Raw genomic sequence first — 72089 nt, 5'->3', positions numbered from 1 at the left:
AAAAAAGGACTCTGGAATACTCTATTGTGTTTCAAACTCCATATTCTATAGGCCATTTTCTTCTGTGGTAATACTGCTAAATTGTTCCGTGCTGGTCAATTAAGAGGCTTCTGGGCTGCCTGCCAGCTGGTGAAAGTAGATGAGACTGAACAAAAAACTATTTAACAGATGACATCAGTTGAAAGCTAAGCACAAATTGACTTTTCTGCCCCAGAGTTGCTCTGCATGGGCATTTTCGTTTTAAAATCTGTGCACTGACAGGAACATGAGATAAAATCAACAGTTCCTGAAAATGTGAACTATTTTAAGAAATTACAACATAAGAGGGCAGAAAATATTCAATGCCATTAAAATGTATGTTTTTTGGAAGAACTGATCTTTACAAAGGAAAAAGTATATATTTTAGCCTTCTAATAGTTATACTTTTTGTTTTGAAGTCTTCATTTTAGTGGTAAATAAAATGTATGTCATTCTCTGAAATGCTACTAATTAAGGTTTCTGCTAGTTGTAATCTTTAGAGTCTGAGGTTTTACAGACAATGAACACTATGCATTTGGAAAAAAAAACAGCTACAGTATTTCTCAGAATACATCCCTTGCCTTACTACTGAGTGAATGCTGCTACAGCTGTGATGTGTGTTATCATTAGTAAAGGTCACAAAGTGTTTACAGAACTGCATTATGGTTCTGTAATGATGGTGTTATACTCTACTATTGCTTTCAGAGCATCATGTGTTTCTGTAACTGTTATTTCAGAGTTGATGTGCTTGGCTAACACCTGCTCTGAAAAGATTATATAAGGTCTCCCATGGCACACTGAAGCTCATACTTATAACAAAGGCTGTCATTTTAATGAATGTATACAGGATTAGTAGTGACATCTAGTTCCTGTCTGAGATTCATGCTCTCTAGTTTCATGTAATTAAAAGCATTTCTCAAATTTGATAAGAAAAAATACATTTTAACTTATTAGCTACTATATCTTATATATATATATATATATATATATATATATATATATATATATATATAAAACAGGCACAAACACACACACACACACACACACACACACACACACACACACACACAACTATATATCTTTTTAAACCTTGCCTCATTTATATAACATACAGACACACTTAAACATGTTTTACTCAGTCTTACTCCAAGATTATGTTACTGCAGATAACAAAAAGAACAGAAAGCGAGTAGAGAGATAGCAACACAGAGCAATATAATACATTGTTTACTCACAAACATAATTTAGTAACATTCTTCATCTTATCCCTCATCACAGTAGGCAAAATAAAACTGTTTTAGCTATTAACAGAATGTTTTTTTTTTCATTTACATACACTAGCAGTGTTACTTTTTTAATTACTTTTGTTATGCAAATGCATTAAAAAGGATTGGTGGATCATTCTGAAGAACATAAAGTTGCAGTTAAGAGCACATCAGGATCCACTGTGACATTATATTTTCACTTTGACTTGTTTATTAAGGAATAACCACCGATTATGAGCATGTGAAAAATTTTCTTCTTCCTTTTTTATCTGTTAAACAGCTAAGTCCCTTAGACTTGAATGAGTTCTTTCGAAGGTGACCAGGGAGTTATGTCTAGTAAGGTGAATTAGGTTTACTGTCTATGTGGCTAGGTTAGTACCAGGCAGGTGGTTTGAACAACAATATACAGCTCAACCATTGATCATAGCAAGTACTGCCAATAGGTTTACCTCCCTTATTGATAGGGGCCATACTACCAAGGAATAATTAGTGCAACAGTTGCATTGTCACCTCACCACAGATGGTTTTCTGGTTCAATTCTTAGGTGGGGTGCCTTCTGTGTGGAGTCTGCATGTCCTCCCTGTGTTCATGTGAGTTTCCTCCGGGTGCTCTGGTTTCCTCCCATGTTACAAAGACATGCATACGGAGCGTTTCTCCCTGGGCCACCACTGAAAATTGGCTTTGCTCCAAGTCAGACTATCCTAGTAAACAAATGTTAAATAAATAAAATAATTAAATAATCGATTTATGCAAATCCATCTAATTGTTCAGCCTTAAATTGAAAGATTCTCAAGTGGTTACACCATTTAACATGCAAAGGAAGTTTGTTACACAGGTATGGAATGGTTAGGGCACCAAACATATACATCCAAGAAATCATATTAATTACAAGTTGAGAGATTTGGAGTGAGTGATCCTGTAATTACCGGTGTTTCTGAAAAACAGGGACTTTCATAGACCAAATGGTAAGACAGAGATATCCATGTAAGAGTTTTCACAACTTATAAAAGTAGAAAGCTCTTATTTGGATAGCTAAGCAAGGTTAATCTTTTACTTTCTCAGTGAGGAAACAGTTATGGCTTTTAACTGTGTTATGTGTTTGGTAAAATACTTACCATCTGAACCATTGTGTCCAATGATTGGATCCCCTTTATATCTTCGTATACCAAATCAGCGAACCACAGAATGTTGAAGTAGATCCCAATGATCCGCCTAACAATGGAGAAATATAGGGTGAATAAGACCAGTCTGTATCCTGATGATATACCTCTAGTAATTTAATGGGCAGTGAAAACATTTTTTCTTAGTGTAACCAATACATGATTATCAGAAACAATACCCTTAAGTGTGATTCAGTTTATGAAATTATCAGAGGGAAAGACACAGATAAATGCAGCTGGTGTCCATTTTTTTTTTTTTTTTTTGCATTCTTAGAATACCAGGTCTGACTTTATCTAGCCATTGTGGAGAATATAATGTTTCCTTTGTTGAGCCGACCTAAGAACACTGTCTTATTAGAGGATTTGATTTGTGGACACATAGCAGGTGGGTGAGGTTAGAAAGAATCTGACCCTGTAACTCAGGCTACTGGAGGTGTTCCATTGACTAGATCCTTAATCCTCTGGATAAACTTCCTGAAATGCATGTATGGAATTTACTGCATTGCATGTGCAATGCATGGTTCACAGACACATGTAAATTCCAAGGGTTAAGTCTTCTTTTTTTAGCATACTACAGTGCTGTTAAAGTCATAAATAAATAACATTAAGAATTTACCTTATATGCCTTTAGTCAGGAACAACACTTCAGGATGTGCAAGCAGATTTTTTTTTTCTTACAGCGCTAGGTGTTAGTCTTCATAATTCTTGATGAAGCATTCTCACTTTACATACAAAAACTGTAATTTTATACATTTTCTTATCAAACTGCACATGCAATTTCATGACATTATAATGACTGTGTCCTATAGAAAACTTTGCAAATGTCTTCATCCCTCATGATTTTTGCCTCAGATTTCACGTGAACACCTTCCTATACATGATTCACCTGCTTCCAAGGGGTCTTGTTTCTGACCTTGTATGTTTCAAACCTACCCTAGCAACAACGCACTCCTAGCCTGGAGGAGTCAGGCTAACAAATTCCTTTTTGTAATAACTACATGACTCACTTAATGCAACACGTACTATTCTCTCTTATTAGATACTAAAATAATGCACTTTAAAATGAACAGTAATACTGTGGCTTATGAAGCTGCATTTTCCCAGCCCTGCATACAAATTATATTTGCTTTTTAACAATCATATTATAGCATCATTAATAAACTGAAATTAATATACATTTTAATAAGCTGATCTTGTCCCATAACAGTTTTCTCCCTCTGACACTATTAGTGTCATACCATACATATAATTATATATATATGTTTTTTAACTTGATAATATACCCCTTAGTGTCATAGTAGTCATCATAATTGTTTTGTTAAAATAGAACTGTCATTGATTTGTGCATGCAGTGGCATTTTATGTGCAGGTGAGGTTAAACATTTTGTAATCACAGCCTTTAGAATAGAAAATGCTAAAATGATTACAGATATAATAAAAAGTACAATGACAATACCCTGGATTATGCTAGTTTTCAGGTTACCAAAAATACTGTCCAACCAAGTGTCCAATTTTTGGATGTGCTGTTCAACTCTTTCGCCCTTTGTTCCATAAAGTTTGACAGTTTTTTCTGTTCACTAATATATGAACAGCAATGACTCCTTATGAGGTCACATGAACCCCCCTTTTGCAGCAAGCATTATATCAAGTGCCATTCGATTCTGTAACAACACAGTTTGCATTTTAGTCATTTCTCAATTTGTCATTCTGATGTGATGTGAAGTTTCGTTGGCTACCTCTTGTAGAATTTGAGCAAGCATAGTGATTTTAAGCATTGTCCTTTGCACTCCATACCCAGGATTAAAGATTGAAAATACTTGCTCTGCCCAGTGGATTGCTTGCTTATTTTTTAGTCTACCTGCTGGTGGGTTTTTGAAATGTTAAATAGCATGAGTAATATAGCCTACAAAGCAACATTCAGACCAGTCTGTAGGCAGCCAGGGGTAGGCATGATTACCACAGATGTACTAATGGTCACTTATTATGCCCATGCCATGCCCCCAGTCATAGCTTTTTAAGTGCAAAGAGTTTAACAAACTTTCATGCCTGGTGTCATTGCATTTGCTTTTTCCTACTGGTACAATCCCATTTCTGGCATAACATGTGTCTTCATTTTTTGTGGTTGCAAGCTGAAGAGACACAACCTTTGAAAAATCAGTTACAGTATGCCAGGTTAAGCTAATGTCATTAAGGTCCTTTTTAAATAACACCTATGATGCAAGAATGGGAATCCCTGCCTTGGAATGATGAGGTATATGCGAACATATCCAGCAAGAAACTGTTTTCTTTTGACCAGTTTATAGAAGGGAAAAGCAGCAGAAACCTAGCAAAAGTACCTGTTATCACTGGATTTATCATGGACTGCTACTGAAGTTGACCTTTTCACTGGGCAAATGATTTATTTGTCACACCTTAATCTCCTTCTGTTGGCTGCGATGATTCATCTGGGGTCCCCACAACACAGGTCTTGCAATGAGATGAATGGATCCACGTTGGTAGTTCTGCACAGCAAACTGCAGTAATTAGCAGGACCTGAAAAGGCCTCTTCCACCTCAGACTGAGGCAGTTTTCCTCTGGAAATTTTTTTTTTATGTAGACTCAATCAGCCGGTTGTAGTTGATGACAGGGTTGGTCAAGAGGCTTTGGCAATGCTGCTTTTACTGTTTGAGGATATTGCTGCAAAATTTTGAGGAGTCTCCTACAATAAAAAATCAGAGCATCATCTGACAAAGTTAAATTAGCATTTTCCACTTATATGAACTCAATTTTTTGGTGGCATTTAGTGAGGCCCTCATACTCATTAATGCTAAGGGAAGGGCTTCAGGCCACTTTAAGTGGGTTTCAGCACAAATCTTTGACATTTTATTTTTAAAGGTCCTGTTTACCCTTTTTCACTAATCCAGATGACTGGGGATGGTTGGGACAGTGAAGACTCAACTTAGTATTAAAAGCTTTACATAACTCTTTAAACAGATTATTATTAAAATGAGTTTCCTGGTCACTGTTATCAATGCTGGGTATACCAAATTATGGTATATAATTAGATAACAATTGTTTAATAACTGTGACTGCATCAGCTTTGCGATGTGGGTAAGTTTTACCCATGCTGAGAACATACACACTACCACCAAAATAAATTGTAAATTATTAGTCTTAGGCATCTGGATGAAATCCAGCTGTATATTAACAAAAGGTCCCCAGGGTGGAGGTAAACATGCAGATTTGCAGTTGGCATGTTTGCTTATGTTATATTCTAAACAAATACTACAATTTTGTACATACTGACATGAGGTGCATACCAATTTCGGGTAATTTGATTAAATAAAGCTGTCTTCCCTGAATGGGCCAGTAGATGATATGCCCTTACTAGGTAAGGTAGCAAAGAGGCAGGCACCACCAGTCAGCCATTCTGATGTCGCCATATGCTATTAGAGGATTTTTACATCCATCCTTGAGCCACCTCAAAACTTCTCCCTGTGATGCTTCAGATTGAAAGGCTGACAATTTTGCAAAATCAAACACATCATTACTGTTGTAGTTTGTTGCTGTCAACATACAAAGATGTTTACAACAATTTACTACTGTTTGTTTAGCAGTTTGGTCTGCCAAATTATTACCTTTGGTAACAATATTCTGTCCCTTTTGATGTGCACAACATTTGATTACAGACAGCTTTTTAGGTAACAAAAGTGCATCTGACAATAATTTTATGTACCCTGAATTTTTAATGTGATTTTCTGAAGAGGTTAAAAACCCTCTCTCTCTCCAAAGTTGCCCAAAGTCATGTACCACCCCGAAAGCATAACAGCTGTCTGTAAAAATATTGGCCACCTTTTGTCTTTGGCTAACTCACAGGCTTTTTGCAAAGCCACTAGCTCAGCTATTTGAGCAGAGTGAACACCCCCTAATCTTTGTTGCAACAATATTGTTTCCCCGGTGCGGACTGCTATTTCCAAGATCAACTTTAATGATTGATCTCTTTCACAGGAGCCATCCACAAACAGATGCATGTCACCACTGGGTATAGGGGTGCCCTTTAAGTCCACCCTAGGAGAAAGCAAATAGTTATACACACAATCATGCTCTGTACCATCCTCAGCAGTAGGCAACAGAGATGCAGGATTTAGAACAGGACAGTGGATCAGAGAAATAGATGGATCAGAAAGAAGTGTAAGTTCATTTCTAGTTAGACGTGCAGTCAAGAAGGGATGAGTTTCATTTTAAGTAATAAAAATGATTCAGACTGAGGGATAACTACTGTAAGATCCTACTCTGAGATATTAAATGACCAAGATAACGTACATGAGGTATAACTACAGCTGTAATTTTTTTGTTGACACTTTGTGTCCTTTTCCTGCAAGGATAGTCAGAAGATGCAAGGTATTTTGTTAACATTGCTGAAAGGAATTTGGTGCTATCAGTAAATCATTTACATATTGTACTAAGACAGACCCACCCGAAAATGTCACATTTTCCAAATCTTTTGTAGAATTTGAGAAAATAATGAAGAAGATTCAGTATATCTTTGTGGCAACAGTGTCCAGGTATATTGTTGTCTCTTGATAAGTAAAAGCAAACAGAAACTGACTGTTAGGGTGAATAGGTATAGAAAAGAATGCTGAACATAAATCTATTACAGAAAAGTAACTCGCTGTAGGTGGTATTCAACTTAATATTGTTGCTGGATTTGGAACAAAAGGATAAGTAGGTAGTACTGCATTACTTACAGCCCTCAAGTCTTGTACAAATCTGTAAGTATTCTTTTCTGGCTTTTTTCACTGGAAAAATAGGAGTATTACAAGGGCTTTTAGCTGGTAATATTACTTCTTGCTGTATTAGAGATGGCATTACAGGTTTGATTTCCTGCTCTGCTTCTGGCTTTAGTGGATATTGTGGAGCTCTGGGGAGTGGTTTTGATGGATTTCATTTTATTTTTAATGGTTTTGCAGATTTTAATATAATGAATTTATTAGCATGTTTAACCCATAAATTAGCAGGTACCTGCTGCAGCAGTTTTTAGTTGTCTGTATGCCTTCAAAAAGGCTCCTCCCAGCTTTTGCTAAGAATTATAACACTTCCCCCACTGATTTTACTGGAATATTTAGAAACACCCCCTCTGGTATACAGCAAACGGTACCACCCAGCTCACGCAGAAGATTTACTGTTGCAGTTGTACTCAAAGAAAATAATGCCTTTCTTGTCAATTAGACCTAAAGAAATGGGTATAGGTTTTAAAACAGGGTATGTAACAGTAGCATTTGTTTCACCAACTGCCTTTACTTTGTTCCTATACTGGTATTTAACTGTCTGAATAACTTTTAATACAGACCTAGTGTTTTTAGTTCCACCAAGAATAGAACTGGCGTTGCATTTATTTCTACTTTAACATAGGGTCTTTTTTGATTCAGTGGCAGCAAAGGGATTAAGATTTATTTTTGTTTTATTACCCTGCCATAATCAGTACGGTGATTTGTAGCACTTAATAAGGACTTTAAGTCTTTTTTTCTGCCAGTCTATAAACACTTGCTTTATTTTATTTTGTACAGGGCTTGCAAACCTGGCACAAAGGCAGCTGCAATAGCTGGTTTAGCCTGTTCATTTGAGTCTGGCATTTTTGAATGTTTATAAAACACTACTTTAAGATAACTTAAATAATCTGCAGAGGCTTTCTCTTTATTTTGCCTACATGCCTGACACACTTTTATAATTTACCAGTGCTATCCTTTTATTTATATTAGTGTATTTTCTGTGGGAATAAAATGTATTTTAGCCTTTTTAAGCAACTGTGTTTTTATTTTATTGGAGTAACTTTCCAAAGCATTTGATTTAAATCTGTTAAAGTAGGGTTGTAATAGTTTTTTTTCTCGATTTTTCCTTAAACCTTTATGGATTTTTTTTTTTCTCTTCTTTTAGTTAGAAAACATGTAGACATAGTATGCAAATCAGCATTAGCCCCCCATTTTTTTAAAGGTGCCAAAATAATCTTTTGCAGAGGCAATAGCCTCTTGTCCTACCCTATCATGTGTGCGCTTGTGATGAGCCACAGGAGTGTCAAACACTAGTGCTCCTGTTGGAAATGTAGAAGGTTGTTGATAATGATAGGAAGAAGGAAGGAAAAACAACTTTTTAACTGCAGATGCTGTTTTAAAGATGAGAGCTAACAGCAGAACTAAGTTGAGCTGTAACATTACCATGCTGACCTTGTGCTCAAAAAATGCAGAGGTCTGAGAAACAGCAGAATCTTGTACAGGGGCCACCTGTACCGGTACATATGGGGGTGAGGTGCAGTAGCTACTGGAGGATTATTATCCTCTTTAGACATTTCTGCTTTTTGGCCATTTTTAGTTTGTTCCAAACCTGCTAAGACAGGTACTTATTATAAATGCTGCACTGTATACTTTCATGTCTGGTTCATCTACAGTAGTTTTAGCTGTCTTACTATGGACCAAGCTATCTTGCTGTGAGTTTTCTCCATTGGTTAATGCATTTGTTTGCTTACTGTTTTCCCTGTTTTAGTAACAACTTTTTACTTGTCATACATTTCAAATATGCTGTAGTTATATAATGCTTACTGCAACAGGTGTAATAGCCTGCTGTCTAGCTGTGACTGTGTGTTCTGCTATGTTCAGAGGAATGTATCACTTTTTCACCCGTATTACACATCTGCATTAACTGTTTTTTTCTAAGTATATTTATTAATTGTAGCAGCGTTTTAAAGCAAAATTTTGTGTATCATTGCATTTGTACTACTTTGCTAGAGTGAATGCAGATGTGGTAGTCTTAACAGTTTGTGTTTATATTGTTTGAGTTTCTCTTTCTGTCCTCTCTAAAATACCTCCATCTATCTTTTGTGTGCTAAACACCATATTTGGTAACAGTTTTTATTATTTTTTCTCTCCTCAGCTATCAGTCAAGTTTGTCTATTTTATCTCCATACTGACATCATACTGTTAAAACTCCTGCATGCTACATTAAACGGTTGCAACGAAACTCGCTCATCACACAGCTCTGTTCTCTTACCTTGCAGTATCTGCTTATCTGCAAAGTATGTTGGCTTAGTTTTTACATTTTACAATATACAAATTTAAGGCATTATCTACTGTACTCTTTCACAAGATGGTATGCTGTAAAGTAGCTTGGCAACAAGGAACTCCCCCCCCATTTCTTAATAGATTGCCTGTTAGTTTCAAGAAACTTATGTCTATTACACGCTGGACTAATTAGCCTGTGTTAAGACATTTCTTACCCAGCCTGTTTTAAGTTATTTCTTACCTGATAGTACTCTGCAACAAAACCTCTTATTCTTACTATGAACAGTACATAACTTTATTCTGTTAGAGTTTTTAGTGATTGTGCTTGACTCTGGGCTTGGCTCAACCTGCTCTGTCCGCTCCCTTCCCATCCCCATTCCTACCCCCCCATCATACCTCTCAACCTGGAAACATCAAAAATCTGGACAAGGCCCATGAAAAATAGGTACAAATCTGTACGCTGATTAACATCTAATTTGCATACATAGTTATGTAACCCCACCCACTCCAATGGAATTGTGGGATACCAACTTTCAAATGCAAACTAAAGAACAGACAACCAAAATATGGCACCAGAGTTCCCCTGCAGTCATTCCAATGTTCCATTACCTGGCTATTTCACCCCATTTACCATAAACACTAATATGTGCATAGTGCTTTACTACAATGATTATTTGGATTTTAGTTTTACATTTTGCAGCACAATAATGCACAAACACTAACAAACATACACTAAACAAAACAATACTGTCTCACTATGAAAATAGACTTGACATTAAAACTTCTCTGCCCTTGAAAGTCACATTCATTGAAACGGCATTGAAACCCACACCACATCCAAACAAAATGCATCTGGCCAGTGGTGGATAAAGATTACCTTTGGGCTGTCATACATGTGTTTTTTGATGCACCTTCCTGATTGTATTAAATTATATTCCTTGTATTCTTATAAACTATATTCCTTGAATACAGCACACTTGTTAGAGCGCATTTTAAATTTGTTTTGAACATTTTCCCAGTAAGCAGTGAAACAAAATGCACAAACCAATTATGACAAAACTGCTCAGTACCCCAGTTCAGAACTTTTCCATCATAACAGCCTTAGTCAAACTTCTACAATCCACCAGTATCCATAAATATGCACAATCTCTGCAAAAGGAAAAGTCATCTAAATAATTCACATTAAAGAGATCTGTAAGTAACGAACAGCTTGTTGCTAGCAAACAACTTTATATTTCATTGCTTCATCTAAAAAATAAAGTGCCTGTTGTCCTTGAGGAATAAATTGCCTATACTGCATTAAAAATGGTAAGCTATTAATATTGCAATAGGGAATGGATGGCAAACTGATAACAGGTTCATAGTTACTAGGTATCTCCATTCTCCGCCAAATTAGACATTCTTAGGACTACAGCATCCACACACCAAAAGTACACAGTGCAGTATCAGAAATCTAGCTACATAATGCGGGAGTAGAACCCACAGCCTTCTGCATTAAAAAGCAAGCATTCTACCTGTTGTGCTACTAACACAAACAGGCATCCCATAAGCAGCACTAAAGTTCGATCCCCCTAATAACTATGCAGCACAAGGCATCTGGAAAAAGCCAACATTTATGGGGAGGGGCAAAGGCCCAAAATCAGGGACACTTTAAACATTGCTTGTATAATCCTAGAAAAGTTGCTAGAATAAAATGTTTTGTGTTACCATGCACTTCCTGAAAGATAGGATGACTGAAACTTAAATGGCCATCATTATTTAGTGAATTCAGTTCTCACTGATTTGCCAGAAACCACAAATTTTAAGAAGAACAGACCACAAGTAGGAGCTATCTTAATTGCAGTAAGCAATAATACCACAAAGCAATTGACTTTTGTAGTAAGCAATACCACACACAAAGCAATTGACTCCTGCATTAAGCAATACCACACAAAAAATCAGAAGCTTAACAGAAAAAGCAATACACTTCTGCAGACTGCAGTTTCTCAATTAGAACTGAAGTTTAATAGAACAGTAACCCGGCTTTCAGCTAGCCTCGTTTGCTGTCATTCTATAATTGCATGACTTTAAAAAAAAATCATGTAGTAAGTACAAAACAATAAAGTAAGTTAAGCAACTGAAGGTCTTTTTCTCATAATACGTTGTACTGACCCAAAATAAAATAAACACTCTGCCATTCTTGCACATAACTGCCACGTTGGCCCGTTTCTCATTTCAGCTTGACTTAAACAGAAAAAACACAAATACCCAATACACTTTCTGAAACTGCAGAATTAGAAGCTTAACAGAAAAGCAATACATTACATACACGTCTGCAGACTGCTGTGCCATTTCTCTTTTCATCTTAAAAGTTTCTCTGAGCTCTTGCACGCACATAAGGCAAGAAATAACCCTTACAGTCTTTTTTTGCCCTAGACTCTGCACACACACATGCACACACACACACACACACACACACACACACACACACACACACACACACACACACACACACACACACACACACCTTACCTCTAGTCCCAGCCAGCATAATCTGCTCATGACAGAAATACAGAATAAATCTCCACGCTATGCTAAGCAGCAGAAAAAATACATCCAAACAGTAGTTCTCCATGGCACGCTAAACATAAGCCATCCAAACAGTTCCCGCTTGCGTTTACTTTAAATCCAAGCAGAGCAGTTCTCCACGCTAAAGAGAAGCCAGCAGCAGCAGAAAAAATAAATCCAAACAGTTCCCGCTCGTGTTTACCAGAAATACGTGCCTTGCATGGGCTTGAGATGAATTCCGACTGGTTGGCAGAACTGACATTGCTGATGTCATCGCGTACGTGATGACATCAGCGAAACCGCAAATTTTTAAATAAATGTTTAAAAATAAATCGGAAATGAAGGGGCGCCACTTGGGAATCGTGGCACCCCATTATTTAACCCCGAAACTCGTTTTTTACTGAGTAATTCGGTACAGTTGGGAGGTATGCCCCCATATCATTTCCTTTATAGCTAACTACTTTGCACCTCTGACAACATAACCGTCCCCCTCCTGTCTTTCACTCCATAATAGAGTATACCTCAATCCACTTGATACAACTAAATATTCTAACTTCAACCCCCTCTACTGGTACTAGCTGGTTTACACTATTATCCACTATCTAATAGACCAAAAAACTGTACTCCCGTGCGTTTTATTAACTAAAAACACCCTAAAATATGTACTCCTCCAAGAGTAAAAGCTAAGCATTTCTAACTACATCCATCTATTACAGCCTCTCCTACTCCTCCTTCTTACACTCACATCACTTAACATCCACTTACACCCCAAACATATCTCCCCTACAAACCCAAATTGCTGTAGCCATATAAACCTTCACCATTTTTCCATATATCTTCTCATTAAATACTCCCTTACCAAAAATACACTTACCTAACATCCAACTCACCCCTACCAAACACAAAACCAAATACTACACCCCCACTGCTAATATGCTCAAACTCATCTACCTCCACAAAAACATTCTCTTAGCTGGAGACATCCATCCCAACCCTGGTCCAACACACTCCACTGCTAGCCCTCCTAACCCCAAAGTTAATAATCTCTCAAACAAACATTTTTCCTTCTATTCAATAAACACTAGGAGTATTCTGAACAAAGTAAGTGAATGACATGCTTGGATCTCCCACCTTACTCCTGATATCCTTGTTCTGACTGAAACCTGGTTGAAATCCTAACAGCAAGACATAGAGATCTTACCTTCTGGCTTTAGTATACACCATCTAGATCGACCAAAAAGGAAAGGTGGAGGTGTTGCTATCCTACACTCTAACCACCTTACCGGGTTCCGGCGTGTAGCTAGCAAGAGATTTCCCTGCAAGCTACATCGCCGAAACCAAATTGCTGCATCAGCACTTTGCCGTAGTGCAATTTGGCTGACAAGCATAGCTGCTGCAGCTGTAATCTATGAACGGGCAGAGGCAGCCGTACAGGATGTGTAACACATTCCTTATTCTCATTCAAGGAATGTATTTATGTAATTATTTATTTATTTTGTTGTCAAGTCTGACAGGTCTGACAACAAAATAAATAAATAATTAAATAAATACATTCCTTGAATGAAAATAAGGAATGTGTTACACATCCTGTACGGCTGCCTCTGCCCGTTCATAGATTACAGCTGCAGCGGCTATGCTTGTCAGCCAAATTGCACTACTCAAAGTGCTGATGCAGCCATTTGGTTTCGGCGATGTAGCTCGCAGGGAAATGTCTTGCAAGCTACACGCCGGAACCCCACCTTACCATTTGTAATTCTACTTTTACATCCCAAACCTTCTCCCCAGCCAAGATTTTATCTGTAAACTTAAATATTAATAGTCATTCCACTATCACCATTGTAGAAATTTACATTCCACCAGGTGATACTATCCCCCTACTGGAAAATATGCTTGCTCATATCTCCCAACACATCCCAAATGAAACTATCATTCTTGGGGATGTCAACATTAACTGGCTATCTCTCTCCTCTCAAAACTCCTCACAACACCTTAATCTCTACGGCTTTACTCAACTCATCTCTGATCCCACTTATTTCAGTAACTGTCATACAGCCTCATCTCTCCTTGACTGAATTCTTGTCTCTCACCCCTCCAAATACCATAACCTTGAAATGCTACCAAATTCCCTAAGTGATCATTGTCCAGTAAATATAGTAAGATACACATCCCATCAAGCTAAACCTCAAAGGTTTAACAAACACCGACAACTAACAAACTTTAATCGTGAAACTTTCAAATCTTTACTATCAAAAGTGAACTGGGATCCCTTAAAACTACTCCCTTTGGATGAAGCTGTCCACTTTTTTAACTCCACTTTCCTTAGTATTTTAAATTCTGTGGCACCCCTTAGAACAGTCCACATAAAGCCTAACATAGCCCAATGGCTGGCCGTAAACACACGTGCACTACTGAAAAATAAAAACAGAGCATGGAAAATTTGGACTAAAACTAAACATCAACCAGACCTCCAGAAATATAAGGAGCTTAGAAATCTTGCCAAAAGTCACATAAATAAAGATAAGAAAAACTTCTATAGTAATCCATCTTCTACTTTTAAATCCAACCCTAAAACGTTCTGGTACTCTGTAAATCAAATACTACACCCAGGTATGCAAGCCTCCCCTAACCCTCATCATGACAAAACACATGAGGAAACTGCCTCCATATTTAACAACTACTTTATAGACTCAATATCCAAATTACTAAATCAAGACACAAACCATGCCACCAATAATAATAGACCTAATAGTTCAAACTCTTCTATCAGTAGTAACCCTACCACTACCTTCTCCCTCAAACCTGTCTCCACTAACTATATTAAAACTCTACTTTCTAAATTAAAACCTTGCTCCACATCCATAGACAACATTCCCTCCACATTCCTTCAGATTGCTGCTGATGTTCTTACTTTCCCAGTTTCTATTCTAATAAGCAGCTCTATTAAAGAATCCACAGTCCTTTCCATCTGGAAGCAATTTTACACCCTTCCAATACACAAAGGAGGAAACTCTACAGATATAAATAAATGTAGTCCCATACTCTCACCACTTTCCAAAATTCTGGAAAAATGTATACACAATCAAGTCTTACACTACCTTCTGCAAGAAAATCTACTCACACCTACCCAACATGGCTTTTGTCCCATGCACAGCATTACAACAGCTCTTCTGTCTTTCATAAACTCTGTATCTCTAGCTAGAGACAGTAACAAACTTATTTCCTGTCTCTTCATTGACCTCTCTAAAGCCTTTGATACAGTCTCTCATAAACTTCTTCTCCTTAAACTAGCAAACTTACACTTCTCTCCATCCACCATATCTTGGTTTAACAGCTATCTCTCTGATAGACTCCAATCAGTCAAATGGCTCTCAGCTTTCCCTCCTCTTCTTCCTGTTAAAACAGGTGTTCCACAAGGCTCCATCCTTGGGCCCCTTCTTTTTAACATCTTTACCAACCTTCTCTACTCTTCCTGTCCTGGGTCCTCACTGATACAATACGCAGATGATTCTATACTTATCACTATTGCTGAATCACCAACTCAACTATAATCAGACATACAGTCCTCTTTTAACGCTGTAGAAAACTGGCTATCTGAAAACCAACTTATCCTTAATCCAATGAAAACCAAATTACTACTCTTTCTCCCTAAAAACCTTAACCACATAAAGTCTTCCTTCTCCATACTGTCACAAAATAATACTTAAATACAGGTGGACACCAGTACAAAACTCTTAGGTGTTGCCATTGATGATAGACTAACCTTTGATTTACACATCAATAATTGTATCCGAAAAACACATCTCAAGTTAGGTCTCCTCTATAGAAGCAAAAAATATCTTCCCAAAACATCAAAACTAAGCCTTGCAAATGCCTACCTCTTACCCACTTTACTTTATAGCTCCCAAATTCTCACCAGCCTCAACAGTGGACTACTAAACAAGTTAGAAACAACTTATAACAGGATTGCCAGATTTGTTGCCCAAAATTCTTACAAATCCCATCACTGTCTCTCACTAAAAGAACTAAATTGGCTAGAATTACCTAACCTGCTTCAGTATAATCAGTTTCAGATTATTCATTCCATTCTCTACAAACCCCCTTTCTGTCCAACTATCTCATCTCTAATCTCTCATTGCCTACCCACTAGATTACTCCACAGTTCTGAACAAGGCCTACTAAAAATCTACAAACCAAGGACCAAAATGGGTTACCTAGCCTATAGCTATAACCCCTCCAAGGCCTGGAATAGCCTACCACTAGATATAAGATCCATTGAACAACCCAATCAATTCAAAACCGGTACAAAAAAAAACACCTTCATGAAAAATGGACCTGGCAATGTAATTATCCCCCATAAACACTCCCCTATAACCTTCTATTTCTCTTCTATCTTCCTTCCCTTCAATAAACAAACTTACTACTTTATCTTCTCCTCTTGGTACATCACTGTACAAACATAACTAGTAAAATATTTCAGCTATGTAACTATTGCACTATTATGTATATAATATGTAATTATGAATGTATCCCTCTGATGAATGTATTTCTATGTATTTCTATTGCCACAGTTTAATGTATGACACTGTAATGCAATAATGTGTGGTACTGATGAATGTAATGTGTGGCACTGTAATGCAGTAATCTATGGTACTGATGAATATATTTATATATGTATTTAATATGTAAAATTTCTATTTTCTGTTGGAGCTTTTCTCCTCGGGCCTCCGCTGAAAATGGGCATTTGTAGCCCAGTCAGACAAACCCGGTCAACAAATATAAAATAAATAAAAATAAATAAATAAAGGGATCCCTTTTTACTGGTCTGTACTGCCTTTTAAACTTTCTTACTTGTTGAAACAATTTCTTATTACCATTCTGCAAACTTCTTAATGCTGACTCCTTTTCCCTTTTAAGTGCTTTACTGTACCAAGAACAAAATGCTGTCACTTGTTCCCCACTTACTTTGCTTTGCTTTTTTTTTTTCCAAAATGCCTTTCAATGTCAGCAATTAAGTCTTATCATAAGTTCCATTTAATGGAAATACCCCACCAGCATAATTCTTAGTAAGCCGAAACTAGCCGTACAGATATTTACAACGTTCCTTCCCATAGTTAAAATACATAAAATATGCAGCTGTTCCATTTTCAGGGATTTGATCTTGCTTGCTTATCTTTGCTCCCATTTTTCTTATTTTATAAATCATAATAATAAAAATGTTAGGCTTACCTTACAACTCCTGGATCCTGGCAATTCATAAGACAGAAAATAACTGCAGTAATCCACACACCATACAGGGAGGGAAGTGTAGGAAGTCTGTCGGCGTGCAGCAACAGAGGAGAGGTTTCGATCAGCCTTTTCCCACAGCACCCCCTTGCTTTTGTCCCTGCGTGAGCTCAAAAGTTACAGCTCCAGCATTGTGGCCAGGATAACGGGGCGGATAGGTACTGCGTCTAGAACTGACAACTCTTTTAGACCCTCTGAGGGTATTTTCACATAATCACACTAAGTCCCAGCATGCTTTTAGGCTCATGAATTTATTTTAACAACGCATACCTCTATGTCCTATCATGTGGTAGGCTCATGAATTTTTTTTAACAGTATATAGTCTACGTCCCAATCATGCTATGGGCTCATGAACTTGTTGCATAGTCTATGTCCCAATCATGCAGTGGGCTCATGCCCTTGTTTTAACTTTACAGTCTATGTCCCAATCATGCAGTGGGCTCATGAACTTGTTTTAACTTTACTTTTAGGTTTTAACTTTTTCTTTTCTTTCTCATACATTCATACATTGACAGAATAAAAACATCTCTCATACTTCTTACCTTTCAATCCTGAGGGTACCACCCTCGACATAAGGCACCTACTTGTATTAATTTGTCTTTTACTGTATGTGCACATACATTTACTATACTCATTTACTGTGGGGTCCTCCCACTATTACTTGTATATCTTACAACCACTCAGTCAAACAAAAACACAGTCATGCACTTACACTACAAACACAGTTATGAAGTTATACTACAAGCATAGTCATGCACCAACATTTGCTAAAATTGTCTAAAATAAAAGAAGAAGAAAAATCACAAACCAACCCTTTTCCTCTTACAAAACAATTTCCCCGCCAAGGCTAGTATGTTTGCACACCCTGAATAGCTGCACATCTGAGTATCTGACTATTTCAAACAAAGCAGTGTGGAATTCACAGAAAATCTGTGATGGGCCTTATTCCAGAACTGCCCTGCAGCAATACCAAAGTTCAGATCCAAGTCACGGCACCAAAATGTTAAAGTCATAAATAAATAACATTAAGAATTTACTTTATATGCCTTTAGTCAGGAACAACACTTCAGGATGTGCAAACAGAAATGTTATTCTTACAGCGCTAGGAGTTAGTCTTCATAATAATTGATGAAGCATTGTCACTTTACATACATAAACTGAAATTTTATACATTTTCTTATCAAACTGCTCATGCAATTTCATGACGTTATAATGACTTTGTCCTATAGAAAACTTTGCAAATGTCCTCATCCCTCATGATTTTTGCCTCCGACTTCACGTGGATACCTTCCTATACATGATTCACCTGCTTCCAAGGGGTCTTGTTTCTGACCTTGGATGTTTCAAATCTACCATAGCATCAATGCACTCCTAGCCTGGAGGAGTCAGTGTAAGAACTACATGCCTCACTTTATGCAACACATACTATTCTCTCTTACTACATACTAAAATAATGCAGTTTAAAATGAACAGTAATACTGTGGCTTATGAAGCTGTATTTTCCAGTCCTGCATACAAATTATATTTGCTTTTTTTACAATCATATTATAGCATCATTAATAAACTGAAATTAATATACATTTTAATAAGCTGGTCTTGGCCCATAACAGTGCTAAGGAGTTGCAAGCAAAAGGTCAGTTTCTTGAACAAAGGAAGTGAATGTTGCTGATCAGCTAATGCTTGCTTTGTGGTGTAGAGGTGATGTGACCTAAATGACCCACAATTAATTAGTGACCAGAGTGCTGAAAGATCTAACAAAAGAAGTGAGAGTGAATGGCTGACACTGGCTTACCTACCATGGTGGAATGTGCAGCTGTCTAATCTGCTGCTATATGGCCACCTAATGGAGAGCAAGAATATGCATTTGAAGCTTACTGTAAATACTAGGCTAGCTGCCCTTGCAGGCCATTTTAAGTGTAGCCAATTCCCCTTTTGGTCCTTTAATTAATCTATCCCATTTGGTGTTAGACTGGCCTTACTCATCCCATGGTCAATAGTTATTTATTACACCTAGTGCGAATATGTGGGATCATACCAACAGATAATTTGAGGAAACCCATACATGAGATGAAGCATTTTGGAGTTGCTTCAGTCCATTAGTAGTTCAGGGTGCATTCCTGGGTTTCATTTTCTGTTTCCCACCACAGATCCAGATTGAATATGGACAGAGATAAGCTTTGTTTTATGTGAATGAGGAATCTATTCCAGAGTGGAGGGATCCTTTGCAAGATAAATCTGTCCCTCAGAAATGTTCTGATGATGCCACAGAAGAGGATTAGATCCCTAGACTGAGGATTTTTCATGCCATGTGATTTGTCGATGTGCAGAAAATCCATCAGTTCTGGGCAGAGGATGCCTTGTATCTAAGACACAGGTCACCTCTTCGCAGTTTAAGACTAATATGTAATTTTGTGACACTGCCCACCCCCTACCTCTATATTTATAATATTAACATTATGATAGCCATATATGCTATTGTCTATAAATGCACTTTATAACCCACCTTTTAACTATAATATTAACATTTTCTGTCCTACCTAGTTTTTCCTTCACCTCCATTTCTTTGAATTTCAATTTACTAATCACATGATTTGTTATCTATTTGACAAACCTAATAATACACCTCTTGAAATGTACAATGCTCAACATCTACTAATGTACTAATGTATGAGTGTTAGACATGCATGTAGCAACAACTACTATTTATGTGTATAATATATATGTGTAATTATAGGCTTAGCCACAAGATGGCAGTGTTTTCTGCTGGGCAGTTATGGTAGTATGCTTGCTGTAATTTTCTGTTCCTTGTGCAGTGTGTTTCATGACATTAGAAAAGAAGGAAATCAAGGTACCTTGATTAAGACTGCCATCAGGCTGTAAGCGTCTATTTGCTGTAACCAGAAGAAGTTTTTTTCTAACAGGTTATGAATCCTAGTACCTAGACACCCTGGCACCCAGATACAACCAGCTACAGCAAGTAAGTGCAAGATACACTGACAGATAAATTAAGGAGAAAATGGTAAAGATGGCTACCGACATTTCTTCAGCAAAGCTTTCAGTAGTGACTCTGATGAACCAGAACTACCAGGCTTGCAAATTCAAGATGAGGATGCTTGTAATTAGAGAAGGTACATGGAAACATGGAAATGAAGTCAGGCTTGCAGATCCTGAAGTGGTGCGGATAGAAAAGGATCAAAAAGCTCAGAGCACGATCTCCCTTTTTATAGATAATTATCAGATTATACATGTATGCAACTGTGAAACCATTAAGGAAATGTGGGAGGAACTGCAAAAGGTACATGAAAGAGCTAATCTCAGCAATAAACTTTATTCAGTTAGAAAACTATATCAAACCACACTGATGAAAGACCAAGATATGGATGATTATATAAGGCATACCTTAGAAATGGTTGAAAGGCCGAGATGTATTGGGGAGGATATAAAAAATGTTCATATTGCGGCACTTTTACATAGTGGTCTACCTGAAAGTTATGAAATATTTGCTACATCATTTGCTGCATTTTCAGATGATGAACTGACATTAGAGTATGTTACAGGCAAGCTTGTGGATGAATAATGAGTACACAATAGAAAGCATAAACAGTGAAAGTGTGTCCAGTTCAGAGGCTGCTTTAAAGATGAAAAACAGAAATAAAAACAGTAATATGCAGCTAGAAACACGTAATTGTTTTCTGTGTAAAAAAAAAACAGGAAACTTAAAGGCAAATTGCAGAATTTATAAAACTATAATGCAAAGACAAGCTAAGTACACAACAAATGGAAGAAGCAGATGTCACTTCAGACACTGAGTATGCATTTGAGTCCAAAAGTTGGGCCTCATCTGTGTAGGAATGGTGCATTTTTCTCAGAAGCTAAAAGTCACGTGACCAATGACAGACATTTCTACACTCAACTAGATCAAAGCAAAAGAGAAAAAAATCACCACAGCTAATGGGCAGATATAAAGTCAGAAAGCATCAGAGATGGTTTTATTTACTGTCCTGTCTTTCAGAATATTACCAGAAAGATAGACGTGAGAAATGTTCTGTATGTGCCTCATCTTGAAGGTAAGCTATCATCAGTGAGGAAGCTTACAAAGTGACTTTTCAAGGTGACAGTTGTGTCATTACTAAAGGGGATTGTTTACTGGTAAGACCAAAATCGCATATGAGCTGTATCAGCTAAACTGCAGAGAAATGGTTAATACAGCCAAAGAGGAAAAACATTCAAACTGAATTCACACTTGGCACAGAAGTCCTGACCCAATAAAGAAAATAGTAAAGGATAACTATGCAAGTAGTGTAAAAATTAGCCAGTATGATCAAATAATGAAATGTATCAGCTGCATTAAGGGAAAATGACAGGAAAGCCATTTTCTAAAACAGAGCAACAGTAGAGCTCAAAAACCTCTAGACTTAATTCATTCAGATCTTTGTGGACCAATGAAAAACATGACTCCAGGAAAGAAGAGGTATTTTCTTAGTTTCAGTTATGATTATTCCAGGTACAGCACATTGTACCTGTTACACAACAAGGATGAAGTATCAACAAAGTTAAAACAGTATCTAGCTCAAGTAAGTAATGAGTTTCTCAGAATGCCCACAGTGCTACATACAGACAACAGGTCTGAATATACAAGTGGCACAACACAATCCATTCTCAGAAAACATGGGATTATGTTCCAGACTACTGTACCATATAACCCAGAACAAAACAGGGTTGCACAGATAATAAATTGGAATCCCTGTGAAAGGGGAAGGAGCATGCTTTTCAATGCTAATATGCCTACTACATACTGGTGCGAGGCTATCATGACTGCATGCTATTGCCAAAATCATTTGTCAGGAAAAACAACAGAAAAAACTCCATATGAACCGTGGAACAGAAAGAAGCAAGATTTGAGAGACATCACATTTTTTGACATAATACTTATGTGCACATTCCAAAGAAAAAGTTCTCAAATGTGCAAAGGAAGGTATACTTGTGGGTTACAGTGTCTGAAAAAGGATACAGAATTTTACAGCCAGACAGAAAATAAGGTAACAATCAGAAGAAGTGTAATTGTTGATGAAATTTCTGTGTGTTCATTGTTTCAGGAACTGACACAAACTGTTCAATCTGAGGAAAAATCCACATCCGTGTCACAAGAAAAACAAGAACAAAGCTAAACAGAAACAGAAATTACTGCAGACCATTCAAAAAGGGATGTGGAAGACACTGAACCACAAATTACTTCAGTCAAGAAATCAACAAGAAACGATAAAGGTATTCCACCTATACATTTGTCTTATATGGCTCACACAGCAGTTCAGGCTGAGCCAGTTTCATGGGAAGAAATGCAAAAACTGACACCACATGAGAAACAAATGTGGATTAGAGCTGCTGATGAAGAGATGACATCACTCAATGAACTCCAGACATGGACACTTTCAGAGTTATCTCAAGGTAAACATGTAATCAAATGTAAATGGGTTTTTAAAGCAAAATATGACTGAAGAGAAAGTCTGTAGGTACAAGGCAAGGTTAGTTGCAAAAGGATACTCACAATGTTTGTGTCTTTCGGCTTTTCCCAGTTAGGGGTCGCCACAGCGGAACTCCAGTCCGCTAATGATTGGCAGTAGAGTTTTACGTGCTTGCTTGCTGGGCCTAACGCACAACCTTCAATGAAGGAACGCCCGTTCACGCATGTCGCCACACAGAAGACGCTCTAACTGAGAATCGAACGGGCAACGTCTAACTGTGAGGTGACAATGCTACCGCAGCACCACCATCGCAGTAATACTCACAATAATTTGGTGAAGACTGCGATGCTACTTTTGCTCCAGTTGCCAAACAAAGTACTTTCAGAACACTGATGACAGAGGCAGCTTTACAGAAAATGATTGTTAAACATCACAGTGTCAAAACACCTTTTCTTAATGGATATATGGAAGCGGAAATAAACATGTCACAGTCAGAAGGATATTTGAAAAGTGGAGAAGAGCATCTTGTTTGCAAACAGCAAAAATCCTTATATGGTCTTAAATAAGTGGCTTGAGCATGGAACTGAAAAGTAAACAAAATTCTGCTAGATGAAGAATTCATGCGAAGCAAAGCCGATCCATGCCTATACTCTAAACATGGAGATGACTAATGAAAGCATCTGTTACAAAGTTAATAACAGTACTCAAACAGTAAATTGAGACTAAAGATCTTGGTGAGGTGACATACTACCTAGAAATTAGCATATGGTAGGAGGAGGACGGCAGTTTTCTGTTGAACCAGAGTGCAAAAATTGATTCAGTTCAACTGTTCAACATGGCTGAGGCTAAAGGAACAAGCATGTCCATGCACATAGCTAATCCAAAGTTAGAAGGAGAGGAAGAGCTTCTACCATCTAATGAACAGTACTGATGAGCAGTGGGGTACTTCTGTACATTGCAGCTACTACAAGTCCAGACATTACAGCAGCCATGTGACTTGCCTGCAGGCATGTAAATAAATCTTGACAAAGAGGCTGGAATTCAATAAAAAAGTTATGAGGTATATTAAAGACACAAAAGGCTTGAGTTTAAAGTTTAAAATCAGATTTATCTCTCAAACAAGGTTTAATTATCAGTCATGTGATGTTATATATATATATATATATATATATATATATATATATATATATATATATATATATATATATATATATATATATATATATATATATATATATATATATATATATATATATATATATATTCTGGGTTGTGGGTGTGATGAGTTTAGTTGGTATATAGGTCAGACCAAAAGAAAAGTTAAGATTAGAATTTTGGTACACTTGGGAAATATTAGAAGGGGTAATATAGGCTTCAGTCCAGTGGCAGAACATTTTATTGAAGCCCATTTGGGAAATTTTGATTCCCTGTTTTTTGGTGTTTTTTTGAACCTTGGTCCCACATGGATTAAATCAGGAGGTGTTGTTAATTTTTTGAAGAAATTCCATTGATAATATGTCCATATATGTATATGTGTGTGTGTGTGTGTAAATATATTTTATATGTATATATATTTTTATATGAGTACACTCACACACACACACACACACACACACACACACACAGATTATGAGAGGGTGTTGTATTTTTTATGTAAACTTTGTTGATTTTTTTCATGATGTTGTTGCTGCAGAATTCATTGTGATTTTGTTATAATTTTGCTGCTGAAGTTCTATGGAAATGTAATAGTTTTTCATGACTAAGGGATGTGTTTATATATAGTGTGCACTGGTAACATTAAAAGTGGGATGTGTAGACAAATTTTGAAACACAATTGTTTAATTATTCAATTGTTTAGTATATTTAAGCTTTAGAATTTGAAAGCTGTTTGGTACTCCAAATCTGTTATGCCTTTAGGATTTATTAGGTTTTTGTGTTTTTTCTTTGGTTTTGATTTGAGTTTAAAGTTGTCAGCAATTGGTGACTTAAACCTCTCAGGATATGTGGTCTCTTATTAGTCGAGTAACCTCAAAACACGCAAATCTACAAGTAGTTACTTGTTCAAATTAGGAAACAGTCTTATATCCTGCTCCAGCAAGGAACAGATCTCAGTGGCATTGTCTTCTACAGTGGCAGAATATATCTCTGCTGCCTATGCCAGTCAAGAAGCCATTTGGTTGAGGAAGATACTTGAAGATCTTGGAGAGCCAGTGTCCCGACCTGTGGTCTTATATGAAGACAATCAGAGATGCATTAAGCTTGTAACCAGTGAGAAGAGCAATGCAAGAACCAAGCATATTGATGTTAAACACCATTACATTCATGACTTGACTGAACAAAAAGTGATTGTGAAAATGATAAAATGATTGCTGATGCTATGACAAAGCAATTCAGAGTAGCCAAGTTTGTAGATTTTAGATTACAAATGAGGTTGACTTAAGTAGTAGTTTTTGAGTGAGAGTCTTAGACATATATGTAGCAACAACTAGTGTGTGTATATTTAAGTCACGTGTAAGAATATATTTAGCCACAAGATGGCAGTGCTTTCTGGTGGACAGTTATGGTAATATGCTTTATGCAATTTCCTGTTCTGTATACAGTGTGTTTCATGACATTAAAAAAGAAAGAAATATCCCTCTGTTTAGACTGCAATCAGGCTGTAATCATCTAGTTGCTGTGCCCAGAAGTTTTTCTAACAATGAATATCTTTCATACTGCAATAGGTACCTTTATTTCTTATGTAATCTCATTAGCAAATATTTGTGTAACTGTAAATGTATATTACTGAATGCCTGGTACTGTTCTCCTATATCCTCTGCTGAAAAGGTTTATTCGATTAAACTCAGTCAAACAAACCTAGCAAACATAAGCAAATACATAAAAAAATTATTATGCATTGTCCAAATGACTGAAAGAAAAGGTATACATTCTGAACTGCTCACTGCAAGACTCACATGCAGTCACTGATAGCAGGGTCACAATCCTTGTAGCATTAACCCTCTTGATATAATAACCTCCTTTTGCACACATGACTACATATGTGATGACCCCCTTACTTTAAATAAGATGAGTACACATTGTATTATATTGACACTTTATGTAAAATTGTTCATAATAACTGTACCCCATCAGTATTCTATGCATCATATCACAGTTGTACAGAAAGAATAACAACACGCAGATACACTTTGGCACTATGTACAACCACTCAGAACCATAGCTGCATTATCTGGCACCCTAATCTCTAAGGTTAGTACCAAAAAGAAAGGCCTGTTGAAGTTGAGAAGCACAAAAAAGTTCTTTGTCACTAAAACTGTAGAAATAATCGTTTGCTACAGATGAAACAATCAGCAATAAATGTTAGCTGTAGAGAAATAGTATTGGCCTTTACATATTGCACTATCCTTCCATCAGCATCTGCAGATTACATCTCCTAAATACCTTGCATCCTGGGCGACTGCACCTTTGCCATGTTCTAGCTATTCCTCTGAAATCACTGTATCAGAGTGCTTTCTTGATCAGTCTCTCAATATGTGTGCAGCAAATTAGCAGCAGTAAAGTCTAAGTAATGAGATATGTTTCTTGGCTGAACGATATGTTGTTTCAAAGAATTCAGGTGAGAGACAGTTGAAGTGATAGCTTCTGAGAAGATTCTGGAACAAGTCAATCAGAACTGCAGTTAGGCAACAAAACCTCTCTACTGTCCTGTACATCTGATGACTTACACAAATTACTTCTATGTCACAATTAGTTTGCTTTGAACATTGCTGCACAGTAAAATGAAGGAAAATATGAATATCTAATTACTGTAGCCTGCACTGGTTCTTTACTTAAAAATTTAGCTAGAAGATTTTGAATAAACTCTTCTTTTTCATTTTCTCAAGACAGGAAAAGCTCTTGCAAACTTGCCAAACAGTATCTTTTTTTTGTCTCTTTTGAAGTAGGTCTGTAGCAGTAATTGACTCTACAGCAAGCCAAAAAAAATGTCAGCACTTTCGATTTGTGAAGGGCCAATTAGTAAACTCTTTTGGAGGCAATCATATTGATTTTAGCAAAATGTTTCTGTATTCAGGCATAGATAAATAATGATATACTGACTTACAACGTTCACACTTCAATATAATATTGTCACAGTTTGTACTATTCTTTTAACTTGCCTATTGGACTGAGGACATCTAAGACTGGATGTTCTGTTCTCAAATTCCAATTGACTTCTAAAAGGTGTGAAATTCCTGGCCCACAAACTAAAGACCATTGTTGGATACAACATTTTCAGGCATACCTCTGAACCTCTAAGTGCAAAAAAATCTGGACAAAGTCTAAAACAATGGGGGGCAAGGGCCCAAAAATAGGGACATATTTTAAGTATTGCTCATAAATGTAGAAAGTTGCTAGAATAATAGTTATTCTGTTAGCATGCATTTTCTGAAGGATATAAAATCTGAAATTCTTGTGTATAATTATTTAGTGACTTCAATCCTCCATTATTTACCAGAAAAAAACATAAATGTTATAATACTACAGACCAAAAAAAAAAGTCAAAATCTAGACAGTCTATGAAAATCTGAAGAGTTGAAAGTTATGTCTTTAGGTCTCTTATAACTTAGAATAAGACTTCAGGATGCCAATACCAGTTGGATTTGCAGTATTGTGTAACATTAATAATATCAGGAAATTTTGAATAATAGCCAATGAAAAATTACTCAAAAAATTACTCAAGACGCTTTAATAACAACTTAAACATGGCTTTGTAATTCACAACTTATGTTCAGCCCTAAAAAAACTAATACATTTTTCCCCAAAACCCTCTCCCTTGAAGAACCAAACTTTAAAGTCTTCTCTCTTTATAATGAAAACACTGAAGTCTCTTTTCATAGCAAATTATTAGGGATACTAGTGGATGATAATCTTAAATTTGACCTGCAAATACAAAATTGCATAAGAAAAACTCATCAAAAACTAGGGATGCTTTATAGAGCCAAAAACATTCTCACCAATGCAACTAAAGCTACACTTGCCAGTACTTATCTCCGGCCCACATTTATTTATGGGGTTCCCATCCTTACTAACCTTCAGGTATCACAAAAATCAAAACTTGATCCACGTTATAACAACATTACTAAATTTGCAGCAAATATCCCTTTCAGAACCCATCACTGTATAGCACTAAAAAGCTTAATTTTTTTAGTTATTATGATCCAATGACCAAAAACTGCTGTCTGTCCACAAACCTATCAAACTGCTGGGCATTGTCTGTACTAGTAACATGTTACTAAGGCCTGGAACTCCTTACCTCTATCCATCAAGTAAATACGCTCCCTCCCTCCCATCTTTCAAAACCATTCTGAAAGACTTCCTAGCCAAAAGCAGGCTCTGTTCTTACTCAACACCAGGGCAAACTTTATCCCTAAATGTGAACAAATACCTATCTGTACCTAACGCCTCCTTACTCTCCCTTCTTCACTTACTTCCTAACTTCCGCCAGTTTCTCTCCACCAGCCTTCTCTCTAAATATACCATAAGCACAGTTTTCTCCCACTTCGTATTGCAGTTCCTATTTGTAATATAACAACTTACCTTTATTTTTTTATAAACTGACCAACATGTCTCTGACTATTAAATCACTGCCATTTAACTTGTATCTATTATTGACCAATGTTTTCATATTATGTCTACTTTTGGTGTAATTATTTAAACTGTATTTGTTTTTTTTTTTTGCATTATTTTTAAAGAGTGTAAAATCATTTTTCTTAAAATGTTGTAATACTTTGGATGGAGCTTTTCTCCCTGGGCCTCTGCTGAAAATGGGCTCCTTCCCCTTAAACAGTAAATAAAAGAGAAATTATAGATTTTTAGATTGACAAAGCAATCATGTAATACCTTGATGTTTATTTTCCTCTTTGTAACTTTGATTTTTCATACTAACTGCTCTTTCTGCGTGCCATCATGAGTACTTGTCCTTGCCTTACTTATGTCAAGAAGTTATTCATTTACCATAGTCAGCACAGTTTCACATAGCTGACTAGGAATGGATACTGCATCACCTTGGATGACAATCCTTGATTGCACAAACTTTGTTTCAATATAAAAAGTATTGTTTGCTGAGAAGATGTTATATTTTCACATTGTTAGATTATCCTGTCATAATGTCAACACAAAACAAACAAAATTCAAAGTGGATAACAGAATCCTTTAACTCTTATAACTTCTCTGCTCACTCTGACAACAGTGACACTATTATGAAAATGTTTATGTCTTTTTTATCTTATCATCTTTTACTCATTTGCATATGCTGTACTCAGGATATTAATTTGAATTAATTTACCGGACATATACTGAACTTGTAAATTATATCTCAACATAGTAGAAGTTCAATTGTTTGTGTAATGATCTTCAGAAGTTTCTTTAAAGTGGTTTATGGATAAAGTCCATCATAGATGTAACTGCAGAATTTTTGACAACTAAATACTGTGACAAGCATCTCTTTTCAGCTTCATTCTTAGACCTTTTGTGCATCTGTAAGTGTTCTAGATTTATAAATAATTGGAATACACTCTTTCAAAAGCCCTGTACCTAGACAAGCATCTATTTTCATCTTCATTCTTAGACCTTTTTAGCATCTTTACGGGTTCTAGATTTATAAGTAATTGGAATATGCTCTTCCTAAAGCCCTATACCTAGACTTTGAGAACTAGCATGTAGTTGCAATATGTACAGTCACACCCTAGGATGTACACATTGGTGTTGCAGTAACTAACTGTATACAACTCATGAGATCCCAAACAGAAACTGTAACTTGCTGTCTTTATCAAAGGAAGCATCAAAGTCACACAGTTTAGAATTAGACTTATCTAAATTTGTCAAAATCCTTGTTTTTCATTAAGAACAGGAACTATTTGGGAGGTCCAGCCAGCGTTCATTTAACATCAGAAGCAGCTGAGAAAGCCAATGTAAGATTGATAGGTCAACTACTACTTGCTCATTCTAATGGGAATGGAATGCTAGGCCCAGGGCATTTGCAACAGCTAACAGTAGCTGGTTGTATCACCCCATTGTAGGAGCTCCATTGACTTGTGAGGCATTGGACATCAACTTCCCTTCTGAGTCAGGAAATAGGAGATGCGTGTGGGAGCACACACTTTCCCTCTCTTGTTCAGGCAGTAATTTTGAGTCTACAGGCAGCCTCAGGGTAGGCTGTCTGAGGAAACTGCACCCTTCACTGAACCCTCACAGATCAAGGAATAGACAAATTGCTAGGTCTTTTCAGGGATGAACAAATTGGCCTTCTGCATCTTGTATAACCAGGGTATGCCTGGAACCTACCCATGCAGAATGAATGGTCAAGTGTTTTCTGGTTTTGGAGACATCAGGCAGAGTCTTCCAGAAGTAGGAAAGAGGGTTAAAAAAAGAGGTACTTTTCCGTTATCGGGGCAACACATTCAATGTGATTGTTCAGCTGTAATCCAGTTTGTTAACATGTCTGCTGACCACATATGTGTAAACAGTATTTGTTTTCATAATACATTATAAAAAAAACAAGATTTTGTTAAATTTTACACACTTCTGGTTAACAGACTTCTTAAGGTACTACATTACAACTGAAAGATCGTGTTGAAAGTGTTGCCCCGATAACTTACACAGAGAAATATGAACTGGCCCCGACTGTGTATGAAAAAATCCAGTTTCATGACTATTTACTGTTAATGAAATCCGTATATAAATTAGCAAAAATGTTTTTTACTTAACAAACATTACCATTCCACATGTTGTGTGCCCGACTTTCTAAGAGGCAGTGTTTACTTTCGGGGACCATGTGGTTGTGCCAGAAATGGGACAGGGAAGAAATGTGAGGTAAGGTCCCAAACATAATGAATGGAAAGCAAGCAGGAGTGAAGCAACCCATTTCTTCTGTAAAGTGACATAAGATGTTTCCAATGAAAAGGCATGGCAGGGAAGCTGGCAAACCTTGAAAGCAGTGGTGCTGTATGAATAGGCCTTTTCCCTGCCTCCTGACAAAGCTGTTTATTTCTTAAAGGGAAGGAATGGAAGTCTGCTGTGACCTGTTCAGTTACTTAAACACTATGGTTCCACGACTTCTCACAGTATGATCCTATGCACATGATTTCATATTCGTCAGTAAATAGAAAAACACCATGTAATGCAAACTATAGTTATACTGGTTTATATTTGTGCATAGTGCCGCCAAATCCATAAATGCCTTCGTACTTTTCCGTTAATTCAGTTAAAGTGGCAGCAGTCTTCGCGAACCACAACAATTCTGTTTCGCGAAGACTGTTGCCCCGTTAATGGAAAAGTACCAAAAAAGAAAACAACTTAACATTTGACATAGTCATTACTAGTACTTTAATATTCTGCAAGAGATAATGCTTCAGTTCTTTTTCTCTTCTTTTTTTTTGCCTCCCACCTCTTTTTTAACCCTCTTTCCTACTTCTGGAAGACTCTGCCTGATGTTTCCAAAACCAGAAAGCACTTGACCATTCATTCTGCATGGGTGGGTTCCAGGCATACCCTGGTTATACAAGATGCAGAAGGCCAATTTGTTCATCCCTGAAAAGACCTAGCAGTTTGTCTATTCTTTACACTCCACTACTCCAGTGCCTCGTCTATTGCCAGGTTTACCAACCTCTACTTCATCCCCATATTAACACAGATTTTCTTGGGCTAGTGGCTGGTATGAAACTTAAAGGTATCATGGGTGGGTCTTGTGTCAACTGTTTCCACATGGGGAGTTGATAATGTTACGTTATGACCTACCCTCTTGTTTCTTCCCCTTGACCTATTCTCATCCTGAAATTGTCTGAGGGCTACTCCCCTATTTGTGAACCACACTTCCCCCTCATGGAGCAATGAGATGAATGTCCTTCTCCCCAGGACAGACACACCTATCTCTCACTGCCAGTGTCTGAGACACATAAGCTGCTAATCGAATTTAGGTCAACCGGGTCATAGTTAGGGCTTTATTTTTCTATGTCATGGTGCTGACAGGATAATGTTCCTTTTTGATCAACTTACTCTGGTCTTGGGAATCTGTACATATGCTTAGTCTGTCCTTCATTATGAATACTACCATGATATTCACCCAGTCAGCTGGTTCAGTCTGTTTGATTTTGACACCCATTGCTCCCTTGAGCTCTATTTCCTTCTCAGCCCTTGATTTTAAGCACACCTGGTGCATTTCTTTGAGCATGTGTCAGACATAATGCCTCATGAGTAGAAATTTGTATGAGATATTTGCTCTGCAGACAATGTAAACTTTCAAAAAGGTCAGCATATTTCCTCATGCTTCCATCTGTGTTCTGCAGTAATCATTGTACAGACTTTGACTTATGCTTCTGAACTTGCCGTGAAGCACTAACCATATACATTGCTTATTACATTTAACTGAAAATTCAACTTTATTTTGACACTAAAAGCATGGTTCTGTTTATGCTGGACTTGGATCTGTGCGTTACATGCAGCAATTAACTGTGAGTTTGCTACAATATTCTCAATATTATTCAGACAGTTGCACTGAACATCTCCTTGACTCTCTCTGTGCATGAGTGAGGGGACAAGGGATCAAACATTCTCTGTGTATATATATGGAATTATCTGTCTCATTATTCTGAGTCAGATGTGGCTTAATCATACCTCTCAACTGTACAAATTTTTGCAGAATGTCCACATTTTTGGCTAATATTTTTGGTCTGTTCATCATAAAATTAGTGGTATTCTGCCAAATCACTGGGATGATCTTATGATTGAAGTCACTAAATAATGATACACAAATTGAGTTTCAGACTTCAAATCCTTCAGAAAATCAATGCTAAACAAATCCTGTTACTCTAGCAACTGTTTAAGCATATAAAAGTGATAATTAAAATATATCCCAATTTTTGGGCCTTTGTTCCCCCATTTTGCCAGTCTTTGTCCACATTTCTTGCACTAAGAGGTTGAGAGGTATGGTTTGCTACATAATGCCGTGGGTAAGTCAGTTCACCAAGGAACTGTAAGAATTGTGCCAAGTGTCACACAAATGTTCTGAATATTAGTTAAAATTATGCTTGTTAAGTACACTCTGTAGAACATCTGATTGTATTTCCTCAGTCTGTATTCCCAATATACCCAGTCTTGATACAAAAGCTTATGTTTTTGCCCTGATAAGACAACAATCTGCATGCTGTCTTTGTACACTTTACTATTTAAATCCAGTGCCTTATAACACAGCTATCATATCAGTCCAATTTTTTTCTAACCAACAATTTTTGATGCATTCATTAGCACCTCAAACTGAATGTTTGCTACCATTCTTTAGGCTATCTACACTGAAATGGTATGCATCATGCACTGTATTAGCTGACTAAACATCAGCAGCACCATCAAACATTTCAGTTTTATATATATTTATTTTTTGCCTTACAGACAAATGTTACTTGATTACTGTCCCCACAGAACGTATAGACTTTATTGAATATACTGCGGAGTGCCTTGTTGTGCCTGTAGCCCAGTGCTAACAATGGATGCTGTTTTTGCTTTCTCATTTGCTATGTCATAAAAATGACATGCAATTTCACATCTAATATCTTACAAGTTTTGGGTATTGTGTTTCACATTGTGGTACATGGGCCTAGATATACATATAATGATTTTAGTATATTTAATTATAGTTGTTTGGACATTGAACCGGTATATTTCAGTTTGTTTAGTAAAGGCATGAAATTTGTACCTAGCACTGTGAGTAGTATTTAATGTCCTTATAGACTTGAAATTATTTTTGAGAAAAAAGAACTTAGAACTTATGCTACAGAATAATGAGTTTAATGGAAATGTTAATAGGAAAATGCGTATCTACAATCCACCCCTCCATCCCCAGTTAAAAACCTTTGAGACTCAGGTTGAGTTAGAGCTTAGGCATTGCCTGGATAACCCTAAGAGGAAATACAACCTAACAGGGAAGAAAATTAGTTATTGAATTCCTTGAGGAACAATGGTAATATTAGGGTTATGAAACCCAATAAGGGAGGGGGATTGGTTATGATAAATAGTACCATCTACTCAGGGAAAATGTTGGACATGCTAAACAATACAAATAGATATTCTAGAGTGTCACACAATGAGATCAATGTGGCATATCAAAAAATCGATTTCATGCTCAAAGAAATGGTTAAGGATGAAACTATCAGGCAAGAAGTGTAGCAATATTTAGTTTTAGATAAACCCAAAGTTCCTTCAATAGTTGGTATACCCAAGGTACATAAGGACGTGGATGACCCACCCCTCATACCAATTGTAACATCTACGGGATCCAAAACCTACCTGATAGCTAAGTATATGGATTTAAGGTTCAAAAAGGTGTGGTCGGAGAAGGTGGACATTCTTAAGGACTCTTGGGATTTCCTTAGAAGTGTTAGTGGAGATTTGTATAGTGATGATTTAATTTTTGTTACACTTGACATCCAGGATGTGTTCATTGTTATACCCCACAATTTGGGACTTGAGTGGTTCGAAGAAGCACTTAGGATCAACGGTAGTATTGACATCCACCCTAGTTCTTGTAGAGGTTATGGATATAGTGCTCAAACATAATTTTTTAATTTTTGAAGGGGAGTTCTACAAGCAAACTAGTGGTGTAGCCATAGGGGCCAGTTGTGCCCTCATATATGCCAATTTAGTTTTGTCAACATGGGAGGAAAAATACTTATTCCATTTAGAATACTCACAGTACTGGAGTCACTATAGATGATATTTGGATGACATTTGTATTTTTTGAATGGGACTTGAGTTAATATTACATAAGTTTATTACATATGTGAATAACACTACAGACTTTTTGAAGTTTACCTATGTTATTTCCCATGAGAAGATACAATACTTAGACGTGTTAATAGAAAAGGTGCCAGGGGTAAAAAAGTTTAAATACAAAGTGTTGAGAAAGAAAACATTCTCAAACTCATATTTAGTCTTTACTAGCAACCAAGCCTTTAGTCAAAAGAAAGGAATTGTGAAAGGGCAGTTTATTAGAAGTTGTAGAATGACTTCATGTGATGAGGATTATTTGGTAGAAAGTAATAAATTGAAAAGGATGTTTTTGGAAAACTAGATTAAATTTTGCTGCCTTCCATTCGTGAAGCCTTGGTTTCTGTGTTCCAGAGAGTGCTTTGACTGTTTGGGTTCTAGTGATCCTTAAGGCACTTTTTTCCTCTTTTGCTATGTTTGGGGTGTTTCACACTTTCTCACTTACATCTTTCAAACACATTCTGCAGAGACTCATCCACCATTTTTAAGCTTAGTACTGTTAAGGATTCCCCAGACACTCTCCAGAACTACTTTGTTTACCAAAAATAAAATTTTGTGTCAGCCTCCAGGTATCAAGCAGCCACACCTCTTCCTCCTAATGTACATTGTCTCCAGCTGTGAGGGCAGTCTGTAAGCATGTCTAAAAAAACAAGAGATGCCTGTGCTAAAGCTAATAGCCTTATAAGGGTCTGTGTCAGCCCTCAGCTATCAAGCAACCACACCTTTCCCTCCTAATGTGTATTGTCACCAACTGTGAGGCTAGTCTGTAAGCAAGTCTAAAAGAATAAAAGGTACCTGCATTAAAGTTAAGTGAAATTTTCAGCCAGCATTAGCAGCCCTGTATGCTACTGATTTTAAATAACTGCCACAAATAATCTTATGTCTTCTCAAATAATTTGATTGGCTTTTGACCTTTACTGGTAATGACAGGTCTATATTAGAACATCGAATATTTAACAGTTTGAATCACTAAAGGTCGACCTTTAGTGATCGAACTGTTAAAACATCAAATGTTCAGAAAAAAATAAAAACAAAAAAAAAATAAATAAATGGTGTAGGCAGGGGGGCAAGCCCCCCTGCACCCCCACACCCCCCGCTACTTAAATATACCAACTCTGAGACCGCACTACATTGAAGTAAATGGAAATCTCCCCTTACAGAGATTTGCATTTACTTGTTCAATGTTTGGCAGTTTCGCTATTCTCGTGTCGACAAAGTCAGATTCGACATTGTCGACTTTTAAGAATCTAATATAGACCCGTAATGACCACTATTGGTATGCACACAATCCTTGGGACATATTCAGCACCAACTCCTTTAACTGTGATCACAATTAAATAGTGCTTTTTTCAAATATAACCTGCCTGCTAGTCCGGCCCTTTTGGTTGTTGGGTCTTGCAACTGTAACATATATATTTTTCTTACTTGATAGAAAGAAACTTCCTCTATCAATAATGAAGCTAACTTGTACATTTGTAAAGTTATACAAACACCATTAATAAAAGTTAAATCGAAAAAAAAAGATTTTTTGCAACCAATAAATCTTATCAGATAGATTTTTTTGGCTAAACTACAATACTGCTATATGCAAACCACTCCATTCCCCTACACTACCCCCATATCCCACTCATCCTCACCTCCTCTACATTTATTTATCACCCTAGCCCCAACCTCAGGAACATACTGTCAATCCAAAACAACTTCTTCTCAACAAAACCCAACTAACCAATAATAACCTCTTATATCAACAAATTACTAGAACAGATAAATAGTTTGTTCTACCCACAAACAATACTACCAATGCACAACAACTTTCTCTTGCCAAACCTACCTAACCAATAACAACCTCTTAAATCTTCCAAGAACTCTAACTGACAATATGTGTATTTCACTCTTCATCATCTAAATACACTGTCCTTTAAAACATCCCATGTCCTAAATTTACCACTCCCCCAATGATACAATGTCTCACTCTATCTTTCCTCTTGTTCGCATTATTATTAACCTACTCTACATCTTATCAAACACAACTCCCTGACTACTTTACCTATTAACAAATGACAAGTGAGTACAATGTAACCCCCTTCATCCATCCTGTTCAATATCAGTACACACTTATATAAAAATCATTACACAAACCTTATTACACCTAAAATACTCTATGCCTCCAAAAATGTTCAAAGGTGCTTTCATTGGTTGTTCAACATAAACTAAAACAGTGCACTCATATGCATATACCACTAAATCTACTGCTAGCAGGTGACATTCACCCCAACCCTGGACCCTATTAGTTACCAAGTTACCCCACAAATAGTAAATAAACTCTGCCTGAAAACCTAAACTCCTTTCCTAACAAAATAAGAAATATCTACAAAAAACTTAATCTATCCCATAGGAACCTCAGAAACATTGTAGAAAAAATTCCAGAACTGCAAGCATGGATAACATATCACTTCACTGACATATTAGCTATAACATAATCTTGGTTTAAACCTACTATCAGTAACACAGAAATACTTCTCGACTTTAACATCCTTAGAGCTGAAATATTAAACAAAAAACAGAAAAAGTACCAATAATGTACCACAGTAACTGTGACAAAAGAAAAATACTGCCAGCCCAGCTAGCTGGAAATTTGTAAATAATTATATGTCATTTGTGAATATTAGTATAATTTATATAAAAATGTAACAGAAGAGATACTGCCAGCCCAGCCGTCTGGAATTTTGTAAATAATTCTATGTCATTTGTGAATATTGATATGATTTATACAGAAGTGTGTGTAAAGTGCTAAGCTAAAATGTAACCACAGCATGCCCTATTGGAACAGAACATGAATGTACCTGCACTATTGTGACTGTTTAAATGTATATGTTTAATGGAAACTGGAACACAGAAGGTTAACTTGAAAAAATTCTGAGAAAATAATTGACCTTATATTGTTTTTTTTTTCTTTTATAATTACTTGGCCATAAACCGAAGATGTTATCTCTCAGTTTCAGTGGAGTAGCAAACACAATGTCTAGAGCTGGAAGTTTTTTGTATTGTCTTGAAAGAGAAGTAATTACTAGGTTTGAGTTGTAGAAGTGTTTTATTGTTTTATGACTTCCAGGATCTGCAAACATCTGCAAGACATGTATTTTCCACAGAGAGATGGTAAATTATGTTAGTTTGTGACAACGGGGGTTTAGCATGGGAAATGAAAGTCAGGTGACAAAAATTGATGTCATCCAAGCTAACCAGCAGTAATATTTGATATTAATTTAAAAACTCTCTCAGAGAGAGACAGGACATTTTGTATTTTGTCTTTGACCTATCAAGAACTTCCAGTCATCACTTTCTGCACTTGTCTTGCTGTAAGTAAGTTTTTAGGACATAGTAACTCTTTCACATTCAGATAGAAATATAAGTGTAGCTTAGATGTTTCCATAATTTATACACAAACTACAAGCACTGATAAATAACAAGAAAACACAAAATAGCCACCAATGCTCTACTCTTTATTTCCAGTTACAACAATCTGGTACCTCAGCCATTTACCTTCAAGGATCAAAGTGACAATTTACAGAAACACAATTTATGTACACATGCAAACAACCAATCAAATATCCTATTAAATAATTAACATAATGTACCCCTCCTTAATTGCCGAGTACAAGATTATATCTCAAAAAATCCCTTATTATAAATATTTTAAATATTTTAAAACATCTAAACAATGAATAGTAAATATATTCAACATATTAAGCATGTTAACACTTCTAAACAACAAAATAATAATAGATAACAAATATATATATATTCTGCATATTAAACATTTAATTCCTGATTTAAACCAATTGGGAACAACATATTATAGTTAAGAATTATATTTGTTTCTAATTCTAATAACTTTCCTATATAGTCACCCCCTCTTGGTAAATAAGGCTTGGCAAGAACACAGTAAAAGAATCCAGAATCCACTCCCCATGGGCCGGATTCATGAAGGCTTGCACAGAGTCTAAGAGTAGAGTAAGACTCCATGTCCCCTGAGTGATCCAGGAACAGCCGGTAGGGACGTGCAACAGAGCTCCTAAAATGACTCTTACACGGACAGGGCTAGGATATGCAAATTACCTCAACTGCAGGTGAAAGCTATGCAAATGAGGTAAATTTGCGATCCAGGAAACCCGAACCTGAGTAAGAGTAGTGTTATTTGCAGAAATGTACTCTGTTGACAACTGAGTACGGTTCTGCAAATAGCAAAACGGAGCCTTGACAGCTCCAAAAAAAGGATGCATCCAGTTGAGGAAGCATGCCAATGGCCAAAACTACAGCCATTGGCAATGTTCACCGATGCAAAATTAAAATAAAATATTTTTTTTATCCTGATCGCCGATGTTTAAGTGTAGCGCAGCACCACGCAGATGCACTGCGCTCTAAAAAACAGAAAACCAATAATTAAAATCCACAAATGTGGATTTTATAGTAATTCCTAATATACAATGCAAGGGAATGACAGTCCGAAGACAACATGGCTACTGAGTAGAGGTTGCTAAGGGGGAAAGCTCAGTCTAAGAGATGTAACCAAGCATTAGTAGGCAATCCTATGCAAATGAGGGTAAGGATAGTGAATCCCAAGTTTACATAGCAAAAGAGCACAGTCAGTGGAGTGTAGGAGTAGGATAAGGGGAGTTTCAGAGTAGAAGATAGGTGACATCATGAGGGGGTATGTCTGAAAGAAGTGACGCTCATTGGAGTAGAGTGGCATGTGTCTGCTGCCAGTTACTCATCACTGGAAGAGGTGTGTCAACAGGTACCCTAGCTAAAGGCAAGAAATTGAAGGTGTATGCTGTGAATAACACTAAAGTTTCTTGTAGAAGTGCCTGCAATGTGTATGCGCACGTGTGCATGCTTGTAAAACCGAGTAAGCCTGTGTGCACGCGTGTGCGCCTGTGTGCGCGTGTTTAAGCCGGAGTAAGCAAGTGTAAGGTTGTTGAAACCTGTGTAAGCACGTTTGCACCTGTGTGCATGTGTTTTAGCAAGAATAAGCAAGTTGTAGTCTGTGTAAGCATGTGTGCATGCATGTGAGCTGGTGTGAGCGTTTTTGCGCTTGTGTGCACAGCGCTGCCCCCTGAGGAAACAGAAAGGGAAAAGGAAGCGCAACAAATAGTAAAAAGTTAACCAGGGAGTACTAGCAGAGCTAGCAGGTGAAAACAATCAGAATCAGGCAATTACACAGACAGTACACAAACCAAGCCCAGCCCAGCACTTAAAACTCAACAAACAACTTTCCACTATGTTTTACTCAGAAACACTGCAGTAAGCTAATAGAAGTGAAAACTGAAAAAGCTTTACTGAGACAAAGAAATGTTAGGGGCTGCCATTGCTGATATAAGGTGACATATGTAACATGCTGAGGGTGGTGACAATGCGAATGCTGCTGAGCAACCCACAGTGAGGAGATGGAGAAGAGTGTACAGGCTCAGGGTAACCTACCAGGGGCTACATGGGCTGGAGATAGTGGAGCGTTATAGAGTGGACAGAGACCTCATGCAGCAAATTGTTGAGCTGTGCAGGCCATGCCTCACACACAGAACCAACAGAGGGGAACCCATCCCAGTGGAAACCAAGGTATGTGTTGGCCTAAGAATACTAGCAACAGGTACCTTCCAGAGACTAACTGGTGATATGATGGGGATTTCACAGGCATCAGCATCTAGGGCACTGCACCAGTTCCTGAATGCCATGTCAGCACATGTCGGTGATCATGTATATTTCCCCAATTCCCGTGAGGTATTGGCCAGCAATATGCTTCTCTTCCAGCAAATAGCGGAATACCCTGAGGTAGTGGGTGCAATAGACTGCACGCACATATGCATCAAAGCACCAGCTGGTGAGCAGGGTAGGGTCTACTATAACCGCAAGGGTTTCCCCTCCATCAACTGCCAGGTCGTATGTGATGCCCAGGACATAATAATGAATGTGTGTGCTGGCTGCCCTGGAAGCTACCATGATTCCCATATCTGGCATCTGACACAGCTGTAGCAAACATTTGCCAATGGGGACATCCCTCATGGTCACCTAGTAGAGGATGCTGGATATGCACTCGAGCCGTGGCTGATGACACCCATCAGAAATGCACACACACCTGAACAGGAACGCTATAATGAGGCACACACACAAACACAAAATGTAATTGAGCGTGTGTTTGGGCTGCTCAAGTCACGGGTCCGGTGACTAGACACGTCTGGTGGAGCCTTGCAGTACTCACCAACTACATGTACCCAAATAGTTATGGCATGTGCTATGCTACATAATATGATCCTGCAAAAACAGCTGCAGCAGGAGCAGCATAGGGCCGGGCCAAACAACCCCCCACCAGTGCCAAGGCCATCACAGGCAGAGCGTGACTCAGAGAAGGAACAACCTGAGCCTGCCCCAGTAGACAGAAGGAGGCATGCCCAGTATGCCTTGGCATTGGCAAAGAGGCAATGCATAGCATATACACTGGCTCAGTAGGAACCCTGGAAATGATACCTCTCTCTGACTCGCACATATAGTAAAAGGGATGCCTAACTTGACACTACCTGTTAACAAACATGTATACGGAGTGTAATATGTGCATCTGACATAGGCAGCCCTGCAGCATCACCTGAGGCATGATTGCCATGTATTAAGCAATATAAAGCAGTGCTAAACAGCTCTTACCACTATTTAGTATATGTAAACAAAATTGAACACACTAAGTAGCACAACTTTTGGCAATGTTGAGCAATATTGGGCAGCGTTCAGCAATGTTGGTTAACATTGAGCAATGTTGTGCAAGTTTGGTCAAAGTTGGGCATAGTTCAGCAAAAGCAGGTAAACATGGTCATATTTACTTCACTGTTCCTGAAGTAGTCTGGTCTGCCCAGTATGAAAATATGAAGCAGTAACAGTCCTCCAACCCAGGATACTGTACACTATAGTCATAGTACTGAACCACTAAACCATGACAGTATGTCAGTGGTCAGCCTGTATGAAGAAATGTTGATAAGTCTATGCAAAGTATCTCATGGAAACCCTGCAGGCACAGCATAATCCCTGTCGAGTTATGACACAAAGGTGAGCCCTGCAGTAAGAAAAGAACCTGATTTTCAACACACATATAGTATAAATGTTAATATTGGTCATGTTCACACACATCAACAAATGTAGTGGACCTCAGACAGCAACATACTGAAAGGTCACACTGGGCATGCTCACACGCTTAGACCATGTCTGAGTACAGCAGTGGGCCACACATATCCGGCAGTTGCATGTGTTAACCCAGGAACCTCTCACTATTCACCAATCCGCCTTGTGCACACAGTTATATGACAACAGACACATATATAATATAGTGGAACCCTGTCGTAATCAAATATGTTCTGCAGATACTTAGGTTGTTCATAGAAAGTGGGAAAGCAAAGAAGAAACAAAACCTGCAATCAGTATCATCAATAAACAATGTGCATCCCGAACATTATCATAGGTTCAGAGAATGATACTAGGCTATCTGCCCTAGGGCATGTATAAGCCTAGCCAGAGTGTGTTTGGCTTTTGCAACCCTGTTAGATTAGTAGACTGTGCCTGTGAATAGTAGGTCACACCAGATAGCCCACTTATGTTTAGTTTATTGTGCCTCTGTCTAGCAGGGACCCAGAAGATATCCCAGGGGTAAACATACGATCACCCATCCACTTGTCAAGATGTCTCCTGTAGGTGGTCAGTGGGGGTCTCTGCGTATGAGGGACTGGGATCTCATTCCATAGTGAGTGGAGCCTCTGGGATAGGAATCTGTCCCTCCAGCATGTCCTATTGATATCAGTGCTGAGGTTTACGTCCCTGGAGCGTGTAGCTCTAAGGGATTCAGATATCCTGAGGTGGAGCATGTCCATTAATTCTGGGATGGACATGGCTTTAAACAACAGGCACAGATCTCATCTGAGTAGGCAGTAGGCGACTGAGTAGAGCTGGAGTTACTTTAGCCAAACTGTGCAGGGCATCTGTGTGAGTCCCTAGATCTACTTGGTGAGGTACTTTTGTGGCCATTACAGTTGCTGCAGGTGTCGGGTAAGGTACATCTGAAATGGGGCATTGTATCCAAGCATGGGCCTGATGAGTATAGGGGCACAATGACCTCACTTGATCTAGATGTGAAACCTTATGGGATAAGGTGGGCTATATAGAAGGTCTGTCTAACCACATTGGCAATGGATGTCAAAGGTGAGAGTACTAACTACTCATGTCCCCAAATCCCTAATAATACCTACCGTACATGATGGATTATCACCTATGTGATAATGTGTGGGCATGTTGTTATTCCCAAAGGGGATGACTATGCATCTAATGGCAATTAGCTGTAGGTCATGGCTCTGGCACCAGTTATCCATCTCTGTGAGACCCTTTTTGAGGATGCTTGTGCAGGCTGGAGAGTTGATTATGGCAACCAGTTTGCAGCCATCTGCGAACATGGTCAGCCATATCCCTCCTGTGTTAGCCTGTACGTCTGAGAAATATATACTGAACAAGAGAGGTCCCAGGACTGAGCCTTGTGGGAAGCCACGTGTAACTGGTGTATAGTCAGACATGGCACCTGCAATACTGACCATGTGGGTGCTATTCGTGATCCAGTTAGCAATCCATCTTGTGACATATGTGTCGATATCGAAGCTGGTGAGCTTATGTATAATGCCCGAGGGGGGTATTGTGTTGAAGTGTTTTGCGAGGTCCAAGTAGGCTGTGTGGACAACCTTATCTAAGTCTATGGACCTGGTAACTGTTTAAAGAAGTCAAACAGGTTCAAGAGGCAAGATCTGCCCACAACAAAGCCAAATTGTGTAGGATCCAGTGTCTGTAGGTTCCCGATGTCTATGTGTATGAGTTCCATGATGATACGCTCCATAGCTTTGCAGGCCAGGCTAGTTAGGCTTATAGGGCGATATTGGCCAGGGTCCCTTGTGGCACCACCTCTGTGGAGCGGGACCACTGTTGCTGTACGCCATTCCTTGGGTACATATCCTGTAGTAACTCTGATATTGAACAGTGACTTAATGTGAAGCTCATGTAAGACGCAGGCCGGGACACCGTCCGGTCCCATTGATGCTGTGTTGTCTGCTTTGGAGAGGGCAGCACTCACCTGTTCATCTGTGATGTCAGGGAGGCTACACCCTGTTGGGATGGACATTTGCTCTTTAGGAGGGATGGGGGAAACATTTGCACTGAACCTGTTTGCCAGGATGTTGGCAATGTCTGTGGGTTCAGTGTATGTTTTGTCATTATGCAGTAACTCACAGCATATCTGGGAGTTCCCACCCAGGTTCCTGACATAACTAAAGAAGGCCTTGTGATTGTCCTTAGTGTCTGGTGCAAGTTTCCGTTAGAAGTGGGCCTTAGATTAATTAATGAGTGCTAGTACTGATCAGAGATGCCTTCCCTTTTTGGGATTGTGCTCTATCATGTAGTAGCCTCCTCCTTTTGTTGTATAGCTTATTAATGGCCATAGTCCACCAGACAGGTCCCCTGCCTTTGGAGGAGTGAGTCTTGTTGTTATTTGGCATAGCACGATCCATGCATTCCAGTAGGTGTCCATAGAATGCGTTTGTAAAGGATTCAGTGGTCTGAGCCGTATTTACCACTGTTCCAGGGTCTTTGATGGATACCACCTTGGTATTGAGAAGTGTGATGTTTGCTTTTGAGAAGTTCTTCAACGAGATTACCTAGGATGGGGGTGTGGACGGGATATGTATGTCCAGTGAGATAAATGTATGGTCTGATCTTACTAATGAGGGGTATACCTCTGGTGTGGAACATGGAGTCCCTATGTTGGTAATGATCATGTCCAATATGTTTTCCCCTCTTGTGGGTGTGGTGACCAGTTGTGCCATAGCATTTGAGTCTATAAATCCTAGCAACTGTTGTGCAAGGGTGTTGTTGCTTGAGTAGTATTCTCAGTCAATGTTTGTGTATTTGAAGTCACCCAATATAATGGTGTTTGGGGAGACCTTCATATTCTCCAGTGTTCCCAGGAATACCGAGTGGTGGTCGGGAGGGTGGTCTGTAGCAGTCTAGAAACTGAAATGCAGTCTTTCCAACTGTTATTTGCACATGTATGGTCTCTGATGCTTTGTGCAGTGCTACTAACCTGGAGGTGTGTGTATGTGTGATGTATATGGATACTCCCCCTATTTTTGTTGGCCGATCCGAGTCTTGTGTCCGAAAAGCATGGTATGTGGTATAACCTGGTAGTGCTGGTGTGCTTTCGGGAGCCTGAACCAGGTGTCTGTTGCTGCACAGATATTGCCATTCTCCATACTGAGGAGAGTCCTGAGTGCGTCCATTCTGAGGGTTAGACATCTGGTGTTTAGCAGCATTACCCTTGGTTTCTTTAACCTTGTAACGTCTATGGAGGTGGGTTTGTCTTTTGAGCCTCACTTAAAAAAGCCACTATGGGGGTGGCAAGAGCCTTGGCCAGTATTTGAAAGTCTAGGGGTGAAAGGTGCAAGCCGTCCATAGTGAAGCTACGTGGCATGTTGAGCATGTCATCCCATGATGACAGACACTGGATCCCCTTTGAATGACACCAATATGTTAGCCAACTGTTAAAAGTGATCAGTTTGTCTATATACTGTGACATCATTCTTGGTGAGGGTAAGATGCTACACAAGTTCAGGGTCATACTGGGCTGGGCTACGTGATCAGAGAGCTTCTCTATGTCTCTTGTCATGTAGTCCAGGGAGGAATGTCTGAGGGTGTTCACACCAGCATGGACAATGATGGAGCCATATCTGTACTTACTTTGGAGTGACCTGAGTGCATTTGTTATGTGGCAGATCCTGGCACCCGACAGACAGCTCAAAGTGACCTTCTCCTTGTTCAGCCTGGTGAGTGGGACGTCAGTGTGTCTGACAATAAGAGTCACCTATTACAAGTGTATTAGGTGTGTTGTTTAGCCCTAAGGGGAGTGACTGTGTGGCACACTGACTTTGTGAACTATGTGATATGTGGGTATTGTTGTGGGGTAGCAGTTGTTTGGGTGTCTGCTTTGGAGGTCTCTGCTGCTTAGGCAGAGTTTATTTAGAGCCTCCGAGTATGTTTTTTTGTGGTAATGTATTTGGTTTGCTGTCGCTATAGGTCTATGTGAGACTGGATTTGTGGTGTGTGTGGTTACCTTCACCACCTGATAGACTGTGCCAGTCATGGGTTGAGAGAGCTCAGCCTCCTGTTTGTCTATATAGATACATCTCTCACATATGTCTGAGATTGTTGGGAGGAGGAGAGGGTTGTCTATGTACATAAGGCAGTTGTAACATTGCATCAAAATTCCAATATGCACCAGCTGGACTGGAGAGTACACACGAAACCGACCTTTGGACATGCCAGGATATTATGATGACATACTCTGTTGACTGATCACAAAGGATCAGTAGGGTGTTAAGTGTGTAAAAGAGTATAACAGGGGTTTAGTGGTCAGGTTTGTCGGTGTTTTGGAAATATTATCTGCAAAGGATTCCAGACAGAACCATGACACCTCCTTCAGCTATGTCATAAATAGCAATGTACACTCATATATGTCTTGAGTCAGGGCCAACCATACCTAACTGACAATGCCGACATCCTGTCAGACAGGCCCATACATACATACCCACCTCTCACTGACAAAAGGCCCTATCATCACACCAGGAGATATCACATGTAGAATGGGTAAACAGCTCCTCCCAAAGCCGAAAACATGGCATCACTTGGATAACATTGTTTCCCCATATGTGTCATAAGTGAACTACAGAACAAACAGACCCTGCACCTGAACAGTCTGTTGAGCCTCACCCTCTCTTCAGGATCTGAAACTGTTGAATGTGTTACAGCAACATATGGCACACCCCACAATTGTTGGTGCACAACAGACCATGGGAACTATAGTCCTATAAGCCTATGAAGTCTGAACTGCAAGGCCATGGTCCATCATGATTGCAGTCATAAACAGAGCTAGTGGAAGCTGACAAACACACAACCCAACCAACTGCGGTATGTTCATGGGCAGATCATGTTTCACAAACCTGCTAGACTGTTTTCAAGGCAGCCACCCAGGACATACATCACTGAAAGGAGCTACACACGTCCCATATAGACTTTGAATAGCCCTTTATCAACATCCCAGACACATGTCGTATCCACAAAACCAACAATCTGTGCATAAATATGTATTGTCATATGAAGGAATGGCAATTTGTCCACAGATAGATCACACAAGCTAAGAATTGTGGAGTCCTGTTCAAGCTGTTAACACCTGCTGGCCCACATGGTTCATTCCTGGGATTGCATAAAACAAAGTGCACACACATTACCATGTCCAGTCTGATGATGTCAGCATTCTACAAATATAGCAGGAGACTCGAAATCATCCAGTAAAGCTTATAGCGCATTGTGTTAATGTGTATCACTTTTATATCATAACATAGTCGGGTAGGGGTTTGAAACCTGCAATTGCTGAGTATGTGTGTGCGTGATTTACTTTGAGAGGAGTGGCCTTTTTGGAGACTGTGAAAACACATTAAAAGAGATAAATTCCTCTTTGGCAGGTCTGATGATGTCAGCATCCCACAAATACAGCAGTGAAAATTAAAACGCCCAGTAAAGCTTATAGCGCATTGTATTAATGTGTATCTCTTTAATATCATAACATAATTAGTTAGGGGTTTGAATCCTGCAATTGCTGTGTGTGTGATTTCCTTTGAGAGGAGTGGCCTTTTTGGAGACTGTGAAAACACATTAAAAGAGGTAAATTCCTCTTTGGCAGGTCTGATGATGTCAGTATCCCACAAATACAGCAGTGGAAATGAAAACATCCAGTGAAGCATGTGACATGTCATGCTAATATACATCTCTCTACTATCATAACATAGTTTGGTAGGGGTTTGAATCCTGTAGTTGCTGTGGGTGATTTCCTTTGAGAGGAGTGACCTTTTTGGAGACTGTGAAAACACATTAAAAGAGGTAAATTTCTTTTTGGCAAGTCTGATGATGTCAGTATCCCACAAACACAGCAGTGGAAATAAAGAATCCAGTAAAGCATATAGCACGTTGTGTTAATGTGTATCTCTCTCGTATCATAACATAGTTAGGTAGGGGTTTGAATCCTGCAATTGCTGAGTGTGTGTGCAATTTCCTTTGAGAGAAGTGGCCTTTTTGGAGACTGTGAAAACACATTAAAAGAGGTAAATTCTTCTTTGGCAGGTCTGATGATGTCAGTATCCCACAAATACAGCAGTGGAAATAAAAACACCCAGTAAAGCATGTAGCGTGTCATGTTAATGCATATCTCTCTAGTATCATAACATAGTTAGGTAGGGGTTTGAATCCTGAAATTGCTAAATATGTGTGTGTGTGATTTCCTTTGAGAGGAGTGGCCTTTTTGGAGACTGGAAAAACACATTAAAAGAGGTAAATTCCTCTTTGGCAGGTCTAATGATGTCAGTATCCCACAAATACAGCAGTGGAAATAAAAACTCCCAGTAAAGCATTTAGCGTGTTGTGTTAATGCATATCTCTTTAATATCATAGCATAGGTAAGTAGGAGTTTGAATTCTGCAATTGCTGAGTGAGTGTGTGTATAATACTGTTGATCAATGTGTGGTGGGTTTTGCTTTTACTACTGTATGACATATCAGTAAAACAACAGTATGTGCATTGCACACTTCAGGTAAATGTGTGGCAAACACACATATGTACATGTGACCTCAATTGGTAACTGTGTGCCCAAGACATATATGTACATGTGACCTCAACCACTTCATAGGTGTGAAGCCTGCTTTCAACACGAATACATCTGTTACCATTGACAGTTGGTGCTGTTGCTTCTCAGACTGTAGGTCACATATGTATGTATGTGACAAGTCCAGCCACTGTAGTGATCTGTGCCCTAGGTCATCTGTGTCACACACATACATGACAGTTTCTATAGAATAGTGTGAGTGAGTGTTTATGCCTGGGGCATATTTCAGACATGTTCAAACACAACACAGTCTGTCAATAATGGCCATTCATTATAGGTGTACAACAACTCCGTGGATATGCATACAGACCCCTTATTGCTTATGTGATACACTGAGGGACATCAGCATACCTCAGCAAATGTGAATATCAAAGGACAGATGACATCACATGTAGATGTATGTACACATCAGTACCCCTGCTACATGTTGTGGGCTACTACCAATGTAGTACTGTCAGGATACTATGTATAGTAAATGTGGATGACTATTCTATAGTTGCCTCATAGCTTCACAGCATGGGTTTGTCAACAGGTATCTGTCTGTATGATACCTTTGTGGAGGATAAGTGTGTAATCCGGAAAATGCATTGTAGGCCACTGAATGCATTACCAGATGTGGACAGACATATCCCTAGTGTGCCTGCTTGTACCTAGGACGGCCCATGCCAAACAGGAGTGCTCACTGGAATGTGTGGTGGTCAATACCACTGGTAACTGGTATAGTACAGTACCGGAAGGATTCAAATGCTACTGTGTATCTACTGCTGTGTGTCAGTTGTCAAGACATCATCTAACGATTGGTTAAAATCAGGCTGTTGAGGTTATGTACACTACCATAATGCAAACCAATGACCGATATTAACAGTATCACCCACAGCATAGTGTCATACCATGTCATACACACATGTGTACCCAAGTTGTGACATATGTGTAGCAAAATGCATACTGAACACCAATAGGAAATATGAAGTGTTAACACTGTGTAATACAAGGCATGTCACCCTTTCCATGTGTCCACCATGCATGTATATGCAGATAGTGCACCTCCACCATGTTCACAAATGTACACCTGCAAATCTGTACTGCACACATCACACATGTAATGTCCACTCACCAACACATGCTGCCAGTACCACACACATCAGCCAAGTGGCACATGGGTGGACAATCCATGTTTGGAATTAACACTGGTGTAAACAATGCTACATTGATAATCATAGCTGTGATGCATCATGCTTGCTCAGATATACCTACAAGGATATTATTACACTTTACTGTTGACAACATGCTAACATTGCTACACTACTATTAGGTCACCCTGTGCATCAGCACCATGTTAGCCTGTTCCTGCATCAATGTCACAGATGACAGTAGGTGGCACAGTTTCATCATATGCACAGGGTGTGTTATTGTTTTGCCAGAGGCCGACAATGACCCATCCAATCAACATGTATGTGTGTGTGTGTGTGTGTGTGTGTGTGTGTGTGTGTGTGTGTGTGTGTGTGTGTGTGTGTGTGTGTGTGTGTGTGTGTGAGGGACAACAGTACAGTATGGGTCAGTGTTGATGTAATGTGTGTGTGTATATGTGTTAGCCCTAGGTGTTGGTTTTATGTGTGTGTGTCTGCATGCACACAGTTCCCCCTTGTGGCTGCCAAATATGGGAGGTTGTGGGACAGCCACAGACTGTACCTGCCAGGCTGTACAGATCACTTTCTCCAGCCACAGACACAGTACCTGTGCCTGGCAGGGGTGGCACAGACAGTATTGTGTACTAAGCCAGACTGAGTACTATCGTCAGAGGCAGAGGGATGTTGACTGGACCCACGTCCCAGATGGGACTGGCCAGAGCCATGTGCACGTGGTCATTTCGGATGGTCTACTGACAGCCCAGCCACAACATTGCTGGGGCTGGTACTGCCACTATGGGAGCGGCTGGGACTTGTGTGTTTTCCGCGATGACTGCCAGCTGATGATGTTGCTGGCATACGTCCATGTCAATGTCTCAGCTATCCTGCACTGTCCTGGCACATGGACATTACATTGCGGAGGACATTTCCCCCCAACGTCTATCAATGACATCGGTGTAATTACGGATGGCACTGGCAAGGTCACGGATACTGTGATTGATAGCAGTGTTATGAGCCCTCTGTGCCCTTAGTCCCTGCCTGATGTACCATTCCATACGTGCCTGTGCTTGCATTACAGCCCAGAACATACCTGAGATTGTGAGACCTGTGCGGGCACGTCTGCCAGGGGCATTACGACCAGCGGTGCTCCCACGAGAACCCCTGGACATATGCCTATGTGGTACCATTCCAGGTGTCTTTGCATGGCTGCTGTGTGGGGTTGCATGTGCCATAGATACCACACTGTCCTGGTCAATGCCTACCGTATGCTGTTACTCAGCTAAGGCCATTGGTGTTGAGGGATGTATTGGCAGTATGTATGTGCGCATAGATGGGGTGGAAAGCTGTGTACTGTCGATTGGTGGATGAACGACAGACCCTGTCAAACCTGTCTGTGCCACAACACATGTATCATCATGTTCACTATTTGTGGCAGTGACTTCAGGTTCCCTGCTGCACTCATCCAACAATACCTCAGCACCTGTGAAAGGGAGACAGGAAACACACTTTACCATCTGTACAGGATGTTAGCCCACATGCACACATGCACACATGAACACATGAACACATGAACACATGCACACATGAACACATGAACACATGCACACATACACACATGCACACATGCACACATGAACACATGCACACATGCACACATGAACACATGAACACATGCACACATGCACACATGAACACATGAACACATGCACACATGCACACAAATACACTACTCAGTCAAGTTGACACACACACACACACACACACACACACACACACACACACACACACACACACACACACACACACACACACCAACAGCAATATGGAGCATATTCATTAGTAGTTGATGGTGGAGTACAGTATCACAAGCCAAAGAGTCCTATCACACGTGTCAGCATGCAGGATGTGTGTTGCTCAACTGCATGCAGTGTGAGTGTAGAGAGTCCTTGTTGATAACAGTATACATGTCGTTGATGCATGTGTGTTGTTCAATGATTGGCCTCACCCTGGAACACAATGTGTACATGGACACAACATTGCAGTGCAAGTCTGAAACGCTTTCCAATGTCCGGTGCACAATCACTCATAGGTATACATACCATGGCCGGATGCACACAACTGTCAGGTGTATAACAATGAATGCTATGTGTAGTACTGTAGTTACTGTAACTGGATGTAGTGTAGTACCATGAGCCATCATCAGGCAGCATCATGTGGTCACTCAAGGCCACTAATGCATGTCACACTGGCAACTATCTTGCTGTACCTGACCTGCACCACTTTGGCTGCATTTACCATTTCACAGCCAGTTGTTACATGGGCATGTCAGGTGTTCAATAGGGAGCATTGCCTAACATGACTGTGTTGTGTGTTGACACTTGTCACACCGCCCCATGATAGGCCTCTACCCCCAGGTATACTATGTGTGCTGTGTTGATAACATTTGGGATACTGGAGTATGACCTTACAGCAGGTGTCTACATACACCATGTGTATCATATTAACACATACTGCATATGACAAAGTGGTGCATGTTGTGTGCATGTGTGTTGACTCTGCCTATACAATGTCCACTACAGTGTACCCCAATTGGTTGGGATGCTCTGTGTATTGCATGTGTTTGAGGCAGCTACTCATGCACTATGTGTAGGTGTTTAACAGGTGTATATGGCCTACAACTCACCTAAGACATGCACATGTTATATGCTATATTAAATGTAAAACACTCACCAGCATGGGTCTGCTGTCTTGCTATCACTCCAGAGGGACCTGCAAGGATATGAGACAGTTTGTCAGTGTCAACAACTATGGCATTGCTGCTGTGAGTTTGCAATTTTACAGTAGTACATGAGGTGACAGTCACAGGCATACAGATAATGTCCCAAATTATCAGTATTGCATGACACCAGGCTCCACATCTTCTGCATACACAGTACACATCTGATAAATGCATGTTCTAACAATTGAGCTAACAGTGGTCTACAGATATGCCATGTTATCTGCACGCTCTGTATCAATGTGTTGGGTGACTCTGGCCTCCATGATGACACAGGTCTGTTGTACTGGTTGGCCAGGAGCCACTACGCTGAGGAGCAGCTCTTCCACTCTGGTGAGGGGGTGATGTGTTGCGGCACCACCACCTGTGGCAAGCTGTTGTCTGTGGATATTGGAGGCATGCTGCCGGACATGTCTGATTAAATCACTGCAGTGATGGCGTACCTGCTCATAAGTCCGGTTATTCATGCCTACATCATTCACCCGACAGACAACATCCTGCCACAGTGCAGTGCGCCGATGCTGGTCCTGGCTGGTTCTGGGGAACAGCAAGTTGTGATGGTGTATGAGGGTATCTACAATTACTTCCTCCTCCTCAGGGGAATACGTGGGTTTCCTGTTGTGAGACATGTCCCTGGAAGACAATAAAACAGTAATTGTGAGCAAGTCATGTGGCACACTTACCATTCTAAAGTACAGACATCAATGAAATGCCATATATAGCAACCTATTGGCTGTCAGTAGATATACACTTTTAATACCACATATGACTGCTCAGCCCACAACTGCCTAACAGTGCCTGGCACATACTATATACCAAACCATGTTCTGCACAGCAACAAAGTGAAACCAGTATGTAAGACTATATAACAGTACATGGCACACTGTATGTGACACGATGCACCACCTAGCCACAGGAGGTGTATATGAAGCTAATGCATACAGACATTTGTCATCCATTGAAATGAATGTACAGTACAGTTACAGTACTACCAGTACACCAGGCTACTTTTTGATAGCAAACCCCTCAGTAACATATGTGCACATTCATCACTATAGGTGGCATACTGCTGTACTACACTATACATGTTGCTAGATATGTACTTATATCCTGTGACATACATACCACCGAGGCCATGTTACAGGCATACCCACACACACATCAGACATACCTACAAGGCACAAAGGTATGGCAACCCAGATTAGTTTTACCTGTGTACCATTTAGTACTGTGTGTCAGCACCTACAAAACCTCATGACTGAGGTATGTAATGTGTGAGGACTACAGGTAACAAACAAAACAGTGTTACCAAGCAATGTGGATATAAACCATACTGTGCTGTTTAGGCCTATACCTTCAGGTAGTACTACAGTTCATACATGATTTGTATTCACTAGTGTTAACAATCAATAAGCATACATGTACTGCTTTAGCCTACAATGGCACACTCCAGTCAACACCATGGGACTAAGTCACACCGTATGCCATACTGCTTTTCCTGCCTAGCAATAGCATACATATTTTTTGCTGGGATTAGAGCTACAACACTACATACCATGATATACACAGTTTCCCACTAAGCTATCACACATATACACATCTTTGACACATTCGCCTACACATTCTCCATCACACCCAGTCAACCTCACATAGCATGTGATGCAACAAGTACATGCGTGTGTGTATCAGGTCCTAGGTAGCTAATAGGCTATTATCCGTAGGGCCTATGGAAGCCTAGCCATATGATAACCTGCCCTTCAACACCCATGTAATGTAGGTTCATGTGCCCCTGTCATGCAGAGCCACAGAGGTGATTACCGGGTTGTGTTTCCTATCTCACATCCAATCATCATGATTATTCATGGCAACTGCTAATGAGGACCTTCATTTGCTATTGATAGGTAGTTAGTCCAAGAGTAGGGTATGTGTCTGAGATGATAATGTACCACTCAAGCATGTTCTGCTTTTTGACGTTACAAGGTTTAGATCAGTACAGTATGTAGCTTGTATGGAGTTTCATCTGTTTACATGGAGCATGTCCAATACCTGTGGGTTTGGCCTAGCTTGGTATGTTAAGCAGAGGTAGCCGCTGGGTAGGCGGTATGCGACACAGTGTAGCTGTGGTTTTGTAAGACAGTCTGCATAGGGCATCTGTTTGAGTCTGGTAATACTCTTTGTGAGGTATGTGTCTGGCGTCTACAGTTGCTGTGGATGTCTTCTGAGGTACATACCAACAGGGCCATTGTAATCTATGATGGGTGTTATGACTGATGAGTAGAGTGGAACACTGGCCTCTATTTCCATGGATGACACACCTTTTCTGATGACATGTGGACCGTACTCAGTTTACATGACTAGTGTGGCACTGTGATTATCATAAGGGGCACTACTGTCCACCTGTGTCCCGTAGTCTCTTATCACACTTTTGGTGTTGAGCAGACTACCACCTATGTGGTAGTTCATGGGTACAGGGTTTTTAACAACAGGGATGGCAATACATGTACAACATTGAGCTTGAGCGTACATATGAAAATCCAGTGGTGTACATATAGATATACATATCGGCACATATTGTCCACCTTTCATGGTGGGAATATCAAGTATGCAAAGGTTGAGAGGGATACAGTTATGTAATGATATTGCACAGTCTTGTGCAGAATGCATGGATGGTTTTCTCAGCCCATGTATCTTTAGCAGAACTCCCTATCTGGAAGACTAAAAACCTAACAAATCATACCCACGGCATTTAAACACCACATGTCATATGCCAGCAGTGTATGCTGTCTTGTTTGACACACACTACAACCTACATAGAAATATGCACATAACAACCTGCACCAACATATAAATGTCCACCCTTCACAAACAGTTGCAGTATGTCCCTTGCTCTATGCACATGTTCAGATGCTAATATATCAGACACATATATATCTCGCCATATGTGTGTGCCATACACACACAGGGTCCACACTGTTGTAAGTGCGTACACCTCACGGATGACCTGTAGGGCCTTGCTACAACATGGACAGTTGTCACATGTGTGCATACAGTAATAGTACAAGAGTATATATAGCTGCAATGATACATTACTATACTAGCCTGGTACAGCAGTTGCCAATGCTAAGCTACACATTATGTGACTATCATGCATGTCTTACTCTGTGACATCCACGTTTATATAGGTGTTTGCACTACTCCCCCAAACTGCCATTAAATGCAGTACTGTACAGACCATAGATAACATGTTCAGATGTTTGACATATAATGCTGAGCTACATATGTCACAGTTATGTCCCACTGCACACAGCTACACACCAGTTTCTCCATGGCAGTAGTTATGCATGGCATCAGTGCATACATACCTACTGCTGCCACATATGCATGTTTCAGAGTATGTACAGTACTATTCATAAACTTCTACTACTTGCCAGTAACTACAAACTGTTACATACCTGTTTGTCCCTTTCAGGTCTGTCTGTGTATGTTTTGACAGTTTTTTTTTATTAAGTAAAGATTCTTACTTAATTTTAGTTTTGGGTTATTAATTATTTTTTTTTCTTAATTAATAACTTTAGTTTTTAATTAGGTATATATATTTGTTACTTAATTATATATTTATTTCTTACATGCTACAGTTTGTCAATACTCTGCAGGAGTTGTACAGTTGCTTACACGTGCAATGTAATGATTGCATGTGGGGATAGCAAGTACAATCTGCTTTTATAGGTATCTGAGCATGTGCATGTGATGCCCTCTGCACCAATTGTTGCCCAGCATTTGGTAAATGCATACAGCCTGCTGTGTGGTAATTGCAGTACTCACTGTCATAGCAACCCAATGCTATAAATTGCTAAGGTATGTAGGCATAGCCCTTTCATATTTCCAGAGTGGGGCCCATGCTTGTTTGCTGTGGACACTGTTCTGTAAGTCAGAAGGTTGGTATACATCTTATAAATGAAGCTAGAGGTGTAGAGAGTGATGTACATGTTGTACTCAGACCTGACTGTTGCCACTTCCAGTACAGAGCTATCAGTGTAGAGTTTTACTCACCCCTACAAATGCTTACACAACATTTATGTGACTATGTAGTTTATTTTCTAATCATATAATTAACTGACATACAAATGTAGTTACTGAAAAGTATTCTTCTGGCACATGAACTGTTTGTAAACTGTTATACTGTGAATATTAATGTACTCACTTCTGCAGGGTTTGTGTTTTTTGTTGTTGACATTAGCACGGGGTTCGCAGGACAACGGGACAATTCCACTACTGAGTATGCCTACCTACACCCTTGATAGACCCTAAACACACAAGTATCTTTTAATTGTGGGGGGGTGCTTACATACAAAGAGCATTAGGTATTAATGTGTGAATATTATCTTACTGGACTTAAAGGATTGGTGTGTACCTGTCAGTTTATCAAGGCAGGTGGTTTGTCTGCATAGTTCCCAACTGTGAACTTATCCAGATGGTAGCCAGAAATTACACTGTTATTTTTTGTCTGTGCAACTCACAGGTGTTTTCAGGACTGGTACAATGGCATTGTTACAGTCAGTTGCTACCAGTACAAGGCTACATACTTTGGTATTTCTGTGTTGTACTCCTACATAAGGGTATGCTTGTGGAGGTCCTACCAAAGCTATTTGCAGAGTATGTAACAGCAGAATAGCTTATATGCCTGTGTGTTTGTGCCTCTGCCAGGCCTATGGAACACTCAGATACATCTTTGCATGGAGTCAGGGATAGGTAGTTAAAAGTGAGGTACATCTTACACATAATAGGGACAGTAGGTGTAGACTTCAGTGAAGCAGTGCATATGGATTAGTACTCCTTTCATGAAGTGCAAGCGGTGTCTACTGTTATTATTGTCAGTATTCATTGTGTAATACCCCACCTTTCTGACTGACGTCAGTACTTTTTAGAGGGATTGGGAGGGACACAGCTAAAATATGTTTCACAATCAGTGACATCCCTGGACAGTTGTCACAGTTAGGAGGTATGGCCTCTGCCATACTCAGATATGCCAGTGTTTGTCCTGCTATGATACTGTGTGGGGGTTGTAAAGTGCCTCTGTAACATTATTTGCTGCTTGAATAGCTGCTTCTCACATCACACTCATGTAATGCAATTCCACAACAATTGCTGGTAAAGATACACAGAACAAGCTTTTTGTTATGGCCTTCCTATTTTTCCTTTACATTCACTCATTGTAATGCATGACATATTTTTTTCAGCACCAAGTTATTGCATATCTGTTGTGGCTTAATAGTACTTCATGCAGTCTAGTGTGTCCAAGGTCTGGGGTTCGAGACTGACAGAGGTGTTTTATTTTGCTGCTGAGCAGAACAAGGGCCCTAACATAGAGTGGCTAAGGCACTTTTAAGCAGTTGTAAGTGGGTTTGTGTGGGTTTGCGCAACGCTTAGTGATGCTTAGCTAAGTGCACACGTGCACACTCGCTAAAACCCTCTAATTACTGCTTAAAATGCTTACTCCCGCTAACCACCATGCTAATTTCTTTGAAAGAAAAGAAAATGGGGAGATAGGAAAGTGGTGAACAAGGGGGCACAAAGAGGGAAAGACAGTAGGAAAACAAGCTCGGGATGTGCAGGATGGGTGTAGGGAAGGTCCATAGCTGCCCATTTCTTTACCAGCAACAGCTGTGCATATGCAATACATTTGGAGTGAATTTTGAATCCTTCCACCCCTGGGAGAGGGGTGAGGACAACAAAGTATGTTGTACTGCCAATTATAATTATCAGTTTAAATGCCCAGCGGACATGTGTGCAAAATGGGCAGCTATGTATGGGGCATAATTTTTTTGTGGGTACAGATTGCCCTTTTTTTTTTCAGGTGAGAGTGGAAAGTGAGGTAGAGGAAGTAGGTATATGTAGGGAGGTAGGTTGGGGAGGTAAACAGACAAGACAAACAAGACGCATACAGGGGTGGAATATGACACATGGGGTGGGTGAACAAAATTGATGGGGATGGATGTTTGGAATTCGCAAGCCCATGAGCCCACAGATGGTAACAGTAGGACTGAGATCCCACCCATGGGCAGTCACCACTGAAGCTTCACAGATCTGAGGGTCACTGTGCTGGAGGCTACGTAGGAGGGGCAGGCTCACACATGAGTCACGCCACTCTCGCCTCGAGCTGGCATAGGGGATCAGCGACTAAACGCTGGATCTCCCTATGCACCACAACCCAGACCCTTCGGATGGTGACAGGTGGCCCTTCTCCACCCACGCTTGCAGGGGGGAGTATGAGCCTCATCCCCTGCAGCGCTTCCACCTGAAGGTGGCACAGGACCAATGGAGGAGAGTAGCCCAGGCTGGGCACCAGACCTGCTGATGCCAGGTGCAATCGCCAGCTGAGGAAGGACAGGTGGGTCCGCTGGGACCAGCCTTCCCATACGTTCTGTGATTAGGTGTGTTTAATTACAACATAGACAACAGCATTCCAAATTAGTTGTAACAGCATGCAGTAATATTCCCATTAACCCAACACACCAGGGTTACAACAGTTGAACAGCAAGTATAACACATGCAGATATTGAACGACAGTGAACATTACAACAGCATGCGGGGATGATTGGTGGCAACAGGCCACCAGGATTGTGATGTTTTAACAGGGGACATGCATCAAAGTAAATGCATATTTTTAAAGAACAATAGGACATATGTCCCAACAAATGTTTTGAGATTAGACATACCCATTGAGGTGTGGAATTGCATTGTTTATGCACATGGAGTAGGGTGTAAAAAGAAACCTCCATTAACATCTTATTAGTACTTTAACTATACACTACATTCCTATTGACTGCAGGTGTATATCCCCTGCATGTATTATTACACTAGGCACCATGCATTAGATTGTGTAATGGGTTTGGCTAGTTCATTATATACCTGACCTATATCTGACATAGTAACTGTCCAAGATGCAGATGTTACTGCTACATAGTTGTATTTTATTTTTATATTTATGTATCTACACATCTGGATGTGTTCACGTGACATTTTCACTTAATTTTCTACAGAACCCTACATTTCATGTAGCACACTAACATATCTGGGGAACACCTTGACAAGCTACTCGTGTGCCAGATTTACCTATGCATGACAGCCATTTAACAACTGTTGAGGACTGTTATATGCTTCACAGCTACTGGCACTTCCTTCATCCACTTTATATGAGACTGCACAACTGTGGGTTGACAACACTTATACAACAGTACTATTTATTTAATGCAAGGGTACAACAACATTTCTAAGTAAGTGACACAGACACACTCCAAGTATTAGACCTTTATTATACACATTAAACACTCTTTTCTACAGGCTTACTACACTCTATTCCTGGCTCTCTGACTTATGTTATATAACAGTACATGCAGAGAATTTATTCAGGGAATAAATGTTATATGCTTCACAGCTACTGGCACTTCCTTCATCCACTTCATATGGGACTGCACAACTGTGGGTTGACAGCACTTAATACAACAGTACTATTTATTTAATGCAAGGGTGCAACAACATTTCAAAGTAAGTGACACAGACACGCTCCAAGTATTATACCTTTATTAATTACATTGAACACTCTTTTCTACAGGCTCTCTCCTTTATCTGATATTACAGTGCATACGGAAGACCTGTTCAGGACATACTATACCTTTATTGATAGGTTACAACACTCTTTTTCAGGCTCGCTCACTTATATTATATGACAGTACATGCAGAGATAGTATTCCAGACTTATTTTACCTTTATTACTGGTTTAGTACACTCTATTTCTGGCTGTCTGATTTATAACAGTACATGCAGAGGATTTATTCAGGCCATTTTACAGCTGTATTATTGGGCTACAACACTTTTTTCATGCTCTCTCACATATATTATATAACAATACATGCAGAATAATTACTAACCTGCCTCGTGGTGCAGCCTTAGCAGCCTATCTACATAGGTTTGCTGATTCATAGCACAGACACCTGCAGCTGTGAAGTAAATGAAGGGATATTGAGACATACCTATCCATTATTTAGACTATATTAGCATGTCTTACATACTGCATTCCATGGCTACCTACTTAGTAGTGGAGCATCTTGCATATGACGGGCCTCCTGGATCCATTGGTTCAGAAGGTCCTGCTTCCATCTCTTCAGGTCTGCATGGTGGTGACGGACCTGCTCACCAGTCCGAGGGACGCCTTTGGCACTGGTGAGTTCTTGAGCCAACCGGTTCCAAGCCTCTTGCCTTATACTCCGTCCATTGGAACTGGCCCTGCAGGAGTCGAGACTCATGACGATGGACTAGGAGCCAAACCATGTATTTTGACTCCTCGATGCCCCAGCATTGCGCTCTAAAGCGAGTACCCTCTCCAGCACCAGACATTCTAACTGCAGATGGGTGCTACAATCAGTTATGGTGAGTATTCCCACCTATGGAGCTTAAATATGCCGCATTTCCCGCACTTTTTTGTGATTGGCTGTTTTTGAAAATTCTCAGCTGATTGCAGACCTGCTTAGCAATGGTTAATCTAACATTTATAAGTATATATATGTTAACAGTGGATGTTTATACTAAGCTGTCGTGGCTTAGTGGTTCAGTACTTTGATTATGGTGCACAGTGTCCCGGGTTTGAACCTTGTCACTGCTTTTTATTTTACTACTGTCCAGACAGGTTAGGGGGTGTGGCTGTGTTTAAGCAACTTTGCTCTACGTTGCTCCACATTGCCCGACGGTGCGCTGGTTGGTATGGCGTGCACCTCCGCGCAAACCGATTGCACTGGGTAAAGCGCTATTTAGCTATAAGCAACTACATTGTGCTGGGTAAAGCGCTGCTTAACTACGGGCAACTATATTGCGCTGTGCAAAGTGCTGCTTAACTACGGGTAACTATATTGTGCTGGGCAAAGCGTTGCTTAACTGCGGACAATTATATGTCAGGTTTCTTTATAAATATACATTTTTTTCACTGATACATAGGCCATTTCAATGTTTTTTAGTAAAAGTTTAATCATATATGTCATAAATTATTTCATATACTCATTTTGAACATAAAATAGGAAGGAGAGTGGTGGGACTTGAACCATGAATGCCTCCTGTTTGTGCGAATGCTCTACCGCTACGCTATTATTATTTAGCATAATTTGCATACACATTCCTTATTATGCTCTTCCATATCGAGATTGCGAACTGCAGTTAAGCAATAGGCACACCCATGCACACACGCGGAAATATGGACAGCTATATAGGGAATTAGAAAAAAAATGAATGTTTTACTTTTTATAACTGTGCTGGAGGTTTACAATGTCAGGGAGTGTGGTGTTGGGTACATGGACATTTGAGCGGACTTGCTCTTGTGTGTTGACATTTTGCATTTCACACACTTGCAGGGGTGTGAACCTTTAGACTGCTCGGCAGTTGGACATGCCCCCTGCTTGAATGCACGGTCCGTGGTAGACTTGGGGTAGAGTCAGCGTGCCCTCATGAATATTCATGGCACGCTGACATCATACCGTTCAACTGCAGCCTCCGAGTAAGACTTATTTAGTCTTACACGGAGGATTTGTGAATCCGGGGGCATGCTTTTCCATAAAGTGCTTAGCTACAGGACTAAGTGTATTGCTATTTCTAATATCCCCTAAATGTCCCAAAATATGGACCTTGACCCAGCACTTTGTCTGGCCCACATACCATTTTGGTTTAGAAGAATTGCAACCTATATTATATGCTATTCCTGCAGAGGTACAATTAAAGAAAACCTTTGCCATGACCTGTCTCCCATTAATTCTCATCCCAGAAAAATTCGTAACCCTGAAACATACACTATAATGGCCACAAGCAAACATACTCATACTTCTGGGCTCATATACATAATTTAACATCGCTTTGAGGTTTCTACTTGGGCCCATATACATAATTTAACATCGCTTTGAGGTTTCTACTTCTTTTAAAAGAAAATGTAATGTGTTTTGGGAACAAGTGGCCAATACTTTTATCCTCATTTATAATACACCAAAATGTGTTCACAATATTCACCAAATTCTCAGAAAAAGATGAAAACCTGGTAAGAAAAAATATTTTTTCTTTACCAACATGAGCATCAAACTGTCTATCTTGATTTAACCTTCTTCTATAAGTGCTCAATGTCATATCAGCCAAGACACATAATTTTGCACTCTTAATCTGTTCCTCACTGTACCCTCTACTTCTTAACCTAATCTCAACCTTACTCAGTTCCATTGTTTTCAAACTTTCACCACTTGTACGGTCACAAATCCCTTTTAACTCACCATACGGCAGAGAGTCCAACAGGTGCCCAGGATGCATACTAGTAGCATGCAAAATATTATTAACAGCTGCTTCTTTTCTCTATGGTCTATACTTAACAGAAGTGATTTCAGCAAGCAAAGTGACATCTAAAAAAGTCATACTGCCATAATTCACCTCATAAGAAAATTTCAAACCAAGGCAATTGCTATTTAAGACGTAAAAAAATCCACAAATATTTTACATCTCCTCTGCAAATCAAAATCAAATCATCTATGAATCCACAAAGGTTGAGCCACAACGGACCCCAAGAACTATCACCCTATAAGCCTGACTAGCTTGGTCTGCAAAGCTATGGAGTGTACCATCACGGATCTCATTAACAGAGACATAGGAAACCTCCAAACACTGGACCATACCCATTTCAGCTTTGGTATGGTCAGATCATGCCTTCTAAACCTGGTGGACTTCTTTGAGACAGTTACCAAGGCTATAGATGAGGGAAAGGTGGTCCACACAGCCTACCTAGACCTAGCAAAGGCCTTCCACACCATTCCCCACTCAGGTATTATAGACAAGCTCACCAGCCTGAACATAAACCCCTACGTCACAAGATGGGTTGCCAACTGGCTGACAGACAGAACCCACATGGTAAGAGTTGCAAGAGCTAGGTCTGACTCTAAACTGATTACAAGTTCAGTCCTAGGACCCCTCCTGTCTGGCATATACTTCTCAGAGGTACAGGCAATCACAGGAGGACTATGGCTGACCAAGTTCACAGACGACTGCAAACTAGGGGCTAAAATTGACTCTCCGGCTTACACAAACATCCTCCAAAAGGGTCTCACTGAGACAGATACCTGGTGTCAAAATCATGGCCTCAAGCTAAATTTCAAAAAGTGCATAGTCCTCCCCTTTGGAAAAAATAAAGTACCCACAAACTACCACATAGGTGGTAGCCCCCTAAATACGGAAGATGTAATAAGGGATCTGGGGACCCAAGTAGATAGTATCCTCTCCTTTGATAATCACATTGCCAAAGTGGTTAGAAAAATCCTTCTATGTGGTCCACCTAATCACAAAAGGGTTTGCATCCAGATTGAAAGAGGTTATTGGGCCCCTCTACACATCACTCATCAGACCCATCATAGAGTACAATGCCCCATTTGGGATGTGCCTTACAAGACACCTGCAACAAATGGAAAGACCACAGAAGTACCTTACCAAGATGATCACTAGCCTCAAGCAGATGCCCTATGCAGCTCGACTGAAGAAACTCCAGCTGTACTCGGTTGCATACCGCCTACTCAGAGGTGATCTCTGCCTGATGTACAAGGCCATGTCTAACCCAGAATTGATGGACATGCTCTGCCTAAAGAAAAACATATCCCCTCGAGCCACACGCTCCAGGGATCTAAACCTCACCACAACAATAAATAGGACATGCTGGAGGGATAGATTTCTGTCCCAGAGACTTCCCATGCTCTGGAACAAGATTCCAATCTACATTAGGCAGAGCTCCTCGCTAACCCTCTTCAGAAGAAACCTTGACGAGTGGATGGGAAACAGAAAGTTTACCCCAGGGATCACTTCAATGGCTCTGCTGGACAGAGGCACAGAGAACTAATCTAAGGGGGGGAAAAGCCAACACATTCTGGCTAGGCTTATAAATGCCTTCGGGCAGAGAGCCTAGTACCTACCTATGAACCTATGAACCTATTTTATAGAATACCACATTATTTCTATAAACGTCGGTATGATATATAAATTGCTTCTCAAATTCTCCCATATATAATATAGCATATGTGGGGGCAAATGCAGCCCCCATTGCTGTAGCTTTCAGTTGCAAAAAATAGCTCCCTTCAAAACCAAAAATGTTGTGAGTTAGACAAAACTTCAAGAAGCACATTAAAAAGGACGTTTGAGGACCCTCATCCATTACTTTGCTCACAGCTTCCATACCCCATCTGTGTTTTAAATTGGTGTATAAAGAATTCACATCAATGGTAAGCCAATAGTAATTACATTGCCATTCTATAATCTTAATTTTTTCCAATTCCTGAGTATTGCAAATATTGCAATATTTTGCACTATTTTCATCTGCATTTACTGTATTTGTGTTTCTTCCTACTTTATTACTTTATTTTGCTTTTGCTGCCTGTTCTTAAAAGTACTTAATTGCATTTATTCTGCTGCATTTATTACACTTTGGTAATAGCCTGATTAAATTGTAACTGTTATTCTAAGTTTTTGGTTTGCGCACTTGGGCCTCAGACCAGTTGTTTTGCATTAAGAAGGTTGTGGTCTGCACTGTTGTGGCAGGACAGGTAGCTTACATCCTTCTATGTTGGGAGTTGCTGAGTGAAGGCTTAGTGTCTGTTATTCTAAAAGTGTATTAGTTCTGGTTTAAGCACTTGAGCTTTGGGCCAGTTATTTTACATTAAGTAGGTGTGGTCTGCATTCATGTGGGAGGAGAGGGTAGATTCTGCCCTTCTGAGCAGGGAGTTTCTGGTTAGATACTTATTGTGCCTGCTTATTTGAACTGTTTCTTTCTGAAACTGGTACGCCTTGTTTGCCGTAGCATAGATTAGATTTAGACCTGCTGAATCTAGCTTTGTTTCTATAACTTGAGCACTAATCCAGGCCCTCTTTTTTTGGAGAAGGTTACCCTGCACCCCAGTGGCAGGAGTGTGCAGTTAGAACTTGTCTGATTGAAGACTGCTGGAACGGGACTCAATTTTTAGCTCTTATTGGTTAATTGGTTAATTTGTTTAAATCAGTTTGCTCATTTGCTACTGTTATAAAAAAAATACACTTTATGCATCGCTGCTTAGTTAGGGTTAAACTATTCCTGGCACCATATGTTCATAGGTTCATAGGTAGGTACTAGGCTAGCTGCCTGAAGGCATTTATAAGCCTAGCCGGAATGTGTTGGCTTTTGTCGCTCCCTTAGATTAGTTCCCTGGGCCTCTGTCCAGCAGAGCCATTGAAGTGATCCCTGGGGTAAACTTTCTGTTTCTCATCTACTCGTCAAGGTTTCTCTTGAAGAGGATTAGCAAGGACCTCTGCCTAATGTAGATTGGAATCTTGTTCCGGAGCGTGGGAAGTCTCTGGGACAGGAATCTATCCCTCCAGCACATCTTATTTATTGTTGTGGTGAGGTTTAGATCCCTGGAGCATGTGGCTCGAGGGGATATTGTTTTCTTTAGGTGGAGCATGTCCATCAATTCTGGGTTGGACATGGTCTTGTATGTCAGCCAGAGATCACCTCTGAGTAGGCGGTATGCAATCGAGTACAGCTGGAGTTTCTTCATTCGAGCTGCATAAGGCATCTTCTTGAGGCCAGTAATCCTCCTGGTGATGTACTTCTGTGGTCTTTCCAGTTGTTGCAGGTGTCTTTTAAGGTACATCCCAAATGGGGCATTGTACTCTATGATGGGTCTGATGAGTGATGCATAGAGGGGCCCAATGACCTCTTTCAATCTGGATGCAAACCCTTTTGTGATTAGGTGGGCCACGTAGAAGGATTTTCTAACCACTTTGGCAATGTGATTATTAAAGGAGAGGTTACTATCTACTTGGATCCCCAGATCCCTTATTACATCTTCCGTATTTAAGGGGCTACCACCTATGTGGTAGTTTGTGGGTACTTTGATTTTCCAAAGGGGATGACTATGCACTTTTTGGCATTTAGCTTGAGGCCATCGTTTTGACACCAGGTATCTGTCTCAGTGAAAATCTTTTGGAGGATGTCTGTGTCAGCCAGAGAGTCAATTATAGCCCCTAGTTTGCAGTCATCTGTGAACTTGGTCAGCCGTAGTCCTCCTGTGCTTGCATGTAACTCTGAGAAGTATATGCCGAACAGGAGGGGTCCTAGGATTGAGCCCTGGGGAACGCCACTTGTAACCGGTTTAGAGTCAGACCTTGCTCCCACAACTCTTACCATGTGGATTCTGTCCGTGAGCCAGTAGGCAACCCATCTCATGATGTAGGGGTTTATGTTCAGGCTGGTGAGCTTGTCTATAATACTTGAGTGGGGAATGGTGTTGAAGGCCTTTGCAAGGTATAGGTAGGCAATGTGGACCCCCTTTCCCTCACCTATAGCCTTGGTATCTGTCTCAAAGAAGTCCTCCAGGTTTAGCAGGCATGATCTGCCCTTAACATAGCCGAACTGGGTCAGGGCCAGTGCTTGGAGGTTTCCAATGTCTCTGTTAATGAGATCCATGATGTTGCACTCCATAGCTTTGCAGACCACTGTCAGGCTTATAGGGCGACAGTTCCTGGGCTCTGTTGTGGCTCCACCTTTGTGGAGTGGAATAACCATTGCCGTGTGCCACTCTGTGGGCACATAGCCTGTGGAGAGGCTGAGTTTCAACAGTGTGTTTAGGTGAGGGGTTAGTTCATCTTTGAGCTTATGTAGGACACAGCCTGGGACACCATCCAGTCCCATTGATGCTGTGTTTTTGTCTTTGGAGAAGGCCGTTTTAACCTGAGTGTCTGTGATTTCAGGGGCACAACATTCTTTTGGTATAGTTATGGGCCCTTTTGGGGGTGAGAGGGGGGTGATGTTTGCACTGAACCTGTCTGCCAGGATGTTGGCTATATCTGTTGGTTCAGTGTATTTTATTCCATTCCGCACTAACTCCAAGCAGATCTGAGAGTTGCCACTTAGATTCTTGACATAGGTAAAGAATGTCTTGTGGTTATCCTTGGAGTCCATGGCAATTTTTCTTTCGAAGTCAGCCTTGGATGATTTTATGAGGGAATGTAGTTTCTTGCTGATACTGATCAGGGATGTCTTCCCTTCTTGGAATTTTACTCTTTTCTGTACTAGTTTCCTCCTTCTATTGTATAGCTTGTTTATGGCAGGGGTCCACAAGACTGGTTTCCTTTTCTTGAAGGAGTGAGTCTTGGTCTTGTTTTGGATAGCACAATCCATGCATTCTTGTAGGTGCCCGTAGAGTGCATTAGTAAAGAATTTTGCAGCTTGGACAGCGTTATCCTTTAGCATGGGGGCTTTGAAACTTCCCACCTCGGTCTTAAGTAACGTGAAGTTTGTTTTTGAAAAGTTTTTAACGGTGGTTTCCTTGACCAGGGGTGGTGGTGGAATGTGGATATCCATAGTGATTAGTCTATGGTCAGATCTATCCAGCGAGGGGTTGACCTCCGGTGTGGAACACCGGTCGCCCATGTTGGTGATGACCAGGTGCAATATGTTGTCACCTCTGGTGGGGGTGTTGACCAGTTGATCCAGGGCATTTGAGTTTATAAATTCTAGGAAATGTTGGGCAAGGGAGTGTGTACTTGAGTAGTTCACCCAGTTAATGTTTGGGTAATTGAAATCACATAATATCAGGGTGTTTGGTAGGACCTTTAGGTTTCCCAGTGTTTCCAGGAATGCAGAGTTGGGGTCCTGGGACATGGTGGGTGATCTGTAGCAAGCTATAATTTGAATAGCAGTTTTTCCCATTGTTAGTTGCAAGTGGATGATCTCTGAAGCATCGTGCTGTGCCACTAACCTGGAGGTGTGGATATCCTTGATGAATATGGATACTCCCCCCCACCTTTTGTATTTCGGTCCAGGTTTTGTGGCTGAAATGTATGGTATGAGTTGTAGCCTGGTAGTGCTGGGGTGCTCTCTGGAGCCTTAAACCAGGTTTCTGTTACTGCACATATATCGATTTTCTCCATACTGAGGAGTGCCTCGAGTGCGTGCATGTTGAGGTTTAGACTTCTGTCATTGAGTAGCATTACCCTCAGTTTTTTGTTACTTGTGCGATTTAAGGCAGTGGGTTTGTCTTTTGAGCCTTGCCTAAAATAGGCACTATGGGGGTGGCAAGAGCCTTGGCCAGTATTCAAAAGTCTAAGGGTGACAGGTGAAAGCCATTTCTAGTGAAGCAGTGTGGCTTGTCGAGCATGTCATCCCAGGCTGACAGACACTGGATCCCCTTTGACTGACATCAGAAGCTTAGCCAATTGTTGAAATTGATCATTTTTTCTCTATACCATGGTATCATTCTTGGTGAGGGCAGGAGGCTACTCCGGGTCAGGGTTATACTGACCTGGGCTACGTAATAAGAGAGCTCCTCCATGTCTCTTTTCATGTAGTGCAGGGAGGTACAGCTCAGGTCATTCACACCAACATGGACAATGACAGAGTCATATTTGTACTTGTTCGGGAGTGACCTGAGTGCTTGTGTTATGTGGTGGATCCTGGCACTCGACAGGCAGCTAACAGTAACCTTCTCCTTGTTCAGCCTAGTGAGTGGGACATCAGTGTGCTGACTATAATGTCACCTAATACTAGTATGTTGGGTATGTTATTTTGCCTTAAGGGTTGTGATTGTGTGGCACACTGGTTTTGTGAAGTATTTATTTATTTATTTATTTATTTTACATTTGTTAACCGGGCTAGTCTAGCTGGATATATTTCCATTTTCAGTAGAGGCCTGGAGAGAAAAGCTCCACATATAGAGATAAGAGATATATCATGAGCTCAATTAACAGATTACAGGCTGGTAGGACTTAGACAATGAATATTGTTACCCAAACAAGAATAGGACTTAAAAATTTCTAGACAATCTAAATGACATCATAATGAATATTATTACATAGTTTAAAACAAGAAAAAAAATGTAAGACCAAGGAAAGAGAAATGTACATTGTTACTAAAAAGGAAAGGAGTTTAACTTTCTGGACAATCTAAATAACCTCCTATTGAACATTATTGCTTATTTTAACAGCAAGTAGAGAAAGTGGAAGACCAAGGAGGAAAGAGAAACAACAATAGAGAGAGAGAGTAGAGTTAAAAGAGATACAAGTTTACTGGAAAAGAGTATGTGTTTCATGGTTTGTGTTGGGGGTGGAGATTGCTTGGAATTCTGCTTTGTAGGTCTCTGTTGCTTCTACAGATTTTTATTTAGAGCCTCCGAGTATGTTTTTGTGTATTTATGTGTGTTTTTTGCCGGTGCTGGTTTCATAGGTCTATGTGAGACTGGTGGTATGATGCAAGTAATTCCCTTCTCCTCTTGACTTCCTGGTCCAGTCTTGGGTTGAGAGAGTTAGCCTCCAGTTTGGCTGTATAATTGCATCTCTCACATGTATTAGTGTTTGGTGGAAAGAGGAGAGGGTTGTCTTTGTACATGAGGCAATTGTAACATTGTCTCAAAATGCCCAGATTCACCAGTTGGACCAGAGAGTACACCTGAAACTGCCCTTTGGACATGCCTGGATAGGTACAGTGAGCTGTTTTACTGATTGGCTGGTAAGGTCGAATAGAGAGCCTTGTCCTTCTCTACAGTATGGGGGGGGGTCTAGTGCTAAGGTTTATTAGTGTCTGCTATGAGTTTTGAGCAAGTGCCAGTATGAGAAGTGAATGGTTTGAGTGCTTAAGATGAAAGTTTGTCTAGTTCCAAGGGAAAACTTGAAGAGTAGACTTTGTGTATCCGGGAATACTTATACTCTAGCTAACCGGCACTGCCCGGTGCACAAAACCACGCAAATGCGGGTTTTATAGCAGGGAAATGAAAGAGATAGAAATTAGCCCAAAATGGTCAATAAACTACTAATTTCTGGACAGATAGGCTGCTCAAAGCACCCTCTCTCACAGTGAGCAGGGAAATTTCCTTCTATCTAAGTAAAGTATGTGCAAACACAGAAACTTGTAACACAGCCGTGAATTCAGCACATAAAATATGCTCTTCAAATTTTCCCTTACGACTAGTCAGTTTTTTAGTTTTAGCACTAAAATCTCTTGTTTTTTTTTTAACTCAGCACTTGTTCAGAACTCGTTGTAAGCACTAACTAAATAAGCTATCAATTACTAGAGCACTCAACTTTCCTCACTTATCTAGAGGAAAACAGTTTTTAGTAATTAATAAATAAGCACCTAGCTAGGCATGTCTAAGAGTCAGCTCCTGGTGTTTTCTCCTGTCTACCTGATGAATCTGGGCATCTTGAGGCAATGCAGCAATTGCTTCATGTACACAGACAACCCTCTCCTCCTACCACCCAACACTACAACCTGTGAGAGATGCACTTATATAGACAAACTAGAAGCAAAGCTCTCTTCACCCAAGACTGGACTAGACAGTCAAGAGGAGAAGGTAAACACTTGCACCACACCACACTCATTATCACATAGTCCCCTCAAAACCTACACCACCAAAACGCACACATAGAAACACAAAACACACACCTACATTTGCAGAGGCTCTCAATAAAAATCTGTCCAAGCAACAGAGCCCTCCAAAGCAGAAATGCACACAACCTCCACCCCCCAACACAACCCAAATGACACATAGCCCACAAACTCAGTGTGCCACTCAAACACAGTCCATAAGGCATAACAACGTACCCAACACTCTAGTCATAGGTGACTCTATAGTCAGGCACACTGATGTTCCACTCACCAGACTAAACAAGGAGAAAGTTACTGTCAGCTGCCTGTCAGGTGCCAGGATCCACCACATAATGCACGTACTCAGGTCACTCCACAACAAGTTAAATATGACTCTGTCATTGTCCATGTTGGTGTGAATGACCTGAGACGTACCTCCCTGGTCTACACGAAAAAAGACATAGAGGATCTCTCCGATCTTGTAGCCCAGGCAGGTATGACCCTAGCCCTGAGTAGCATCCTGCTTTCACCCAGAAGGGTACCAGAGTACAAAGACAAAATGATTGACTTCAACAATTGGCTAAGCTTCTAGTCTCATTCTAAGGGGATTCAGTATCTGTCTGCATGGGATGACATGATCGACAGACCACGATGCTTTGCCAGAGATGGCCGGCACCTGTTGCCCTTGGGATTCCAGATACTGGCTAAGGCTCTAGCCACACCTATAGTGCCTTTTTTAGGCAAGGTTCAAATGACAAATTCACCACTGTAACAGATACAAGCAAGCAAAATCTGAGGGTAATGCTACTTAATGCTAGAAGTCAAAACCTCAAAATGCACTCACTCGAGGCACTCCTTAAAATGGAGAACATCGACATCTGTGCAGTGTCAGAGACCTAGTGCAAGGCTCCAGAGAGTACCCCTGCATTACCAGGCTATAATTCATACCACACCTTTCAGCCACCTAACCTGGACTGAAACACTAAAGGTGGAGGCGTGTCCATATTTATTAAGGATACCCACACCTCCAGGCTAGTTGCTCAGCATAATGCATCCGAGATTATCCAAGTGCAACTAACTCTGGGCAAGACCGCAATCCAAATTGTAGCTTGCTACAGATCCCCCACCATGCCCCAGGATTTCTACTCCTCATTTCTATATACACTGGAAAATATTAGGGTACAACCCAACACCCTAATAATGGGCGATTTCAACTACCCCACCTTTAACTGGGAAAACTACTCATGTACCAACTCTTTAGCTCAACGTTTTCTGGAATTCATAAATTCCAACGCCTTGGATCAACTTATCCACACCCCCATCAGGGGCAGCAATGTCCTAGTCCTGGTCATTACCAACATCGGTGACCGGTGTTCCACACCAAAGGTCAATTCCTCATTGTTCAAATCTGACCACAAGCTAATCACCCTAGACATCCACTTCCCGTCCCCACCCC

This window comes from Protopterus annectens, chromosome 3.part0 (assembly GCF_019279795.1).
Source record: "Protopterus annectens isolate FY-2018-M chromosome 3.part0, PAN1.0, whole genome shotgun sequence".
Classification (NCBI taxonomy): Eukaryota; Metazoa; Chordata; order Ceratodontiformes; family Protopteridae; genus Protopterus; species Protopterus annectens.
The sequence above is the reverse complement of the archived record's forward strand: the minus strand, read 5'-3'. Positions refer to the sequence as shown.